The sequence below is a fragment of the Siniperca chuatsi genome, linkage group LG4 (genome assembly GCF_020085105.1).
Source record: "Siniperca chuatsi isolate FFG_IHB_CAS linkage group LG4, ASM2008510v1, whole genome shotgun sequence".
NCBI classification, from domain to species: Eukaryota; Metazoa; Chordata; class Actinopteri; order Centrarchiformes; family Sinipercidae; genus Siniperca; species Siniperca chuatsi.
The window spans coordinates 1,838,845-1,910,000 of record NC_058045.1 but is presented as its reverse complement, the minus strand read 5'-3'; the positions used below and the strand labels follow the sequence as shown (position 1 = coordinate 1,910,000).

Genomic DNA, 71,156 nt, shown 5'->3' with positions numbered 1-71,156 from the left:
CCTGTACTTTTTCTTGGCCTCCCTGAGGCACATAGCAGGGTTTGAGGTCAACCAGGTTGTGGTCTGACCTACCTAAGGGGCTAGGGAGGAAGAGCGTCCTTAACGTTAGCATACAGCAGGTCCAGTGTCCTCTCCTCTCTAGTAGGACAACTCACATACTGGGTGAAATTAGTCAGTGTTGTTGAAACACTGACATGGTTGAAGTCACCCGAGATTAATATGCAGTGCACTCGGGTGTTGAGTCTGGAGTTGTGCTATGGTGGTGTGAATGGCGTTGCACGCCGATGCCGGGTTAGCGGAGGGGGGGATGTAAATAGCCGCAACAACGGCGTGTGAGAATTCACGTGAATTCAATGTCCGGGCTCCATACTCTGCTCGATAGTAACGTGTCAGCCCGAACAGTCTGAAACCGTTGATGGAAACGTTATGGTCCGGGATATCCTGGTGTAGCCATGTCTCTGAGAAGCACATCAAACTACACTCACGGAACTCCGTCTGACTCCGGGCTAACGCCGTTAGCTCGGCCATTTTATTCGACAGCGATCTCACGTTGCCCATGATGAGAGAAGGCAGACACGGCTTAAATATCTTGTTCTTAAGTCTCTTTTGTCTGGACCTCTCTCTCTTCCCTCGCCGCTTCGTTCCACCTCTGCATCCTCGGTGTGTCCTCCTCCAGATCTCAGTGGGGACATCGATTGTCCTGGGCGCCATGCCGCTCGACTTCAGCACGATCAGCTGTTCCCTGGTATAAACAATGCGGCCAAATGGCTGTTCTGCAGCGGTGCCCTGACCGAGTAGCAGAAGAAGAAGAAGCGAAAAAACCCCCCAAAACACTCTCGACTCTTCATTTATCTATCTATCTACAGTATCTATCTATCTATCTATCTATCTATCTACAGTATCTATCTATCTATCTATCTACAGTATCTATCTATCTATCTATCTACAGTATCTATCTATCTATATATATCTGGCACATTGAAATAACAGGTGTAGCCTCTAAATTTGGCACACAAGTTGATTCAAATGCTGAAGGTCCTGGTTCAAAACTATTAAGTTGATCAGCTTAAATTATTAATATGATGAGAATGAAAGTTTAACTGGGAAAATATGTGACTCCTGAAACTGATGTGAAGCGATCTGCTGATTGTTTTAGACTCGTCACTTTGGTTGGGTAGTTGGAACCACAGAAACACTCAGTCTACTCGCAATGGTACAATGGTGTGACAGAGTGGCATTTGTTCCCTCACAAATGATCTTTGACAAGTGCTAATTTTCGCTCCCAAATTTGAGTTAAATGCTCGCACTGTAGAAACTAAAGGTCAAACTAAACAATAAAGCTGTCGAATGCTTACGTGTTGTTTTCTTATTTTTTTAAGGTGCAGCCATAGCAGGTGTGTACAAGGCAGCAGGGAAGAGGATGATCTCTTTGGAGGCTCTTGTTTTCGGTGTTGGACAGTCGTTTTGTATCCTCATCATCTCCTTCCTCAGGGTACTTGCCACCCTTTAGCAGTGCTGAGGCCCACCTTGCTGGACCTGATGCTGCCGGGTGAGTCTGACACCAGTCGCACCTTCTTTTGACGGGACCGGAGTTTATCATGGTACAAGACTAGATCCTGGCAAATCCTGGGACACATGTAAACCAGTCAGGCCCCGGACATGATGTCGTTTCCTACTTTTGGACCAGGACCAGAGCGGATTTTATTCAGCTATCAAAGAACGAGCAGTGTGTAAACTGGAGGTATGTGTTATGCAGCACTAAGCCTTCTGACTTACTGTTGAGCCATCTGTATGATGTCCACTGTAGGACCGCACAATGCTGCATTCACATCAGAGTACGGTTGTCAAAAGTATCAATACTTCGATACTTTTTCAGTACCATGTGTTTAAATCGATACAATCTCCGTTAATTAAACATTCGATAGTATTTGATAGTACCGAAGCTATAAAAAAACAACAAAAAAAAACAGATCTACAATCAGATTTTCAACCCAAGGCTGCACAGATGAAACAACGGGGAAGAAAATCAACTGGTCCTCAATATGTGTTCAGTGACCTTTTGCAGGTTGTTAATTTTTAAAAAAGAAAAAAATTGTAATTTTTTGTGTGCCAAGGACTTTTTTTTTTGCCATGGAGGTATAGAGTTTCGTTTTTTTCTTCTAGTATTGTATCGAAGTTTAAAATTCTGGTATCGTGACAACCTTATCACAGAGCAACCACACACTACATACAGTGTAAGCTGTTCATTTAAAAATACCCTGGCAGTGCGTCATCAATTTATTCCAAAGTTAAGAGAAAACCTTAAATAATCTTTATTAAATAACTTAAGTTTTCCTGTATGATGTGAAGGCAGCGGGATGCTGTTCTTCCCTGTTGCCAGAGGTTACAGGTTAGCAGCAGGATTACACTAACCTTTCTCAGGGGCTGTGTGTGTCTCTTTCACTATGAGTCTGACAGCAGTTTGACTCCATGCAATGACTGCAGGGAGACAGAATAACAGGCAGGCTGATGCGCTGTTGAGACAGGAAGATGATGGATTTATGCAAGATTCTGGCTTTTTCCCTTGAGGCCTTAATAACTATTTTCTAACTTCCAAAGTGGTGTTTATCTTCAGGGCTGTCTTTCTTTAATACTCTGTCTCTTGCTGCTCTTTTGTTCTTACTCATATTTTTTGGTCAACTTAATTCAAGTCTGACTACTTGTGTGTTATTGTTGATTCCAATTTAGTTAGATGCACCTACAATATGTTCCCTTCTAGCTTTCTCAGCTAATTTATTTTAGGCAAGCATACTAGTGAAGAGGGTTTTATAGATTAAAATGTAGTTTAATCCTGATCACAGACCTGCAAATGCAGCCTAGAGAATGTCTTCACAGTTTCTATGCTCATCTTTATGGTTTGTTTGTTCATTCTGAGTGAATAGATCAGAGGTTTGTACACAGAGCACCAGGATGGTCAGATTACTAAACAAACCCAAAAATGAGAAGAGCTTTTGATCTTTTTTCTCTCTTTGAATGATAGTATGTTTTACAGGTGTGTCATTTCATGACAGTGAACTGATTTGTATGTATTCAAAATTATTTCCAGGTCTTTCTAGCTTTTCAGTCTTTATGACCAAATATGAATTGCTGATTTATTTTTCTGCACTAAATGTACATACAATGTTTCAACAGACGTACACTCTCTTGTAGTTTTTATGGGCTCATCAAATTCCTACAGTCTTCAGTGACTGCTTTTAGCTGTTGTTGGTAGCTGACAGGTGCTTTTGAAATAGTATCATATGTGCAACTTGCATAAACAGACATAAGTAAACTTTACAACTTTTATTTGTAAAAAAAAAAAAAAAAAAAAAGATTTGCCGTTTGCTGTTTCTGTATTAGCAACTACTTAGCAATGATTTAAAACTAGCTGCTGACACCACTACCAAAACTGTATTTATTGTTGGAGTCACTTTTCACAGTGAATTGACATTGGTTTTTATTTTATATTTAATTTTTAATTGTCTTCATGAAAAGCTGTTATCACAAATCAACATCTTGACACAAGCATCAAGAAATTATTTTGTCCAGCCAAAATATTTGGGTTCTATTCACTACCATTTAATTTAAAGAAAATGTCTTCTCTTGACTCTAAACAGGGCTAGATTAACTCGCTAGAGCCCCCCCATTCCCCAAATTAGTTTTAGTCAGCATAATATCAAAATGAAATATTAAACTTTAAAATTAGGTCAAATTCAGGAGCCACCTTAAGGCCCATATACTTTGAGTTTAGATTGTGCTTTAATGGTTCACATTACCAAACAAATATGTAGGGATTGAAGGTCTGGGTCCCTGGGGCAGTTGCCAGCTTCACCCAGTTAAGATTCTAGTCTTGACTATGAATGTAACAGAAACGAGACACATGGCAAAAATCCAGGTAGAATCTGTGGAGCAGAGTTGGAGTAATGTCTGTCAGATCCAAAACTTTTCTTCTTTCAAGGTTTATTTTTAATTCTGGTGCAGATTGTTTTGCATGTGACATTCCAATTGGAAATATTGATTTCCTATATTTCCCTGCTTATGCCATAATGATCCCATCCTGTAATAGAGCTCAAACATGGGAGCTAGTGGGCCAGTTTTATGTTAACTATAGTTAGATACACCATACACACAGCCCTTATAACTCATGCAGTAGTAAAGAGAGAGCAAACAGCAGATTTTCTCATAATCCCCTCAAAGAATTTCTTGAACCCTCCGAACCAAAGACGGCTTGAATTCTTCATGTCCTGTACTTCACTTCAGTTCTGTTACATCTGAAAGAATAGTCTCGAAGTGCATGTAAATATGCAACAAATCAAATTGATTCTAGAATGTAGAATTGTTTGGCTTAAGTTTAGTTCTGGGAAGTCAAATCTATAAAACTAGGAAAGGCCATAGTTACCTGAAGTCTTCAGAGACCAACAGGAGAGAATATTTTTGCTTTTGTCTTCTTGCAGACAAATTTTAATGGTCTTAAGCTTTTGGGAAGTGCATTCATTTGAAGGGAGATAAATGAAAGTATCAATGTTTGTTTTTTTCTACAAAGACTTGGTGATGCAGTGGAAAATCAAAGCACCTCATTGAAATGTCTGGCTGATGCAGAAACAAATGAGCCTTGTTTGAAATTAAGTCTTGTCGACCCCTTGGCCTTGCTTTTTCATTTTGGAGAATTTTCTTTTATATACTTGTGTAATTTAGCTCTTTGAGTGTGTATGTGCTCTCTGGTTCTGTTACAGCAGTACATATCAGGGGGGTTCAAACCTAGACATGGATGACTTTAGTCTGGATATTTTCTTCAGCTGGTACTTAACATTTTAAATATGTCCTATTTGAAACTAATTGGTATCCTCATCAGCTGGGTAGCCTATGTGGTAATTGGGAGCTATAGGCACTTACTTGATATCTCATTTGAAAAACCACCAACAAGAAGTTCTACTAGTATGATTTCAGGGCTTCTTGTATTGAGAGTAAACGTCAGAAGTAAAAGCAAATGCTTTAATGTGAACTGTTGGAGACAGCAGTAAATTTCCATGCATACAGTTGTATTGCATTATACCAAGAGGTACTTCTAATATTTTGTCCATGCATTTTATATCAATGAGGGTAACCTACCCTCCTTGCAGGACTGTTGTTAGACTGACTTAGTTTTACGTAGGTGGACCTAATAAACTGTCAAAATTTAGATATGTTGGCGAGATCATCATTTTTATCTTAATTTCAACTATTTCATAACTGGCATAGCAAATCTCATAATTTTGATTCACCATGAGAACTTTTATTTTTGTCACTCCCCTACATTTTTACATTTCTATTTTGTTTTTATTTTTCTGGTAGAAATGGGCCATACATGCCAGCTGTCCAGTACAAATAATTAGTTTTGAAAAGAGAACTTCATGTCAACAAACTTCTTGACTTGATATTCTTAAACCTTTTTTGTAAGAGAAGGTGATGTGATGTGCACAGTAAACTGGAACAAGCCATCTGATTTCATTGTAGACATGCTGGCTGTATTAATGTTATGTTTTCTCTGATAGATAACCACACTGTAAGAAACGCCAGGTGAAGTAAATGTCAGAATAAAATAACAAATGTGAAGATAATGCTGGGTATCTACTGTAATAGAACCATTTATTTCCACATGGTTTGGTCCACATTCCTGGACTTTTTTTGTTCAGTTTTTACCAGATTAAAAAGGTTTTAAAAGTTGATTTTATTAGAGTAAATTAAGTGCCAATGGTAAATATTTTCACGGAATAAAAATGTTTTAACTATAATGTTGTGGTGTGGTGTTCATGTCCTTTATTCACCTCTAGTGGTGACCAGTGGGAGCTGCAACGACAGTAACAGCATTTAAACCATCCTATCCTATCCTTCATCCTATTGTTTAGAAACCACTGATAATGCATTTTATGAGGTCCAGTAGCATTACATGTATAACTACTGTATATATGGCACAATATAGTTGATATGCAAAAATGACACTATAGAGACCTGCTTGTAAGAAAGCTATGTTTTCATTTTAAAGATTCTATTTGCATTTTGCACAAAAATATAATTTTAAATCATGTTTTATATATTACTCTTAAGGAGGAGTACATCATGACATTACAGTCAGTTTATTTTCATTCCAACTGTTAAAAAGTATAAGGAGTAAAGAAGCATGAACTGACTGTTGTAAGAAGCATTTCAAAACTGACTTTGGAGCTAAGTAATGAGGCAAGTTGTACTGAAGAAACTGCATCTATCATATGTGAAGAAACTCCTCTGGGGAAACATCCCTTTACAAACAATTTAATTGGCAGAAGATGTGGTTATGTTGTGATAAATATTGTATTATTTGATAAAGTATGAGATATCTTTTACATCAGATGTATCCAGTAAACATGTTGGGAGAGATTTATACTGGGTATTGATACTGAATATTCTTGTGATTTTTGTGGATTAAAAAAAAGAGGCTACATAACATTTGTTCTTTTCTTGGATATAAACAAAAAAGATGGACTTTGAACATTTTATTGGGGAAAATACTGAGCAGGACAGATATTCCTGGTTTCGAAGGCAAAGAGATTTTGGGGGGCTTTACTTTCTTAGTACATTTTATTACTTGGGAAATTCCAGATGTATAAAGAAATGGACCGACCCCAAATTAAACTTTGATGTGTTAAAAATAAGAAGACTATAAGCCTTTATTGATACCCAGAGGGGAAATTCAGGTGTTGCAGCAGCACAATGACAGAAATAAAAGCAAGTACAATATGAAATAAGGTCTTAAAAGTGGGTGAAAAGGGATTACTTAAAATACACTTCTAAGGAATCCCATATATACTATACTATATTGTAAAATTTGAGTTTTGTTTTTCAAGCACAATGATTAAGAAATAAAAATGTATAACTATAAAAAAAAGGTGTTTTCATAATTCAATATCGGCTTTACAAAATGTAAAAATATTACAAAATGCTCTTTTTTTAGAACTTTATTTTTTTTCTCAGTGATATGTTATCCATTACAGAAAATCTAGTTAGGCGGACTTTAGTGGTCCACGAGGCTTTTTTGTAGAGCACATAGAGCTGGACTTGTGAGAGAAATTTCAAGTCACTTGGTCATACGGTGTAAGGGGCAGGGCCTGTTCAAAATCTCATTTTTGTGCCTTAATTACAGTGCCACTATGTGGCCGATTGGGCTCATATTTCTGTGGAAGCACATGAACATCATTTCCAATTTCTGCGCCAAGTTTCGTGTTTCTAGTTCATTCCAGCTATAGGTAGAGGTAATGAGGATAGGTAAGTTTGGGTTATCACTACATTAACAAGCCTGACTAAATAGTTGGGGTTATCATTGCATCTATCAGCCCATGTGGTGAGTTGAGGTTATCACTGTGTTAATAAGCTCATTATAGGACTCTTATCAAATGTGTTCTTTTGTAACCTTAGATAGTAGGTTATCTGCTCCATCTCATATCCCAGATCCTTTGGATCCACAAATTGTACGTGGGTGACTCAGGCTTTAGCCAAATATTGCTGCAGTTAGTAAGATCTGCAATAAATAATTTGCAGCTCTTCCCTCTATGCCTTCAGACCTTCAGACCTCAACACCAACAACACCAAAGATATGTGGCAGGTGATCAAAAACATCACAGGCTCTCCACTGCCTTCCACTCAGTCTTCACACACCTTGAGAACAGCAACACATACATCAGAATGTTGTTTTCAGCTCAGCATTCAACACAATTTCCCGAACCCAACTTGGGATCTGATTCCACAGGAGAGGAGCTTGATAACTGAAGGCTCTGGCTTCTACTTTTGGAGACTCTAGGAGCCAAAAGTATCCCTGCATTCTGGGAGCGCAGTGTTCTAGTCGGATAATAAGGTATTATGAGATCTTTAAGATACAATGGTGCCTGATCATTAAGAGCTTTGTAGGTGAGGAGAAGGATTTTAAATTATATTCTGGATTTTACAGGGAGCCAGTGCAGAGAAGCAAGTATTGGAGAAATATGATCTCTTTTACTAGTTCTTGTTCTTGTCAGTACACATGCTGCAGCATTCTGGATCAACTGGAGTGTCTTAAGGGACTTATTCGGGCAGCCGGATAAAAAGGAATTGCAGTAGACCAGCCTAGAAGTAACAAATGCATGCACTAATTTTTCAGCATCATTTTGAGACAGGATGTGCCTGATTTTTGCAATGTTACGTAGGTGAAAAAAAGGCAGTCCTTGAAGTTTGTTTCATGTGGGAGTTAAAGGATAAATGATCAAAGATAACTCTGAGGTTCCTTACGGTGCAGCTGGAGGCCAGGGCAATGCCATCTAGAGTAACTATATCTTTAGATAATGTGTCTCAGAGGTGTTTGGGACCAAGTACAATAACTTCAGTTTTGTCTGAGTTTAACATCAGAAAGTTGCAGGTCATCCATGTTTTTATGTCCTTAAGGCATGCTTGAAGTTTAGCTAACTGGTTAGTGTCATCTGGCTTGATCGATAGATATAATTAGTTAATTAATAAAGTTTATGGAGTGCTTCCTAATAATATTGCCTAGAGGAAGCATATATAAGGTGAATAGAATCGGTCCAAGCACAAAACCTTGTGGAACTCCGTGACTAACTTTGGCGTGCACGGAGGACTCACCGTTAACATGTACAAACTGAGATTGATCAGATAGATAGGATTTAAACCAGCTTTGTGCAGCTCCTTTATGCCAATTACATGTTCCAGTCTGTAATAGGATGTGATGGGCAATGGTGTCGAACGCAGCACTAAGACCTAGTACAAGAGACAGAGACAAGTCCATTGTCTGATGCAATTAAAAGGTCATTTGTAATTTCCACCAGTGCTGTCTCTGTGCTATGATGCACTCTAAACCCTGACTGAAAATCCTCAAATAAACTATTGTTTTTTAGAAAGTCACAAAACTGATTAGCGACTGCTTTCTCAAGGATCTTAGAAAGAAAGGGAAGGTTAGATATAGGTCTATAGTTGGCTAAAACCCCAGGATCAAGAGTGGGCTTTTTAAGAAGCGGTTTAATTACAGCTACTTTAAAGGATTGTGGTACATAGCCTGTTAATAAAGACAGATTGGTCATATCCAGTAAAGAGGTGCTAACTAAGGGTAAAACGTCTTTAAGCACCCTAGTTGGAATGGGGTCAAAGAGACAGGTTGACAGGAGCAAAGTAGCCAAAACACACATCAAGCTCTGCAGCTGTTTCCAAGGTTCCTGTGTTTGAAGATAAATTGGTACCGGTTGAAGGCAGGACTTGATGATTTTTTTCTCTAACAGTTAAAATTTTATCATTAAAGAAGCTCATGAAGTCGTTGCTACTGAGGGCTATAGGAATACATGGCTCAATAGAGCTGTGACTCTCTGTCAGCCTGGCTACAGTGCTGAAAAGAAACCTGGGGTTGTTTTTATTTTCCTCAATTAAATGATGAGTAGTAAGCTGCTCTGGCATTATGGAGGGCCTTCCTATATGTTTTAAGACTATCTTGCCAGATTAAACGAGATTCTTCCAGATTGTTGTAATGCCATTTCCTTTCAAGTTTTCGTGATGTTTAAATCATTCCAATTTATCAAATGTAGATTTAGTCTTTCATCTGTATTAAATCTAAGAATTTGTATAAGATACTTGGAGAATTCCGGTTTATTACTTATTTTTTTACCATTTATAAATATTATATATTCATTTTGGAGTAGGAGTTGCCTTTGTTATAAAAGATCATTAAGTTATGTTTATTAATACTTAGAGTGAATGTATTCATATCAAACTGTTAAGAAATATAAAATAAAATAAAATTGTATTTTCTACAAAGTCAGCTGCAGGAGACAGGAGTTTCGTATTATACGATTCTCAAATGGGTATTCAAAATGTGTGTGTGTATGTCAAAGAAAAAGAAGTTGACATCTCTCCTGAGTAGCGCTGTTCCCTTTATATTGAGTCTTGCTTCAAGACAGAAATAGAAGACCATAGAGTATGCTCAAAAAATGTTTCTAGTGCCTCAACATCAACTAGATCTTTTAAGATGACAACCCGCACATGAGTCTCTCCGAGAGACCGCTGACAATGAATTGGATAGTGCTGTTAAACGTATTTTGGAGCAGAAAACTGAAGATGTTAATGAAAAGACTAGAAAATATTCCATTGCATTGCAGAGATTTCTCACAATAATAAAGCAGGGAGAACGGGATAAGAATACGCTAACTTTGTCTATTCCAATCGGTGAAGATGTTCATGGTTCATGGCTAACATGGAGTCTCAAGAAAGAAAAGACTGTGATTGAGGAAATTTTAAAAAACGTTCCAAAAAACAGCAAGAATAAGGCCCAACATATTTTGGACAAAATTTCAGCCTCAAAGAACATTACTTCATGGACTAAATAAGGATAATTTATATTTAATGGAAATATAATAAAAGGGTCAAATGTGTATGATTTGATAAGAAATGTGACTGCTGCTCACAATGTGTCTTACGGTCAACAGCCTACAGGATGGAGTGAATACTTAGAATCATTGTTTAACATATTAACATATGTTTTTCGATAACAGGATGCAACCGAGGGACATATTTTTCTCACAAATTTAAAAACCATAAAATCATTTTTGGACAAATTACTATATTTCATCATTAAATCGTCATAAGATAACCCTTTATCCATATGGTAAAAAATAAAAATACAATGTTGACTACACACAGCATCTTTACCTGTTTTACAGAATGTTGCGTAGACTCACTGTTTGTATTATGGAAGACAGAAAATCATTCTGGAAAATGTGAGTATGTAGAGGGGTTCCAAAAACTGCCAAAGAATGATCCCATACCCTGCTTATTGATGTACATAGCGACCCGATGCTGACCACTCAAGTAAGAGGGATCCGTATTTATCACTAGCATGGCAGGCCTCTTTTTAATAATTTAGGAAGTTGATCACTGGCAAATAATCCTAGAAAGACGCTTTGTTTTACCAACTTCAACATCAAGAATTTCCAACAATTCTATTGTATTCATATTAGTTATTTAAAATTACAAAAAGTCAATGAGAACTTGACGTCTTGACAATATCTCAATTATACAATTAAATGTAGTATAAATAACTGCATTTATTTTTTGCTGAAGAGGATTTCTATAACTGACATTACCGTTTTTATGAGAGACGTGATCACCACAGCTTTCGTGAGGGGACAAGTTAAAGCAAAACAAACTATATCTTCTACAAAATTCATCACAGGTAATGGATACAGCGTTGTTTTATATTTATATAATTGGTAATATTCCCTAATGTCAGTACTCCTAGCAAAATTAGGTTGAAAAGGCTTTGAGGGGTATTGCTGTCCATCATATAAACGTAAAAACTCTATATCATAATGATTAAATGTAAATGGATTATGTGAATAACTACCTGTAAACGCTTCAGGATCTACAAATCCAATGACAAAAATGTAGGTATCTGTCGCAAGAATATATTGTCTTGATTACAAACCCGAGTGCCCGTAGGAATGCTGAATTTATTGAGACATACTCTGTCGATAGGGTGTTTCACATTACTGTGCATTAGATCCTTGGCATGAGCTAGTTTAACAGCAGGAGATACTGTGACCTTCTTTACAAACAGGCTTGCAGATAGAATATTGACTCGAAAGTCATCTACAGTGTTACGCATTAAACAAAATGCGTTTTTAGCTTTTATAAATTTGATCTTAATATCAACACCATTTATCAATAACATGTCCTGAAAAAACAAATCAGAATGTAAAGGTGCAATTACCTCTACCACGCGGCCTCCTTCTGTATACCCCATTCTCTTAACAAGACCTCCGTTATTGTTACGGACAGAACAACCGGAGACAACGGTGGAGAGACTGAGTGAGTTTATTAATACACAAAGGTAATATGAATGATGAGAGGGGTTAATGATACCGTCCCTTATTTCGCTGATGGCAGAAGAGTTCTGGAGTTGAACAGAGGAACACGGGAACTGGAACTGGAGCGACACACACACACACACACAGGAGACTGGAGACACACTGGAGCCGGAGCTGGAGCGACACACTCGGGGAACTGGAGATTTCTGGAGTCGGGTTCGGGGTTCAGAGTAGTGGTAGTTTTGACGAAGCGTTGTGGGTGAGTCCGTAGAGTATGGGAGGCAGGAGTAGAAGCTCTGTCCTTCATACTAACGAGACCGGACACTGACTGAGGTGAGGAGTTGGAATTTATGGAGGAGTAGAGTGGCTGATTACATTCAGGTGTGTGATGGGTGACAGGTGCTGGGGATTAGTACTCAGGTGAGGGAGTGCAGAGTGAAGGGGAGTGGCTGGAGAGAACATGACAGACTGTGACAGTTATCTCCTCCAGCTGTCTCATCCTCCATATGTCCTGCAGTATCCATGCAGAATAGTCCAGATCCAAACTGCGTCTGCAGAGTATCCTTCCCATAATTTAAAAGACATTCTGTAATACATCGATAAGGATAGGTGTTTGACGACTGTGTTATGAGCCTATGCCCCAGCGAAATGTCCACTTGTGAAAATATTTTACAACCCAGGTAGTTGATAAATCCCACTTCATCTCCTTGTGCCAGATTTCCTCCGTTAGCTTTGGTGATCTTGACATGTGTATATAGAAAAGGATTGTTCAGATCCAGCTAGTCCTCAGTGCTTGCCGGGACAAAAAAATTCTATTGGCACAGAGGGGGCATTTCGATGTAGGCAAATCTCTCGATACTTGTTTGTGTCAAAGGCCCCATAAACAGATCTAATTCCGATTTAACACATTCTTTCAACAAATTATGCACCAAAGCCATTCCTGCTAGAATATATCTCTTGTCTTACGAAGTTTTGCCGACTTGCTTCTCCTTGCTTATGTATTTTTTCTTGTCCTAGGATCACTCTTCTTATTTAATATTCAGCAACGCCCCTTTGGTTGTTGCTGTTGTTGTAAAACGTGGACGTTTTATTGGTCGATGTGATATTGCCGTTATTCCTGACCCCTCTTACTGTTTGTTGCTATGACTCATGACGTTGGTGATAACATCAGAAACAATGTTTTTAGCTGCTGTCTTTAAATGCGGTGCTGCAACAGTAAATGCTTTTTTGAGCAAGGGAAATACAAGTCTAAACAAGCCACGAAAATACCCCTAAGACCAGCCCCGTATTGAGAAGTTTGATGTACTCCATATCGTTCATAGATAAGCGGGTATTTATTTCCGTTATTATCTGTGGCATGGATGTATAGAATCTGGTAGTCACTGTTATACAGGCCCGCTTGTTTGACACAACAAATTCTGCATCTTTTGGTGAAAAGTTTGTCCAGGTTTTTGGATATTTCTATTAATCCCACTTCATAAGGTACTTTAAACTGAAAAGGGTTGGATAGCTTTGTTCTGAAATTTGCTATTGTGTTGTTGGGGTAAAATGATGTATAAGAATTGCTAGGTAACGTGATAAAAAAACCCTCCCCATCAATGTGAGCCAGTAGTCTCAGTATGCATTACTCTTGAAAAACCCTATGGTAACTGAATGACCTGTTTTTCTGAAATCCAAGAGTTAAATTAATCTGGCCATCCCACCCATTTGACTATACCATATTCTGACACTGTCTTCTCTTTCTTGATAAGATTTTAATTTTCTATTTTATTTTGTTTTTATCCACAATAACTTTTTGCAGCTCTGGTTCATAAAAGGTTCCCTGTAATATCTCATCATCATAATCTTTTAACCAATATACCAGTATAATTTTGCTCATAACCTTTTTTAAAAGGTCCTCTTAATTTTGAAATTTTCACCATATCACAGACTTTATATTTAAAATGAATTACTCCTTTGTCTTCTGTTTTATATAGATTGTTAAAAACAACATGCTCGTTGTCTTTCGTTTCCTCAGGTGGTTTCATTTTAATACTACAATGATAACTCTGTATCAGCTGACTTGCAAAATGTCTACATAACATTTAGAATTATTGGCTGTTAAATAATGCCACATTTTAGATTTCAGAGTCCTATTGAAACATTCGACAGGCCTTAGTCTCATTTGATGTAGTGAAATGAATATATTATATTATCTGTTTAATACTGCTGTGCAGTATACTCTTTTCAGTTTCAATGCCTATTTATTGATATTTATTCATACTTCTGTTACTGCTGTGCAATATCCTCCGTCTCATAATCATCTTAATAAGCTTAACACTTAACTTGACAGTACATGCACTATTACTTATTACTTATATTATTACATTGTATTATTATACCCTACATACTTATCATCAACCGGTAAATCCACTTTGTACTTTACACTTATTTTAATGTTATACTTATATCCACTTTGTACTTAACTTATCTTGCCTGTATTATAGTGTATTATATTTGATTTGCTTAGAACTTCTGTTCCTGTGTGCACTGACGTGACAGTGAGCAGCTGTAACAAAAGAGTTTCCCTCGGGGATCAGTAAAGTATTTCTGATTCTGATTATTTTTGATGAGTGTTTCAAACTCTTTGTTTAAGAATTCCTTTCCTTTGTCTGTTTGTATTTTATGGGGTATTCTACCTTCATCTAAAACGTCTTTAAAGGCTGCTGAGACATCTACCACTTTTATTTTTCAAGCATCGACCCCATGCATATTTTGAAAACATACATGTTAATAAATAACGTACCCCATAGTTTTCTGAAGAATAAGCTAACATGTCCACTAGATCTAGCTGAAATTGCCAATCTATTGTATTCACTAACACTTTATTTCTCTTAAAATGTAAAGGAGCCATTTTGTGAAGAGTATAAGCGTATTATTTTAAGAGCCAATTTTCTATATCAGAGTCTGCACAGCAAATACCTGTACTGTCAAATAGAGCGTTTTTAAGTTTTGTTTACCCCCATATCCCCCGGCATTTTCTGGTGTATAGTATATCTTTTTCATAACCTCGTCCATGGCTGTTGTCATAATATGAACACTCACTGTCTGCGTTTAGGTATTTTATTTCCAAGACATGTTTTACATCATCAACAGTCTTGTCTTACCAGACAATAATGTTTACAGGTATACACTTTTCAAAAAATCACTACAGGCATTTGTATTTTCACTGAGCAAAGATTCTACTAAATATTGCATTACATTATCACCATCCACATGCTGCTTTCTGTTTAACATCAATGCACACAGATCAGTACTAAAAGTACAAAAATAAAACACATGGCCCATGTGGAATTCATTATCATTCAAAGGAAAACAATTAACAACATTGACTAGAGTAGATTTCACATCTGCGTATTTATCTGCAATCATTTGTACCACAGCATGCCACTCCTCTGTCACTTGTCCAACACATTCAGTCTGCTTTTCAAATCTAGGACAACGTAGAAATCTATCAGTGTCACATACTGCATTATTAACAGCATCACAAAGCAAAGTTCTCATCTTATACATGACATATTTGTTTTTGACATTGTTTTGCAGACTAGATACGTTCCTCATTATTCTGTGTTGTTTTTTCTACTCCAAATGTTCAGAGAATCTTTAATTACAGTATTCACTCTATTATCCACCGTAGTTATCTGTTTTAGTGCTGCAATGAGAAACAGGTTCATCAACCATTTCTGCAAAGCATCTGCAGCAATGTCTCGAATGTCGTACATAGAAGGCGACACAATCCCAAGACAGTCCAGCACATGTTTGTGCATTTGCATAATTTTCATAAAAAATCTCTTGCATAATTTCTCCCAGATGCCCTTTGATATAATGCAAGGGAAGTATGTCAGTGCATGAGTGAGATTGTATGTACAGTTCATCCGTATAAATACAATGTACACATTTTTTTTTGCTCTATTCTGAAGAATTTTGTGTAAATAATTGGCTCTTGTTACCTCTATAATATCACAAACAGTTGGATTAGATGGGTTACATGATCAAAGTAGTCCAGAGTGTCCAAACAATCGGCATTAAACTGTGTCTCTCTGCAGGTATCGTCTCCTCGTCTTTCTTCAAGAAATGTCAAATTTCTTTTCTCCAACTCTTTACCAATGTCATCCACCCAGGACTCATCGTTGCCGTCATCCGGGGATTCTGGAAAATAATTAGGCGTGTCGTAAATTGGAAGCACATCACACCAGGCATAAGGCCTCACACCTGTACAAAACATATGCTAAAATTTAGAACAATCGAAATATTCAACATTTACATTTCTTCTTTGGTGCGTATCCTTCTGCACACATATTTAGAACGGTGCTATAAATGGGAGAGATTGGAGATATTTGAAGTGATCGTGTCATCCTGGTCGGGGCAAAGGGGGGTCTGCCTTCTCCAGTTTATTCTCCTTATCGTCCTTTGGAGTCTGTTCAGAGTGTATCAGACCTTCATAGTGCTTACAGGTCTTATACCATCTGAATAATGTATCGATACGTGAGAAAACATCAAGAGTTCTCCCCTAATCACTCCACTGGACTACAAAACCAGTGGTAAACCAGGTCTCCCATTCTTTAGATATAATGGGGTAGAGTTTATCCACGTCAGGGGTGTCCCTTATGAATAACAGTTATCCATGCATAGTCTGAAAAAGATGTAGGATTCAGGGTCGTTTCTACACGATAGGTCTCTCCAGACACAGATACAGTACATCCCATTGCACTGTGTACACCCCCTTCGAGTTACTTAGCTCTTCACAAATTTTGTTTCTGAAATGATCCCAGTCTCTGGCAAAAAAACAAATGTGTGGTATAGTTCCATGAAGAAACATTTCATCGGATTCTCTTGTGTAAAGATAGATTGCTCCTTGTTCAAACAAGCATCCCAATACCCTAAAATCTTCCACATCTCATTTATACCGTGGAGTCCAAGCCTTTTGATCCAGAAAATCAGTCAGGTTTTTAGGGGAAGACTTATTCTTTCTAGGAGCCATAAGCAAATAAGCATCAGCAAGATTTATACAGCGTTTTGGAGTCACAACCCCTGAATGAATTACCTGTATTCTCCATGGCCACGATGTTGACAGAATCTGTGCAAAACCAGAAAAGATTCCCTGCAAATCAGTCACTTACTCGAGATGCAACCGTCTTCAGCACTGCAAAATCTCAAACTGTAGCAGCATATGTTGAATGCAAAATATCTGTCAAAATGTAGCAGCAGACATCAAAAAGCTCTGCAAAATTTCTGTCAAATATAGCACTCACCGTCCCGCAGTCACAGTTTAGTATATGACCAACCAAACAACGGCGCATATAGTCGTACAGAGGTAAAGCCACTCCCAAAGAACACATTTGAATTTAACAACTACTGTGCCCATATAAGGGTTTTTCTGCTGGTGGTGGGGGCAGGGGGGGCCCTGGGAGCCAAATGGCTCCAGCACGCCCGTGCACATGGAAAGGGATTTTATATACTACCATGCAATATTAAAAATTTCCCACAGCATATCATATCAGAATGTTCAGTATGTCTCTGATGAAATTGCTATTACATATTAGGAGAGAAAAGAGAGGGATATAACGTTACCTAATTTGTGCTGTTTACATAGGCTTTATCTCAGTCCTTTCGTCTTTTTAATAAATTGTCTAGGATATAGAAGTAACTTATTGTCTCTTGCTTCGTTCTGGGGACGGGATATGATCACTGTCCATCTTCCGCTGCCGAAGTGATATTTCTGTTCACATTTTCCATGGCCTTGGCTGGGTCCAGGAATTCTCGATCCTCGCCCTTGTATGTGATGCAGAGTTTAGCAGGGAAGAGAAGGCCATGGCTGACAGCGTGTCGGCCGCAGAGCACTTTTTTCACATCACTGAATGCTGCCCGAGCCATGGCGCAAGACTGTGATGTGATCGGTCCACTTGGGAGTCTCTATCCATTTGCAACACCTCTTTCCAGTGTTGCCAACTCTTTTCCAATGAAAGTAGCTAGCACTAGCTCCAAAAGTTGCTAAACATCGCCAGATGACATCATACGTTCATTTGCATGACGATGACGTCATCAAGCATTCATTTGCATAAAGCTTAGTGCAGTGAGGGAGAGATCACTTTAATTTAAGACGTAAAATGTAGATAGAGAAATCTTTGGCCAAATAACATGCCAAATAATTACAAACTCACTACAGTGTGTATTTGAAGTAAAAAAAATAAAATAAAGACACTAAATGCCTGCACACAGCGCAAGAGGAGAGGAAGAGAGACACTGTTGGTAGAAGAGCTGAGCAGCATGCGTGGGAATGAATTACAATATAATATTTTTGAATATATTTCTCGCCTTTTCCCTGATGGTCTGACTAAGTCACTAAATTTGACGCTTTTTATAAATAAAGTCGCTAAATCTAGTGACAAAGTCGCCAAGTTGGCAACACTGCCTCTTTCGGTAGTTTAGATACCTCTGTAGTGGAGCTTTTCTGCCACTCCTGCAATTCAGACGTTGCCTCTTCTCATCCTCTCTTCCATATCCTTGCATTTCTCTTTCAATTCTTCTACCTGATTTTTTAATTTAGTCACTGTGTTTTGAATCGCAACCATCTTGTCCGACCATGTGGATAAACCACCTTCCCCCTCTTTGATGTTGACTTTCATTTGGTCTATTTCAGAGCGTATTGCTGTTGTGTTGTTGGCTATTTCCACTCGCATTGCCTGTAGCTCGTTTTTCAGATGGCTGAAATCTTCAGTAAGCATGTTCTTCATTTCTTCTCTTATTATCGAGCTGGTGTCTGCTCGCTGGGAGGAAAAGGATTTCGCATTTTAGCGTTTCAACCTCCTTCACTGTGTGTTGTTGCCAAGTAGTGGGTGAGGGCTGACCGGGATTATCTGAGGCACTGTTCTCCGTGGATACACTAGGCCTGTTGTTGGAAGGCCCATCGTATTTGAATTTCTGGAGTTTCACCGCCATCAAAATCATTTTTTCACTCTCTAATCTTTCCTTGAGGATTTAGTATATCGAGTTAAAGTTTCTTTTGATAATAATGTGTATGGAAAGCGCTGTATATATTCTAAATGAATCACGGTTCCACCGGAGCTCTGGGGAAAACGTCTTATGCCATGTCTTGCTCACTAGCGCTCCCTAAAATGCTCTTTTAAATTTAAAATGTAATCAGTTTCAGAGTGCTCCCTCATCAGATACTTTCTTCTGATTAATGTGATTAGATCCACTTGTACATATCAAGGTACCTGCAGACCACTGGAACATCTTCTACTGTCTAAATTAAACTGTTAAACAGTGATGTCATGTTTAATTTTTTTCAACATATTTGTGCTGCACACAGTAACAAACCAGGAGACTCAACATTTGGATTCACTATTAAATGAGGAGCCATTAATGAAAACAAAAAATTTGCTTTAATGATGTTTTACGGTTTTGATAAAGTTTTGCCTCCTCCTCCTCCTCCAACATGGCCGCGGGTGGTTTCCTGCTGTTGATTAAAAGCAGATTCATCACTGTACAATACTTAACCAAGTCTCATGGTATCCCAGTGGTTCAGTAATCTTCGTACTTCAGTTGAAAATGAAGTTCTAGCTCGATGACTCTCTGCCTCCTGTCAACAGAAAGACTGAACCTGCTCTGCTGAATAGCTGACAGAGTTCGGGTGTGTCCAGGTGCAGAGAGAGCTCTGGTTAGTATCTTGCCAGCTCTCACCCTGGGTCTGTTGGTGTGCCCCCCAGTGGGCACAAAGTGCTACTGGTGATTTAGCTCTTGGTTTGCGTCACACACACCTCCAGTGTGCATATAGCACAGTATATGGGAGACAGATTAAAGGACCAGTGACTCAGAGTCTGGTCCCCCTACACTTTTGGCTACAGCTGAGGACACTGAGGTCATGTCCTCAGTATTGTTCCAGTAATTTGGGGGTTGTAGCGGCCTGGGGGGGAATTCAATTCTACAATTTAAGAAAGTGTAACACATGGTATGTACTTTATAAGCTAATTACAGCATATTTTTAGACTCAATATATTTAAATGTGACTACTTTTAAGCCAACTAAATAAATAAATGATTCAGTATTTTCTCACCAGTATTATATTTCAGTCAGTGTGAAGAAAAAGAAATAAATAATCTAAGAAAAATCTAAATAATTAAAACCTTTGGTTGTTTGGTCAAAATTTTAAACTTGTGAATTTTAGCTGCCTGTTGTTTTTCATAAAGGTTCTGTTGTCTTGGAACAAAGCGCTCCAGATGCTTTATTTTTAGACAATGACATGTGAAACTGAAGGTCCAGTAGAGAACTTTATTGTTCACTCCAGTTGATTTTATTTAAACTGCTTATCAGGAAACAAACAGACAGAATGTACATCACATACAACTACTCTACTCTGCAGCTGTGTTAAGTATGACCAATTAAAATTGAACCAGAAAGTAGCTTTCCAAGTTTTGAACATTACTATTTAGTTTCCAAAACATTTGCTCTATTAGCACAGATTTTATAGCTTGAAATAAAAGTTCATGAAACCCCACATCCTGTAGTCCATACAACTTGGAAATTAGAGTTGTTTATATGGAGTGAGTTAAGTTAATAATAACAAAACTATGGAACAGTCTAAAATAGAAATGTCATTTCTTATGTTGTATTTGAAAACTGTATATGTACAGTGTTGTGAGCACCTTTCATTTACTGCCTGCTGTTAGAGGGAGTCAACCAAGGTTTTTCTGTTATCTGCAGCAGCACAAAGGTAGCCTGCCGGCTGCTGGTTAATCAGTAAATAAGACTGTATCTGTGTGTGTGTGTGTGTGTGTGTGTGTGTGTGTGTGTGTGTGTGTCACAGGCCACGACAAAGGTTACAGTAAATCTGTTCATTGCTCTTTGTTTAATTTCATATTAGAAAGATCTACTACAATAGGCTTGCATTGATGATCTAACATTTTCTTTATATAAGAGTTGTGCCTTGAAAAAACAAAATGTTGGTGTAAATGTTATTCTTTGTTTTTAATTCTTTACATTTGACTAGGATATTTTCTGAAAGGCATGCCAATGGCTTTTGGATTTAAAAAAAAAAAAATTCTGGGGCTAATAATATAGCTTTCTTTAAACTAACAGTACCTTCTACCAGTGGCGCCGGAACACGTTTGCAGAATAGAGGGATTTTGCAGCCACTACAACAAACAACATTCAAACGGTGAGTAACCAATACATGATAGCAATAAATTAATATTTTATACTAAAGGATATACAGTTAGTACTAAATTCATGTAACCTATCTGTATTTACGGGTGTTTTATATGTGTCTTTCCTGGTTTTATGCAACAGTTCTGTTAATGAGGAGTTACAAACTGCAGACCCGCAGCTGGAGCCACCCGTTGCATCCGCAGGACAGGATGAAGAGGTGGCCCGAGCAACCAGGTGACATCCAACAAGCGAGTGTTTGTGTGAACGACAGGGCCAGCACAGCTGTAGCAAACTGTAATTTACAGCTTGGTGACACACTTGGTTTATTTGGTGAAACAGCATGCCCTCATACATCCATTGATATTATCACTACAATACCCACGTGTCTGAGGCAGAGGGATACTTCAACAGACCGAATATTGGTGCTGCCAAGTTTCTCATAGCCATCAGAACTGCCAAATTTGAGCGAACTTTATGGGGACTATTTAGTTATTAGTAATTTAGTACAAGCAGCGGGAGGTGATGTTGAAAATAATGAAGTCGGGAGACTAGATGGTTTGTGTAACTTGGTGAACAGACGATTTGATGAATTGGAAAGTTCTATGAGTAGAAAAACTGATGAATTACAGCAATGTAACAATATCTTAGAATTTGATTTGACTAAAATACATCAGGATTACTAGACAAAATGTCAGAACATCTTCAGGCATGTCCAGACATCTTCCGGGGGTGGGAGTGGTTTGTTTGCACTCGCACACGCCACGTGCCCACTTTCACATGCATGCACAAACAAACCATACTATTACTATTCTTGTGAGAAGTTTGGGAAGATGAAGATGAGATGAGTGTCTGGTTTTGGATTTGTTTATTTTTTTATCCTGAAAAAGGCAGTGGGCCAAACGATGGGCCAATGTCTAGAACTTCAAATGAAAATATTGCATAAAAGTTAGGAATGTGTGACTTTCCCTCCTTTCTTAGTTTGAAAATAAGACATGAAATGATCTGGAAGGTTTCCCTGTCTAAAATTCCATCTGGTTTATAAAAGTACATATTTGAAAAACATGTATAAATTGGAAGTGGAGTGGATTTTAGTGGGTTATGATTCTAATAAAATATTCTCTAAGGAGTTGTTGCAGTATAAAAAGTAAATATAGATTAAAAGATTGAATGATAATAAAGAGTATTAAGACAGTGCTTCACAATATAGCTTACTTTCCTAATTATACTGATGACATCTGTGAGAATTAAAAATTTTAATGAAGGTTGATTGCCTATTATACTAATACCATGTTGAAACTTTTTTACACACATACACACACACACACACACACACACACACACGCAGGGCATGAGGTTTAACAATTCAAGTGTTGTCCTGCAGACTTGCTGACTGCAGGGAAAAGTTGATTAGCTGTTTCAAACAGGCTTACACTTATACAAAGAAACAGGGAGATCAGAAAGAGCATCATGTACTGAGGACAGTATGTATTGTAATGACCATGAGAGGAAAAGTATCAGTTTTGTGGAACGAAGCAGAGACTTTAGCAACTTACAAACAGAGGAAGTGTAGGATTCCTCCACCAGGGCGCTGTCTCCACACGAAGGGTGGACTCGTGTGCCAAGAGGCTGGACCAGCCTGTGCACCACCGAAGGAAGAGCTACGTCTAAACCACAGCTCCTCCCCACCTCTGGAGAAACCTATCAGATAGTTGTACATTCTCATTTAAAACTCTGTGTAATGTTAAGAAAACCTTTCTTTTTTAGGATGATAGCTACAGATTAACTGTGGTTTTCTGAATAGAAAAGATTCTTCTACAAGATGCTTCTGATCCTCCAATGCTTTAATAAATGCCAAATTAAGGAATAGCTTCTCTCCAGACTTTTCTTTTGCAAATAAACGAACGCGCTGACACATCCCAGCATGACATCAGCTATAGTTACATGGCTTATATTAAAGACACTGGTACTTGCCTACCGTGCTGCAAAAGGCTCAGGCCCATCCTACATCCTGGACATGGTCAAACCAAACACCCCAGCTTGTCCACTACGCTCGGCTACTGCCAATCAGCTTGCTGCTTCCTCACAACGAGGGGGGCCCAGCTACCGCTCAGCAAAATCATGACTGGCCTGGCTCCACAATGGTAGAAGAGCTCCCCATTGACATCGGGACAGCGTGAAACTCTACACATCTTCCATTGCAGACTGAAAACTCATCTATTCAGACTGCACCTAAAAACAATACTCTTTATCTCTTCTAAAGGTAGCACTTGAAGCAGTTCAGCATATTTGATGAAGTTTATGTACTTGCATGATTCTTGCAGTTTTTGGGTTGTATCCACATGGTTGAAATGCACTTATTGTAAGTCGCTTTGGATAAAAGCATCAGCTAAATATATGTAATGTAATGTAAAATTCAGCACTGATGTGGTCCTTAGTTGACTGCCAAGCTGATCCCTGTGATAACATCATGAGCATCCAGTCAAAGAAACTGCAGTCAGCCAGGTCTACTCACTGCTGACATGGCTCAACTGTGGGCACCAAGGTTATATGGCCTTGGTATTTTTTGAATGTCCATTTCCATTTATCACATAAAGATGCAGTTCATTTTCTGGCTTGCGTTTAACATAGATTTGATCTGGTCTTATGCTCCTGTTGAAACCCAGCCTTTGTAGTAGATCCTGGTGTCAGGCTCCTGACAGTTCACAGCCAGCGCCGCCGCTCCCACCACGCGCATCACGCACTGTGCGTAGGGCACCAAGTGCTGAGGGGGCACCAAAAATAGCCTAATGAAATTTTTTTTTTTAATTATTTCATTAGCCTATAGAAATATTTGGCACATGTTAGCCATGTATATGTAACAAAAAAGGGGGAACAAGAAAGATATTTAATAATTGCTCTAATCTAGTCCCCCCCCCCGTGCCGGATGGTCCGTTCCGGTTGTTCGCGCGGGCGAATAATAAAGGAATTATGCTTAGGGCACCAAAATGGCTAGCAGCGGCACTGTTCACAGCCACCTCAAGCGTGTTTATTCTGTCACTTTTCATCAAGACATCCTTGAGGATTTATCCAAACCAGAGGTGGAACAAGTATTCAGATCCTTTACATAAGAAAAAGTATCAGTAACACAATGTATAGTGCCATCTTCACTGTTACAAGTATGCATTCAACATTGTGTTGAAGTAAAAATACAGAAGTACTTAATATACAAATACATAAGCAAAAATACGTATTATGTAGCAGAATGGCCCCTGTCAGTGTTACATTATTATATATTATTAGATTGTCATTATGTATATATAAAATACAGTGGCCATTCTGAGTACTTTTACTTTTGACACTTTATGCTGATAATACTAATGTGCTTCTACTTAAAGAAAATCTTGAATGCAGGACTTGTACTTGTAGCAGCGCATTTATACAGTGAGGAATTGTTACTTTTATCACTTATTATATTAGGCCATATGTTATGCCAGGAAACACTAAAAATGAGACAGGACAAAAGAAGAAGTTACAAAGACGATGGAGAGAAAAACCAAGCGAGAATATGCAGCTGAAGTGGTGATAAGACAGATAAGAGATCAGTGGATTTAACTTTAAGTCTGTGTTGAGTCTGGTCAGTATTAACTGCCTGGATTAGCAGCATGACCTGCAGATGAACCACTGAAAGCCAAGTGCACATTAGAATAATGTGACTGGATGGCTGTGTTTACCTGGGGATGCATTTTATCTTACCCCTAGGAGTCCTCCTAAATGGCACTAAAAGGTCCTAACTAAGAGTGTCCTCTGAAGAGCTATTCACAAAGCTGCTGAGAGACATTTTTAGTAAATAACTCTTCTTCTTTTAAGCAAAGAGGAGGGGCTGGGCTGACCCGCTGCTTTGGATGACATCACGTTTCATCAGTGAACTTCCACAATAATTGGTGTATAACAAGTGACTGTTCTGTGTGAGTGAATGGGAAATAAAATATTCATCAATACACAGGAGTGTGAGGGACAAATTAGATCAAATTTAGATTATTAACTGTGTCACAGATTTCATACATGAAAGATAAAATATTAACTTGTTAAGCAGATTGTATCTGGCATCAAACACCATCAGTATGTGATATTTTTTCCAGCTGACAGACAAATCATCAGACTTTGATTGGGTAATTCTACATATTGGTATACTGGTTAATCCAGCCATGAAATCACCTTTATTAATGTATTGTAGTTGGTGATGGTGTATTGTGCACTTAATGAACTGTCAAGCAAACTGGAGTCTGAAGAGCATTTTTGGTTGGATGAATAACTGTGAGATCATCAGCACTGTGAACTGTAATTAACCGGTGTCCCAGTAGCATTGAGTTGTGCAAACTGTCATCTCTGGTGTTATTGGATTGTTTCGATTTCTTGGTGAGCTGATTAAATCCTTATTAAATGGTCACCAGCAATATCAATCAATATGGAAGTTCATTATCAGTCTATTTTTTTTAAAACACTGATGTGATGAGACACATTACCTGCAGCACATTACTGACTGTGAGCTCTAACTTCTCTCAGACTTAGACTGGAGCTACTTTTAGCCTTAGGATGTTTTGTGAATACGGCCGCTGTTCTTTTAGTGTAAGCTCCTTATTAAATCCACCTACTGAATGCGAGTGCTTCTGTTTACCAGTTTCTACCTTTAGGTCAGCATCTAACGATTATTGTCATTATTGATTAATCTCTTGATTATTATTTCTTTATTAGCTACTAAATCATTTAGTCTATAAAATGTTATAAGATATCAGAAAATGTCCATTCCAGTTTCCAAGAGTCCAAGGTGATGACTTCAAATGTACTGTTTTGTCTGACCAACAGTCCAAAACCCAAAGATATCCAGTCCAGTGGCAGAAAAAAACAGCAAATCCTCACAGGGGAGAGGCTGAAAACTAAATATTTGGTATTTTTTGACTGATTAATAACTCAAATTGTTCCTTCACTTGGATTCCCTAGAGTGCTGTTTTCACATTGATCTGCTGAAGGGGGAAAGTTTCTCTGGATTTACCTAAAATCTCAGTTTATCACGTAGATGTACAAACTGTGGTGTGATGTGGAAACTTAAAACCTCCAGAGCACATACACTCTGGAGGTACATAGACTTCAGTGAAGTAGAAGACATTTTGTGTCCAACAGTTAAACTTTTGAACTATATTGTACGTTCATACGTTGTGGATTTTTCAATGAGGGAGAAGGAGTACATCATTTTAAGAATTTTAAGAGGTAACTGGACATTTGTGGAAAAACCATAACAGACACAAAGTATTATTTTTACATGTCTTAAAACACAACTGGAGGGGAACTTAAAATGATAAATTGATAATCAAAATGACTGTTGATTAACCTTTTGTGAAACAGCTAATCAATTCATAGACTTGTTTCAACTCTAGCTGCATTTGTCTCATACAATTTAGAAAAAAATCTTACCACATGTGATCATGATTTTTCTTGTCAATATATATGGGAAGAACCTAAAGGATTCTCACTATATATGTTAACATACATGTTCATTCTATCTGTACAGAGATTAGCAAAAATGTCAAACATTCTCCGGTGACAGCTTCTCCAGTGTGAGGAATTGCTGCTTTTCTCTGTTTTGTATCACTGTAAACTCAATAGCTTTGGACTGTTGGTCGGACATAACAAGACATCTGAAGACGCCATCTTGGACTTGATGATTTGTCTGTATTTTCTGACATTCTGTAAGGTAAATAATTAATCTATTAATTAACAAATCAACAAAAGAATCAATCATGAAAATAATCTTTAGTTGCAGCCATATATTGCGTATCAGTGCCATTTCAATTGTTACCCAAATCAGAGTAAAATCTGCACTCAAAAGCCACACACACTGAGCCCAGTTTTCTATATACTGAACGTGGATTTATTGGTAAGAGGTTGATAGATGCACAGATGTACATTATCACAGGCCAGAAGGGCAGAAACAACTTGGAAGCAGAAAACTGGCATCTCGTCTCATCAGCTGAAGAAAGACGGAGCAGAGTGAGAGACCTGGAACAAGAGTGGGCTGGTCTGCAGCTTCATCTGGGCTGGAATGATACTCTGCTCTCCCTCTTCTTCTTCCTCCTCTTCTACTCCTTCTTCTTGTAGTCCTCCAGGTGAGCCAATATCCAGCCGGAGGGACCCAGGATGGCCACAAACAGGGCTGTCATAGCTATTGCCTGCTCCTGAGGGACACACACACAGACACACAGAGATGGTTGACTTCATATTACTTAGCAGCATATGAGCGTTTAAATGAATTTGATGTAGATAAATGGGTAAGGATGGTGAATACAGTGTACACACATTGGTCTCACCTGTCCACAATAGCATTTTCAGATTGTAAACCTAACTAAAACATCAAAACAAAAGGAAAGGGAATGGTTAAAGCTCTTCTCTTTCCTATTTCGGCTGGTAAATGACATTACCAGCATTGTTTACTGAACTGATTGTTTAGTAAACAATACTTATACTTACTGTCCCTATTTGGCCATGTAAAGTAGAAGGTTGCTGTTATCTTTGGAAGTAAACGCAACAAAAATACTCTTAGATGTGTAGTCTGTAATGATTTAGTCCAAAAACAACACTCAGCTGTTTTAAACCCTACCCATCTATTTTCAGGACTGAAGTTCCTTGAAGCAGCAACTCAAACATTATGGTATTACTGTTGTTTCAGTAGAGTCCAGATCCCATTTTCAAGCATTTCTCTATCTTCTTACAGTTCACACTTCAAGGGCACACACACAGTGCACTTTGGTGAGAAACTCTGAATGTAAACAGAAACTTTGTTCGTGTATAGGGAAACTTAACAGGGTACCGTTAATACAGATGCTGTATGTGTATTGGCATTGGCTTATATGTTATTAGATATTATATGCTAAAAATGTATTGCCATCTAAGAGATAATATAGTTTATATGTGAAATGTTTGTTTATGTGAAATAAATAAATATTGGATGATTGCTATCGTTATTTAGTTATTATTGTCAAATATCGATGTTAGCCTTAAATATCCAATATCAGTCTGGCTCAATATAAATTAATAACTATATATACTGTATACTGTACGGTAACATTAATATTATTTACTCTTTTCTGTGATACTAGAGTTTTAGCACCAAATAAAAAAGTCTCTCAGTTTGAGGAATATTTGTGTTTCAATAAAACCATAAAATAAAAAAAATCAACAAAATAAGACACTTATCACACAAGCAGTTACACAAGCAGTACATACACACACACACACACACACACACACACACACACACACACACAATAACTTCCTTTAAATACAGTCTTTAGAAAAAAAGCGTATTTTTGTAATTCCTGATGTACATCAGGGCTATCTAATAAAAGAATAGGCAAAAGAGGCTAAAGTACACTGGTGAATCCACTGTTCAGGCTTAAACTGAGCAAGCAGCAGCTCACAGCTAAAATCATCTAGGTAAAACAGGTGAGCAAATTCATGCTGGTTTCAGGCAGAACACCAGTAAAACATGCACAGAGTAAAAATACATTTAAAATGTGTAAAAATGCATTTATGTTGAGTCACAGCTCTTCATTTATTATTACCCATTCCCTCTCTAAGTGGGGCAATGAATGGCCTGGTGAGCTAAATGTAACCGAACACTATGTGGAACTGCGTAGGTCTAAATAATAACGTGCTGAATCAGTCACTGTGACTGATAATGTGTCACAGAGCGCAAACATATGTTGTGCCTAAATACAATCATTTCTTATAATCTTTTATTTTAAATCGACCGTGTCCGATGTCAAGGTCGGTCACCTGGCCCCTGTTCAACAGGGCCGCGAGTTTACACAGCGGACACACACTTTCAAACTTACACGGTTACACTTACACTACAATATTAAACTTCTGCAATGCCGTCTAGAATACTGCGGGAAAAACACTGGGTTCTACATATTATCTGTGTCATGTGAACGTTGCGGGGTAGAGTCTATAGCTTGCTATTTATGTCTGAGCTGGCAGATATGTCTACGTGTTGGAATTAGGCGGAATAATGGCGAGATACTGACGCATTTATCGAAAGTGTTAAAAAATCATTTACCGCAGGCCTATAAGTATGGTTCACGGAAAATAGGATATTCAACATTCCCTGTGAGTAATAAACACTTTAAGTATGAAAGAAGCAAGATAATGTTAAGTTTGACGCAGTTAAGGGAAAGTCAGCTCAGGCAGGATTATGCTGTATCATATCAGGCCAAGGTGCGCGGCGACGCGGAACAACTGCTGTTAACACTTAATAAAGCTAGCTGACGGTCATCGATTTAGAGTCTGTTGCGGGGCTTCTCTGTTGCCCCTTCCGGATGAGAGTACTTGCTGCGGTCATGTTAGGTCAGTAGAGTGAACATGAACTCACCCCTGCAGTGATATTGTGTTTGGCAGGTTTGGACGCCACATTAGCCACAGGGACCAGCTGAGTCCGCAGCGCGCTCCTGAACAGCCGGGAAACGGTGGGCAGAGGCATAGCGACGGTTCAGTGCTGCTAGCCTGAAGGACTGGAGGACAGGGGCAACACAACAAGCAGGTCTACCGTTACTGATACTGCTGGCCTTACTTTCACTATTTCCATGTGCCAGGCGCGTGTGTGTGTGTGTGTGTGTGTGTGAGAGAGAGAGAGAGAGAGGGAGAGGCCGTACGTTGACAGCCCTCAGCCAGCGTCGGGATTTAATTGGCCATCTCACCTCCGGGTATCTGACACCGTGACAGATGACGCGTCCTCTTGTCGCCCTTCGTGCAGTTCGGTTTTCAGGCGCGGAAAAGACGGTTCTCCACAGTGCAGCTGCTGAGGAGACTCTCCCGTGCCGCATGGAGCTGGACAAGGAGATGCAGTGTTTGGCGTTAAATTACAAACATGTTTCATTAAGATAAATTAAATCATGTAAATCCATCCACCATTTTTGAAAATAATTCTGCTAATTTACACACCAATTCTTGTGCGCCCTTGAACATATTCGAGGCCGACATGTATTAAATACTTTATTGGAGTCTTCCCATTTTGTGCAACTATATACTGCATGGAAAAGTACTGCATTACCAGTTACTCTGCAGATGACAATGTCTATATACAAAACATGATAAATATACTGTACATGGTCAGTAGTAGTGAGTAGGGGAAGTAGTGGTAGTAACCCAACCTGTACACAAGGAGAGGAAATGGTAGTGGTAGTAGTTGCAGTACTTTATCTCTCTTTGCATTACTTACTATGTTTATTGTTATGCACCAAAGCTAATTCCTTGTATGTGTAAACCTACTTGGCAATCAACCTGATTCTGATTTTGAATACTGGTACTAGTGGTTGCAGTTGCATTTGTTTTAATAGTTGTTTAATAGTAAGGTAAGGCAACATGACATGAAACAGAAAAAATGGCTGAAGAAAAAGAAGGAAGAAGTAAAGTAAGGACAACATAGCATAACAACTGAAAGGACAAAATTCAGATCTAAAACAACTTAAATTTGAATTCAAAGCAATGGCAAACTTGTTTTAGCTCTATTTAATAGTAATAAGAATGTATTTAGCAGTAGTAATAGAGATAGAAGCAGTAGTGCCACTAGTGGTTGCAGTTGCAGTTGCAGTAGTAGTAGAAACAGTGATACTAGCGTTGCCAGTTTCACTAGTTGTTGTGGCACTGTTGGCAGGACTACCTCTGAGGTACTTACACCCTGTAGTGGCTCAGCAGTGGGCTGCGGTCTGATCACCTGCCTCTGTGTGACAGTGGCACTTTTTCCTTGTGTTGGCTGTGTACATTCTGAATTTAAAATGTTAAATGATATAATTTTTTTCTGATGATTTAATGTTCCCTGGCTTTTTGGCACACTAGGCAGAATATAACTCTATGCCTGTAACATAAAGCAAGCTGGATATTCAGGTCAGTGTTTACAAAGCCAGGTTTACATTACTGGATGAAGTTCTAACCAAAATGTTACATGAATTAAATACTGGAATTTTCAATGAGAAAAACTACAAGTATTTACAAGTCATTAAGGAAGAGGCTACTAGCTTTGACTTTAGCTGCTGCCCCTGGCACATAATACTATAGTTGCTTGTGAACACACTGTTGTGTGTGAGGACTAAAGAGTCTTCATCAAGCTAAAGTAATGAAATAATACATGATGACAAAGTAACTTTTAAAGCCTTGTATAGTATGTAACAACAAGTAAATGGACTGTACCTATATAGCACCTTTCTAGTCTTTCTGACTACTCAAAGCGCTTCACCTACATATCACATTCACCCACCGATGGCAGAACTGCTCGTTAAAGTAACTAATCATTCACCCACCGAAGGGAGTGGACTCTGATTCTCTGCCTGATCCCTGCCGTTTAAGTTTGCCTTTTTCTGATTGATCTCTGGTTCGGACCATTGGCTGTTTTCTGAAATAAACTTTGTAAACTTTGACTTCTACCCTGATTGTTTCTGTGTCAGGCTTGTGGGTTCTCATCTGTTCTGAGTCAGCGAGCGTTAAAGTTTCACTATATCTTTCAGTCACTGGTGGTTTACAGCCCACCCCAGGATGGTGTCACTTTTCCTTCCACCTTACTCTCCATTCCTCAACCCCACAGAGGAAATCTTTTCCTCATGGAGGTGAAAAGTTTATGACCACATGATCAGATGTCCTTCTTGGACACAATGAATGCCGGCTGTCTGGACATATCTGCAGCAGATCACCAGGGATGGATCAGATATGCAAAAAGATTCTTTCCCAGGTGTATTGCAAAGAGGACATAGGTAGGGTTGACTAGCACTGTTATATTTCTATATCTGTAGCTCTCCTATACAAGTGCGTATAGTGAATACTTACCCTCTTGGAATTGCCAATGTCATTCTTTTTCTTCTTCTTCCTAGGAAATCTGCATTCCCATGCGTGAAAATAAACAAAATTTTGCACATAGGTCCAGTCCTATGCCAAACATCCTCAACAGGAATTGTGGGCCAATAGTCCTGATGATGGTGCTACAGCAACCATCTAAAGTTTAAAACTTTGAAAATTCATAACATATCAGCCATATGTGCTACCACTCTGGCAGAATAGTTCACATGCTTCGAGCTGCCAGGAATTATGAAGTCCATCACTCAGTTTTTCTCAAAAACTGTAAAACTAATTAAACCTACCTCCCTTTTTCATGCAGTCGATACCAAACTTGCCACACTGCATCTTCAGACTCTTCTCCACAAACAATCCAGCCAGATTTTTTGAAATTTTAAAAATTGAGCTAACAGTGCATCAAAATGTTTTACCGTAATGAGATGAAGTGTGGTAAATTTCAGAATTGTATCTCAAAAACTGCATTTTTGACAGTGTTTTGAATCCTATCCTCATGTAAACTATTGCAGTCATTGGAAATTGAGCATCTTTAAAGATCAGTTTGTCATTTATAGAGCAATCTATCTTTGTAAAAATAAATTAGACATCTCTATATTGTCTAGACGAAGTCCACAGATTCTCAGAACTTTGTCTTTATAGCTGAATTTTGAAAGCCTTTATCACAACCCTGGTGGCTGCATAAGTCTTAGTGTGAAGCCACCTCCCATTTTCCTGCTTCTGCTGGTAGCTCAACGTGATCACAACGTACCACTGGTGACAAAGGCTGTGACTTCAAGACCTGCTGATACACAATGAACACCTTATATCAGTAGTCATCAACCCTGCTACTGCCGTGCACGTTTTAGGTTTGTTTTGCTGTTTGTTTAGTAAGGTGGAACAGTCATTCTGGATTCAAGGATTCTGGTACTAATACAATTCATAATATAATAACTTATTATTATCATTGGTATTATTATGGAAATCACAGCAAATGTAGGCTCTTCAATCTTATCTTGTTTTAGTTGAACTGCAGAGGGCAGAAATTCGCCCATGATGAGTCTATGCAGCCAGAAATCAAGCTGAAGAAGAAGGACGCTTACAGGATATGTTGAGTTCAGCCTGGATACCTGTCTGTGCTTGTTGTGTTCAGTAAATCATTCACAACATATCGCTGGTAAGTCTCCAAAATCACAGCAACCTAATTGTAGTTAGCATTTCAGCGATTATCCAGATAACACACACAAAAGAAAATGGCATGTTAGCGTTAGCTAGGCTACAATTTGGATGTTAACTGCCTTCTCTGTTAAGGGGGAGATATCTTTTTTTATTTGGCGTGAACTCATTTCACATCCACCCCGTTTTACTGGCATGTGAACTAGCTGTAGCATTAACACGTTTCCCTCACCGTTATCTTAGCAGTTTGAGTATTAACTATGTACACGTTGTTCCTGTTACCGTTTTAGCAGTAGTCGAATATGGGCTAGGTTAAACTTTGGGATTACCCATATGAACTAACGTTAGCGGTGGCGACTTCCATAATCTTTTACTTGGCCCAATGTTAACGCCAGTGTGCTACAATCCCGTGTTCTCTGGTCATTTTCTGTTCCCTGGTTTATAGACCCACCAAAATAACTGAGCTTAATTAATGCCCTAAAGTCTTGTTCTGTGAAGTGCCGTAGGCAACGTTAAACAGCCAGATTTTTGAATGGAGTTTGGTCCTAAGACTTGCTCATTTTAACTTCAGTGTTTGTCTAGCACTACTTCTCTCCATCTGTTATGCCCTTTGAGTACTTTCTGTTTACATTTAGGGCAGGTCGCTATGCAAAGCGTTGTGCTGAAGCGGAATGAATCCAGTCCTAGTTCATGCCTTGTCTAAATGCGAGACCCCAGTGACTTAAATGAAATTGGCTTTCATTAATGGTTAACTAATTAGTTGTGCAATCAATAGAAGACTTTGAGACTAGTGTCTGCCAGTGGCAAATCAGGCCTGACTGTTTTCAGTGGTCGCTGTTCTCCAAACACACTGGAGCGCTTAAACATTTCCTGTAGCTGCTCCTTCACGTTAAAAGCATTTCATTGCCGAAACACCGGGTGGCATTTATTGTGAAGCAGCCACAGGAAATACAATCAATTTGTCACCGACATTAGCACCAATTGCTATTGTTTGGGGAAAGAAAATACTCCTGTACAATACACAACCGTGTATTTTAGGCACCCTTTTTATAGTTGTATCAGTTTTAATGATCACATGGAGGAATATTAGGAGAAGAAACAGACATAGTGAGGCTGTTTTATAGTTTTATGGAAAACTAATTGAACTATGCCTGCAGCAGGAGATCAGCCAAATGAAAAGCCAATAGCTGTTAATGTCTAGCATGCCCGAACTCTAACTAAAATAGATTAATTCATGAAACAGTTAAAACTATTGTCAAAAAAGTCCTTCTGGTAATTATACTGCCAGGAGTGACTTCGGTTTTATTCCACATCAGCAAAACAGTTTGATCTCTCCTCTGACTGGCAGAGAGTGAGCTGAACCACAGTGGATGTGGGGGGGGGGTACAACCAGATGGGTGCACTGCTAAAAAGGGTCCCCAATGGATCTGCAATAGTAGAGAAATGGTATCGCTCAAGAGAAAACTGAGCGACCCGAAATATCACACTATGTGGGGTGGCCAGACTTTGGCCGAGGGTGGCCATGGCCACCTCAGGCCACATGCTGGCTCCGCCATTAATTTAACAGTGAGCGGTATTAACGGTCCAGTGTGTAGGATTTAGTGGCATCTAGTGTTGAAATTGCAGTTTGCAACCATTTGAATACCGGCTGCATCATCCTCCCGTTCCAAGCGTGTAGGAGAACCTACGGTGGCCACGAAACTCGTAATAAACGTGAAAGGCCCTATCTAGAGCCAGTGATTGGTTGTCCGTTCTGGGCTACTGTAGAAACATGGCGGTGCAACATGGCGACCTCCGTGGAAAGGGACCCGCTACCTCGGTAGACAAAAATAGCTTATTCTAAGGTAACGAAAACACAACGATTCTTATTTTCAGGTGATTATACACTAATGAAAACATACTTATTAATATTATATTCCATTTCTGCCAGTAGCTCCTCCTAAATTTTACATACTGGACCTTTTAAGACAACCCAATCCCATCTTGGCTAAAATATTAGCCAAGATGCGTAATATTGGCTAATGACCGCAGTTTTAACCATACAAGACCTTTACCAGAACCCACTCCCTCAGAACGAACTGTCAAGCTCAACATCCCTATTGATTCAAGTGTAACATAACACTGTTTAACACTGTTTAACACTGCAGCGGCGTACCTGCAGCTCTTACATCGATTTAAGATCAAGACTTATCTGCACTGGCTGGTTCAAATCATGTCGTGTGAGGAAGTTGAATTACTTGAAAGAAGTTTAAGGAATGAATGCAGCAGCCCCATTGTAGCAAGCAATGTAACCTTTGGCTAATGTTATGATAATGATCATGTTCTGATCGTTGAATCCAGTTTATCATACTGTAGTTATACATTCATTGCTGACTTCAACCTTACACAGAGAAGCCCTGACTTTACCTTCAGATGCAGATGCATCTCTCAGTCGCTCAGTTCTGTTGTGGTCGGGCTGGCTCGCTGTGAGTCAACATGTTTGTGCATGTTTGCCGCAGTGCCTTACCTAAATTTTTCAGGGGCCAAATGATTATCAATTATGGATTTTCTCTGTGTATTGCCTGCTTCACTGCTTTGGATAGCTTAGGGGCATATAGCTTATAAATATGTAAGTCGTTTATTTGATCTTCTGCCTCCCTTTGTAGATTTTTAAAGAACTTTTTTACTTCAAAATATACAATGTCCCTGTAATGAGTTTGTGTTATTTGGCTAAAGATTTCGCTCTCTCTCCCTTGCTGCAACTGACACAACCCCTAGGCTTTATGCAAATCAGTGTGATGAGATGCCATGCAAATGCCCTTAAAATGACAATAATATTGTTTTTCGCAATTATTGCTGGGAAAATATATCGTCGTTATTGTGACAGGCCTAATGATGGCTCCATTCATTCATTCATCCAGCAATGCCTGTGTTTGACAAAGAAAAAATGTCTGCTGTGAAAAAGGTCTATTCAGCCAGTTTCAGCCCACATTTTTCACCTGGTGATTTGCACACAGATGTGTACAAATATTATAGCAGCAGTTTTAATGGGGCAAAGACCCGCTCAACTTGATGTCAGTGGAGAAATAATAAGGCATAATAACAGAAAATAGTTTTAAAGCTGCACACGACAGGCAGATTAGTCTACAGGCTGTAAACTTTGCTAGCAGTAGTAAGATCAGTGCAGAGACTCAAAAGAGTTTTTGTAATATACCTGGTCACTACATTTGAAGGCTGATGTTACGTCCCAGGACTAGGGGAACTTGGACACAACGCATAGTGCGGCTCCCCACTCTTCCCACTCCCAAGCAAGGCCAGAGAACAAAGAGAATTTACACATTTTTTTATTCACTCACAGAGTTGAGCAGTCCCCAAAACAACAAACAAAACGACTCTTGGCAAATCCTAAAACCTCCCTAACCAAAACAAAATGTAAAGAAAAGACAAAGCGCTAGACTTCTATCTCTGAAAACAAGGCATTCAAGCAAAAAGGGCTTCTCGCTCCTACTTGTACTGCTAATTGCGTGGACAATATATACAAGTTTCCTGCACCGAGCGGGCGCAGTGTGTGTTAGCTTTTTTTGTTAATCATTTTTAGTTGGCTCTCCCTAAAATGATGATTTTATTATGTTTTGTATTAGTTATTTCTGGATATTCAGAAAGGCACCTTTTTTTGTCCATCTTTAATTGCAGTGCAAGCAGTAGCAGCTTGGATTCATAGTTCAACAAATTGGATTTTTTGAACATTTGAATATCACTTAAAAAGAAATTCATCAAGGTGTGACCTCAGAAGGCTTTTACATTAAGATTAATATTAATGTACATTTAATGATACAAAATGTACAAATAAAAATGTAAGTCTGTATTGAAAAACAAATAGTAGAAATAAGATTTAACTTACGTCATGCATCACTTAATGCTTAATTTTGTTCCACCTACAGAATCTGTAAGTGAGACGTGAAAGCATTATTGTTGAACTGCATTTTCATTTTCATTTCCAGTTTACATTTCAGTATAAGAAGCTCCATGCTTCCACTTGAGCCTGGAGTAAAATAACATTCATAGCCAATTTCTTCCTATTCATGCAAAATCATACACTTGTGGAAAAGATTCCAGGCTTTTTTCATAAAATGAGCATTAAGACTGCCTCTACTGCACTAACTGAGACTTGCGTTGTTCTGACACTAGATGGTAGTCATTCCTCACATTTGGCTTGTGGTGGACTTTCTGTCCCCTGTAAATTAGCTTTGAACCAAACTGCTCTCTGCTTGAAGCTGTGTTTACATTTTCTATTAAAAGGCTGAATGCAGTTTGTTTGCACTGATTTCAGCTTTAGACTGGATAATAGAGGATTTTTACAAAAGCCTTGTAGCTTCCAGTACAATTAGTTTTTACCTAAAGGAACATTGATATTGTTTCTGATTTTTTCAGGGTGGGGGGGACTTTTTTTTAACTTGTAGGGCTTGCCTGCCTTGACAAACTCTATAAAATATATTGGAAAATATAAAAAATACAAAGGCAACTATTGTTTTGCTGTTTTTTTTTTTAAAATATTGCTTATAAAGTATCTACCCCCAAACATTTTCATTTTTAACCTATTGTAATTGGGCATCTTTGACACTGATAAATGGGGAAAAAAAACCCATTTAATGTCAATATGAAAACAAATTTCTACAAATTGATCTGGACGTTAGTTGTTTCTATGACAGACAATGCTTGACTCTGTTAACTCATAGTCCGTTTTCCAGTAAATTCATCAATTTCCGTGCCTCATGTTGCCATTGTCCAAGCTATACGGAAGTGTGCGTGGTTTCATCTGAACTGGGTTGGAAAGAGAATAGATGGACAGGCGTCCAAACGAGCTCCTTTGATTGGCCTAAAGGGTTCTGATCTCTTAACAGTGCGCGCCCCTGGCTCTGCAGGTTCACAAATCAGTTTTGCTCTACATTTCAGTGAGAGATGTGGTGCAAAAGTGAGAGCGCACAGAACTTGTCATTTGTGAAAAAACTGCATTTGAGACTCATAGCAGCGGATTCAAGCAGTTGGTTGGATTCAATTATGCTAGAAAAATAACCAAAATTTAAAGTATTTTCGAGAAAATGTTCTACAGGTGTGCAACTCTCATTGCTTGAATTCACATACGGATTTGCGGATGTGCAAATTTTGTCCATGACTTCACATTTTTGATACGGGTGTGTGAATGTGTTTTGCACCATTTTCACTGCAGTAACTGTAGCAAAAATGTGAGTGATTCGTAGCATAGGATTTGTTCACCTGCAATGAAGAACTTGAGAAGGTGTAACTGTTGTGTTGTTTGTGGGAGAGAAAAAATTCTACAAGTTTGCAACGCCTAAAGTATTTACAAATTTACAGATACACATGTGACTGATATATCTTATTCTTTTGTACCATAGAGCTCCACTGTTTCCTGAAAACTATTAAAACACATCAGTGAGCCACACTGCTGCACTGGGTGACATGTTCCTTCATCACCATGAACACACACACTGTAGTTTATTCTGACTCAGCCCCACACACACCGTCCTGCTGCCCCAAACACTCACTACAGCACCACATGTGGAGTAATCTGGAAATTACTGAACCTTTTTTAAATATGAAACTATATTTATGAGGCTTTTTAAAATATGTATTCATACAATTGGAATCAATGGGCATCTGTTTTTTTGATAATTAAAAAAAAAAACACCAGACTTATCCTTTTTCAAGGGTGCAAACTTATCACCTTTTCGCGAAAATCGCTGTTTTGAATCCGAAACAGATCATTTGTGTGATTTGTGCAGATCCGGTTGAGTTTTTGCAAGGTCAGAGTCACGGGGAATGAAATTAGGGTGGCTGCGGGTCCTTAAAAAGTATTAAATAGTTTTAAATTCTGTTTGGGATGGTCTTAAATATTTATTTATTGAATGCTGTAAGTATGGTCTAAAACAGCATTCACTAAATAAATATTTAAGACCATCCCAAACAGAATTTAATCTTTGGCGAAATCGACATGAGTTGAATTCGAGTGCCTCTTTTATACGGTTTCAGTCTTTTAGGTTTTTGCTATTTGTGTTCGCAAAGTTTGTCCCCTGGTGACCACCATAGCGTCTGTCTGGATGGCATGGAGGAGCTAGCTAGTTAGCTAACCTGCAAACACTCTAGTTTCTGCGGTACTTTCTCCATAATTTTAAGCCGTTAATCTCCAGTATTTCAAAGCAAGTCTCATTCATGTCCTTGCACCCATCAACTTGAACTGGTGATTCGCATCACCTGGTCCCTTGCACATTCCCTATTCAGGATATAAATACGAGTAACTGTCCAACTCCACCAATATTTGGGCGAAAGACTAGGTGTGAAAGTGGGGCACTCGTCAGTCCAATCTACACGAGGAAGTTGACTAGATTCATTATGACAACAGACTTGTCTGTCTGTAGGCTAAATGAGACAGGATGGCATTTACCTATATATTTAAAAGCCATGTATAAACTATAAAACAGAGAACCACAATAATAATATAGGAGTCTAAATGACTTTCAGCATTCAAATGAGGCTATATCGAGGTCGAACGCCAATTTCTGACTCTGGCTATAAGACAATTGTAGTGATACCTTTAAGGACAAATATATTTTTTCACACTAATAAACTTATTTGGACAAATGTTCAATTATTGTCATTTTGCCTTACTTACGTTAGCTAGCATACTTGTTATTCCTAATTCCACTTGTATAACGATACTGACGTTAGGGCTACGGGACTACTCGTTTAACTTTACCTATGTTGTAATCGTTGGCAAAATGGTAACGTAAGTTGTAAAATAAAAGTGACAACTTCACGTTAATGTTAGCCCCTGTAGCTAGGCCGGTCCCAATAACTACTTTTGTTGTACGATATATTGTCCCAGTAATAATTGCAATATATTTATATTATTGTCATTTTAAGGGCATTTGCATGGCATCTCATCACACTGATTTGCATAAAGCCTAGGGGTTGTGTCAGTTGCAGCAAGGGAGAGAGAGCGAAATCTTTAGCCAAATAACACAAACTCATTACAGGGACATTGTATATTTTGAAGTAAAAACGGTTTTAAAAAAGCTACAAAGGGAGGCAGAAGATCAAACAAACTATTTACATATTTCTAAGCTATTGGAACACTCTGATCCAGAGAGAGAGAGAGATGCTCAAACCTGCCTGCCGCACAGTAATATATGAATGTATTTTTCGCCTGAATAGGTCGCTAAATTTGTCGCTAGCTTTTTAGAAATAAAGTCGCTAAGAGGGTCTGAAAAGTCACTAATTCTAATGAAAAAGTCGCCAAGTTGGCACACAGACAGCAGACGACGAGAGGACAGAAGCAGCGAGACCAGAAATGACAGCAAAATGCGTCAGCATAGTTTTTTTTTCTGTTCATTCAGCTCAGGCGCTGGGAAACAACGTTTAAGCGCTGTGCCCCAAGTCTTATAATGGTAGAGAAAACCCTGCTGTTTATTCTGGCATCGTGTTAAAATATTGGTGACATTCTTATGTAAACAAACACGCATGTAAACACAACAGGAAATATCTCTAAATATGTCTTTTTTTATTGACCAAACAGCAATTGCAATAGCTTTTTGTCTTTGCAAGTCCATTTTTATACACACTAAAATGTACTAAAAACTATAGCTGTCCTGCAGGTAGGAAGTCTCAAACATAATGGTATCTCTTCCATATCTCAAATGTCTGCTGTTGACACGTGCTTGTGTTGGTGTTGATGTCTTGTGTAGGTCCAGAAAGTGGATGCTGCCTTCACTTCCTCCTGGTTTCCATCCTCCCATGTCAACTGAGCCTCAACTCCTTGTGTGTGCAAGTTGATAGTGTGTGCACCTGACTGTACCTATTGAGTGTGTGTAAATTCACTCAAGGCCTACGTGAATGTGTTGCTTTAAGGAAGTGTATGTGAGTGTGTGTGTCTGTCATTCCCTCCCAGCCCATCATGTCCCTGTATCCCTCAACGCTCCAGCTGAGTCCGTCGGCGTGTCTTCACCTCCTCTGCCTGCTGCTGCTCCTCACTGACTCCTCCTCCACAGGACCTAAAATGGACCCAGTTCTAGTCGATCCCCTAACCCAGCTCAACACAACACAAGCGAACTGCTCCACTGCGTGTGAGTATGAGCCAGGATTCATTCGTACAGCAGCTGTGGCTACATGATACAGCTGAAAAAAGTCAGAAATGCCTTTACAAATATATACATGTAAATACTCCTGCTATGCAAAGACGCAGCTGTTTTTCATTCAAAATCAAAAGCTGTTTTAAAAATGTAGAAATATTTTAGTATTTAAGCTGCATTTATACTTTATGCAAAGGGTTAGGAGTCCCACCATAGATACCTATGGTGTAGGTTTTGATTTATAGTTTATATAACATTGGATTTCACCAGTTGATATCACCACTGCAACACTAAATGGGTGTATCATGTGATGCAAACTGTTTTCGGTTGCTGTTACTTCAAATGTTGCTGTTAAACTATGCTACAGAATGTTGGTTTGTCCAAATCGAGCTAACTTTGTTTGCCCCAGCAACAATTAAAAGCGGCGCCTGGCGAAGCCTAGTTCATAACCATATTTGTTTTCTATGGGACACGAGCGGTTTGCTTCTCAAGGGAGTGCAGCCCACTGCGTACGATGTGGGTCAAAACACCCATCTATGTAAAGTCCTACACACCAGTGGCGTCTTGATACATGTTACAGTTTTATCACATTTGCAAACCCACTTGAGTTTGCAGCTATGTTCACATAGCTAAAACTAATGCACTCTAATGCAACAGTCCTGCAATAAATGTTGAAACTGTTTTAGAGGTGTTCAACTGAACGAGCATTTTGGAGGATGTAGTTTGTGGTGCTGTTGAACTGCATTGCTTTAGACAGTGAGGTGTTTCTGTTATTTAGCCTACCCTTATTGACATAAATGGGGTGGACAAAATAATAGAAATATTAATAATAATAATAAAAATAATAATTAATAATAATAATAATAGCATCTTTCAAATTAGTCATGGTGAAAATGGATGCTGTCTGTGTTGCTTGGCACTGTTAATTAGCTCTCCTGATTATAAATTCAAACATTCAGATGGACCTTATCAGGCATTAACTACTCTCCTCTCCGGTTTGGCAGCTGAAACAGTCTTACATTACTTTGAACTTTTTTTTTATGTGCATAACTAAAACTACTCGCTCTATACTAAAGAAATATATATTAATTCCTGCACTTATTTATATCCTTGTGGTGTCTCTACAGCTTCTTATTCTGTTCTAGTTATGTGATTATATTGTACATTTCATCTTGTTGAATATCACTTTTTGCTGCTGCTGTAACCGTATTTTCCTGCAAATATTACCGTTTAATCTCATTTCATATGAAGTACTCCACTCATGGTTCTGATGATGTTGCTAACAACTCTGCCTCTTTCACATAAACACGCTCGTAGCTGGATTGGAAAACCCACTCATTCATCTTTTACCAGACTTGAATATCCTTAATGGATTGTACACGCGACATCTATTGCATGTCTGTCCGTCCTGGGAGAGGAATCCTTCCTCTGTTGCTCTTCCTGAGGTTTCTTTCATTTTTCCCTGTTAAAAGGGTTTTTGGGGAGAGTTTCTCCTTATCCCAATCGAGGGTCTAAGGACAGAGGATGTTTATGCTGTACAGATTGTAAAGCCCCTTGAGGCAAATTGTGATTTGTGATATTGGGCTATATAAATATAATTGACTTGACTTAATGGATGATAAAGTGCTGGAATTCTACTTTATGACAATTTTTAAATATATTTATTCATCTGTAACCTGATGGGGACAAAATGCAGGTGGCAGCAACTGAAGATGAAAATATGGATCAAACAGATAAGACTTATAGACCTATGATTGTAACCTCAAAGTCCGACCCAGTAATAATGATTTTGGTGATTTGCAGTTGAAAAGATGTAATCTACAGGTTAAAACTGAGTGTACATTTTTAGATGTCTGTTTTATATTAAACAATTTTGCTCAACAGCATTTAATGACTATATTTCAACGTGTAGTAAATTTTAAGCATAACTGAAATGCTGCTTATATTCAAAACTCACTTTTAAACTAATATTTAGTTCAGTTTTAAAATCTTCAGCTGCACCACAATCACCCGTACTCAGGAATATTCACATACTCTTCAATATGATATGATAACTGTAATGTTCCATCAGTGCGACCAATCACACCATGAGAAATTGTTATTCATTTTTCAGTGTCTTATGTGTCTAAAGCTTCATACAGATTTTTGTTTAAATGGTGATTAATACAGTAAAGTGCGGTAAACGATTCAGTGCAGGGGAACTGATTCACAACCTGACAATATAGACAATACATAGATTTTACTCTGCGTTGAGGATGAATCCACTGTGTGTAATAATCGAATGTAAGGACAGATATCGCTGTCTCTTTCCTTACCTTGATCACTGATTGATCATAAAAGCGATAATGTTAAAGATGGTCCTTGGGTAACAAACCAATATCCGACCAGGATTTTGATGTTGTTCTTCCGACGTAAACTTCTGCTAATTAATGCGTTCTGATATGCACTTTGATATTGACTGTATGAATGAGGAAATGAACGGACAGACAGAAGAAAAGCTGCCAGTGAGCAGGTTATGCTCACAGTGTACGGTACCACAGTAACTGACCCACAGTTAAAGTAATCTGTTTCTGGAGTTTTGGAGTTTGAGTTTCCCTCAACTTGGGGTTAACAAGCTCCGAGTTATCACTAAACCCGCTTTCTGGAACAGACCCCAGGTTACTGTAAATATGTGTTTACATGCAGCAGATCAGTAAACTCTTTTCTCCTCTACCCCGACCTTATTTGGGAACATAGCTTACTTTAAACTGTCTTAGGCCCTGTTTACACCTGGCACAACATGTGTCGGGTGATCCAATCACAAGTGGACAGCTCCAAGTACGTTACTTCACACCTGGCATTAGAATGTGTCTCGAGTGACCACTTGTGATCGGATGTCACTTCCCTGCTCTATATGCAAATAAACACGTACATCATTTCCATTTGCAAAGACCAAATGTGTTAACCTGAATTAGATGAATTTACTGTTTATTAGACCACAAATGAGACAAGAATTAGGTTGGAAAAACAATAGACACTACCAGAGCGGAGTGTTTCTGGGGGCCTCACTGATTACTGTAGAAAAACACAACTTTATAACTTAATTCACTGATTTCTGTGAAACTGGATCATATTTTATGGAGAAAATATTTCTGGTTTTCCCTCTGATGTCCTCTGGCTGCTCTGCCTCAACTGTCGGTGATTTATGGATTTTCCTGATTGACCTCTATACCGTTCATGACCACAGAAAGGTATCACTCTGACAATACAGTACAAAACCGTGTACCTCTATTCTTTACTTGATGCAAAAGTAACCGCTAACTGCAGCTGCGGTCAGCTAGTTAGCTCAGTTAGCCGTGCAGCTAGTGGTCCTATTAGCTTTATTAAACCTCCTTTTCTGGGCGGTCCAGAGCTCCTGTGCTAGCAGTGTAAACACCAACAGTCCCCCGGTGCTCTGAGTTCCCAATCCGGGCAGAGTCAGCTAGTGTTAGTAGGACCGCTAGCTGCATGGCTAACTGAGCTAACTAGCTAACAGCAGCTACAGTTAGCAGCAGTTAAGGGTTACTTTAGCAACAAGTAAAGCTATTTGTCCATCAGTAAACTATGTAAATCACCGAGCGTTGAGGCAGAGCAGCTGGAGGACATAAGACAGTGTCTTGTGTGTACTCCATCCACAAGAATCCATTTTGTTGTTGTTGTTGCTTCATCTTGTTATTTCGGATCTCGATGCATCATCAATGCGTCTTGGGTGCATTCACACCTGTATTTAGAGTTGTCCACTTGTGATCAGATCACCCAAGATGCATGTTAATGCCAGGTGTAAACAGGGTCTTAGTGATAGAAGACGCTGCTTTGGGTGGGTTGTGTATGTTTGTGTTGTATAGTATACTGTCAAATTCTCAGATGACACGGCTATCGTTGGCCTACTTGCACAAAGACAGCAGCTCATCAGGTAATCATTCAGAGAGAGAGAGAGAGGTTTGTGCACTGCTGTGATGCCAGCCACCTTGCGTTGAATGTGAGTAAGACATAGGAGATGGTGTTCAATCCTAACTCTGGGGGTGACAACATGCCAGTGATTATTCATAATGCTCAGGTCACTTCATACAAGGATTTGGAAGTTCATATTGATAACACACTCAGCTGGAGAGTATATGTTGACACGTGTTCCATAATACAACAAGGGTATATATATATAAAAACTTTGTCCTTCACCCTCCGCGGGTGGTCTCATACTTCGAGCTCGGATCCTCTACCAGAGGCCTGGGAGCTTGAGGGTTCTGCGCAGTATCTTTGCTGTTCCTAGTACTGCACTCTTCTGGACAGAGATGTCTGGTGTTCTTCCAGGGATCTGCTGTAGCCACTCCTCCAGTCTGGGGGTCACTGCTCCAATGACCACGGGCACCACTGTCGCCTTCACCTTCCAGGCCTTCTCCAGCTCTTCTCTGAGCCCTTGGTATTTCTCTAGTTTCTCATGTTCCTTTTTCCTGATGTTGCCATCACTTGGTATTGCCACGTCAACCACAACTGCTTTCTTCTGCTGCTTGTCCACCACCACGATGTCTGGTTGGTTCGCCATTACCATTCTGTCAGTCTGAATCTGGAAGTCCCACAGGATCTTGGCTCGGTCATTCTCTACCACCTTTGGAGGTGTTTCCCACTTTGACCTTGGGGTTTCCAGTCCATACTCAGTGCAGATGTTCCTGTACACTATGCCAGCCACTTGGTTATGGCACTCCATGTATGCTTTCCCTGCCAGCATCTTACACCCTGCAGTTATATGCTGGATTGTCTCAGGGGCCTATTTGCACAGCCTACACCTTGGGTCTTGTCTGGTGTGGTAGATCTGGGCCTCTATTGCTCTGGTGCTCAGGGCCTGCTCCTGTGCAGCCATGATGAGTGCCTCTGTGCTGTCCTTCAATCCGGCCCGCTCTAGCCATTGGTAGGATTTCTTGATATCAGCCACTTCAGTTATGTTCCGGTGGTACATCCCATGTAGGGGTTTGTCCTCCCATGATGGACCTTATCTTTGATGTACTTGTGGATCTTGCTTGTTTCATCCTGGATAGTGGCTCTCACACTCACTAGTCCACGGCCGCCTTCCTTCCTGCAGGGTATCTGATCACTGGCAGGGCGTAGCTGTTTATTGCCTGGGCCTTGTTCTTGCCATTGAGCTGACTTCTTAGGACTTGCCTTACTCGTTGGAGGTATTTGGCAGTTGCTGTTTTCCTTGTTACCTCTTTGAGGTTGCCATTTGCCTGTGGTATTCCAAGGTACTTGTAACCATCCTCAATGTCTGCTATTGTTCCTTCTGGGAGTGAGACCCCTTCTGTGTGGACTACCTTCCCTCTCTTTGTCACCATTCGACTGCACTTCTCAAGCCCGAATGACATCCCAATGTCAGAGCTGTAGATCCTGGTGGTGTGGATCAGTGAGTCGATGTCTCGCTCGCTCTTAGCGTATAGCTTGATGTCATCCATGTAGAGGAGGTGACTGATGGTGGCCCCGTTCCTGAGTCGGTATCCATAGCCCGTCTTGCTGATTATTTGGCTGAGGGGGTTCAGACCTATGCAGAACAGCAGTGGGGACAGAGCATCTCCTTGGTATATGCCACATTTGATCGATACTTGTGCAAATGGCTTGCCATTGGCCTCAAGGTTGGTTTTCCACAACCTCATCGAGTTTGCAATGAAGTCTCTTAGAGTCCTGTTGATGTTGTACATCTCCAAGCATTCAGTGATCCATGTGTGTGGCATTGGGTCGTCTGCTTTCTTGTAATCAATCCAGGCAGTGCACAGGTTGGTGTGTCGGGTTCTGCAGTCTTGGGTGACTGTTCTGTCAACCAGGAGTTGGTGTTTGGCTCCTCTGGTTCCTTTGCCGATGCCCTTCTGTGTTTTGCTCATGTATTGATCCATGTGCCGCAATGATGCCTGACACGAGCTTCCATGTTGTGGAGAGACAGGTTATTGGCCGATAGTTGGATGAGACTGTACCCTTTACAGGATCCTTCAGGATCAGGATTGTGCGCCCTTTGGTAAGCCATTCAGGGTGTGTCCCATCTCTTAGCAGCTGGTTCATTTGTGCTGCTAGGCATTCATGGAGTGCAGTGAGCTTCTTTAGCCAGTAGGTGTGGATCCTGTCAGGGCCCGGTGCTGTCCAGGTCTTCATACCTGAGACTCTTTCCTGGATGTCTGCCGTTGTGATGGTGACTGGATTCTGTTCAGGGAGGTTGCTGTGGTCCTCTCTTAGAGCCACCAGCCACTGTGCATCGCTGTTGTGTGATGCCTCCCTCTCCCATATACTTTTCCAGTACTGTTCAGTTTCCAGCCTTAGTGGGTCTGCTCTGCTGTTATTACCCTGCCATTGAGCGTACACTTTCGCAGGTTGAGTTGCGAACAGCCGGTTTATTCTTCTGGCTTCATTATCTCTCGTGTACCTCTTTAGGCGGCTGGCCAAGGCATGGAGCCTTTGTTTGGCAGTTTCGAGTGCTTCAGGTATGGGCATCTGGTTGTACTTCTTGGGTACTTGCTTTCTCATTGCACCTCTCTCAGCCTCTGTCAGTTGGCTCACTTCTCTCCGGGCCTCCTTGATTTTTTTTCCTCCAGCCTTCGTTTCCATGGTGGGTACTGTTTCTCATGGCTCCCATGGTTGCTCTTGTAGCCAAGCATCTCGAGGATCACTGCTGCTGAGGCGTATATCAGCTCATTGGTTTCAGTGATGGTTGTGGTAGGGATCGCTCTCAATGCTGCATTCACATCTTCTAGGAGACTTTCTGATGGTACTTCACTTAGCCGTTGTAATTGGCGTCGGGGTTGCCTTGTATTCATCCTCGCCATGATCTTATCTTTCAGGTCAGTCGTTGCCTCGTTAAGCATGATTTCACTTGGGGCTTCGTACCCAATCTATGGTTGGGGAGCCACTCCTTGCTCCCCTCTGACCTGTTGTCCTGGCTCCCCCATGCCGTAGCATTTGTGTTGTATCTCGTCAATCTCAAGTTGTGATAGCAGTTGCCGCTTGTGGATGTTGGAACATTGAGCTACTAGTTGCTTTGCTGTAAGCCTTGATTGTGGGTTTCGAAGTAACCATTCATCCCACATCCTTTGCATGTAACTCCTCTGACTAGGGTTACTTGAGTAGTAGCATTCCAACAGAGCCTTAATATGTATGTATGTATGTATGTATGTATGTATGTACGTACGTAACGAACAAACAGAAACTGGCGTTACTATTCTACCTGACAGGTCTAGAGATTATCATCCGCTAGGGGATCACTGCTTGATATGGGAAGTTACAGTTCTTTCTGTGCAATACATAAATGTGTGTGTGAAGTAAGAGTGATGTGTCCTATGCTGCATGTTTTATGTTTACTGCTATTGGTTTTATGTTTCTATTTTTTTTTTTTGTTATTTTTTTGTGTAAGCTGCAGGTCTTATGTTTTATCTTTTTATGATTGGTGGTTTTATGATGTGTGCTACTGGTTTTATGTTGTGTGTTCTTATTGTGTTGTTGCTCCGTGCTGTTTATTTTTAGAGTGTCAACTGAACACGTCTAAATACTTTATAAAGCTGCTATCATCAGTATTTCTTTTGTCAATTTTCTTGTCTGTTACATAGGCTTTGGTTATGTTATTCAAATCAATTTTTTTTAATTATTTAGTAATTGTGTTTAATGTAGTTTCCTTATTTTTGAGCTTAGTCATTCATTGAATTTTTTGTTCCCTAGGTGCTAATGGTGGTGTCAGTGAAAATGCAGCTTTTAAGGATTCCTCAGAGACCAGTTCCACCAAAATGGCAATGTTACCACCACAGAAGAATTCAAACTCAATCTCAGTCAGCCACAAATTAAATGATGCTGACGCATCCTTAATCCTACCCAACCAATCTGCAGGAGGAAAGCATTCATCCACAGCTTCACCATCCAATCAACAGCCAGTATCACCAGACCATCAGCTTCCATCACCAGAGACAGTCACTCAGCTTGCAGCCAATCTTCCTTCTACCACCACAGGCTCGCACACACAGGTTGCTCATACTGGATCCATTACCAGCACTGGTACTATTACATTCACAACTGCAGAGCCTGTTAGGAATGTACATACAATCCCTGTACTGGTGACTTCTACAACCACAACAACACCTACAAAAACACCGTCTACAACAACACCATCTACAACAACAACTGCAACAACACAGACGTCTACAACAACAACCACAATAACACCTACAAAAACACCATCTACAACAACAACTGCAACAACACAGACGTCTACAACAACAACTGCAACAACACAGACGTCTACAACAACAACCACAACAACACAGACGTCTACAACAACCAAAACAATACCAATATCTACAACAACTGTAAAAACAACCACGCTTACAAGAGGTAACCCAACCGTTACTATCACTACTACCACAGATATAATGATGTCACCTCCGCCATCATCATCAGCTGCCACGCCACAGCCAAATGTCCGAAGTACTGGGATGCCACTAATTCAGACCACCTCTTTATCAACAGGGCCTGCAACCATAACTGTTACCAGTACCATTAGTCCCACCAATAACAATGAGCCGGTTGCCTCTGGAACGAGGGTTGCCATGGTAGAAGTAGCGGGGGCTGCTCTGACCAGGCAGCTGGTGGATACAGCGTCTTTACTGGCCGTCCTGCTCTTCGGCCTTCTCTTCTTCTTGGTCACGGTGGCTGTGTTCGTCACACAGGCCTACGAGAGCTACAGGAGGAAGGACTACACCCAGGTAGACTACCTGATCAACGGCATGTACACAGACTCTGGGGTGTGAGGGGGGGGGAATAGGCTAAGCACAACTCGTGGAGATTGTTTTTGCGCTTCGTGTCAGAGACTGTAGAATGGAAGATCGACTGGATTGTATCACGGTGGTGCTGTGAATTCACAGGTTGATCCAGTGACACTTCAGGGAGAAGTAGGAATGGACTAAACTGACCAACAGCTCACTGAACTGACTCTAAAGCACTGATCCTTTTCCATCATCACTGTTCCAATTTAATGCTTTGATCTTACCTGCTTCTCTTTCTTTGATGGTTTGAATGTGAAGAGTTTGGCTTGTCCCATTTTTGCCAAATATTGAGCAACATAAATAGAGGTTACCTGTGATGTAACTCCAGTTCTATGAGTACATGCATAGCCATCTAACGGGCTTTGTTATTGGCTCACGATAGAATCTCCTCCACATTGCTGGTCATTCCAGCTGTAGTTAGTTCCAGGATGGCTGGACCAATCAGGATGCTTCCAAGGTGATAGAAATCTCAACAGATGCCCTCGGCAATTGAGGTTTAATTTCCTTTTTTTGTTGTTGTTGTCTTTTGTTTTAGTTGTTTTTTTTAATAATCTCTGGCTGAAAAATTAAAAAATCTGTCAAATTGTTTGAGTTATTGTCCCTTTTCAGATGAATGTAGTCAGACAGAAGTCTAGTGCTCAGTGAGGACTAGGGCTGTCGAGTCAAGTTCAAACTAACGCGTAACTTAATTTGTACGCAGCCCATATAGCGTAATGCATTTTTTACTTGCTGTGTCGTTCGCTCTGTATCATGGTATTCGTCATGGTATTGGATATCGCATACCCCACCTTAAACATAAGAAACTGAATTTAGAGTGGAGGGGTACTTTAATATTTTGTTTTGCACATTTGAATAATTTTGTCTGATGTAATGCACAACAGTGTAGTACAGTTAATTGTAGTCATCAGTTTGATCATTTTACATATAATTTTGCGTATGCCATATGGGAAAATATCCTTTTTAATACTGTGATATTAATTTCAACTAAATCGCCCAGCCCTACACGTCATCTTTTTTTAGCTGCTTTGCCATTTCCACCTCTGTCAAATATTTTCACTACCAGCACAAGTAAGGCAGCAGTCACAATGATTGATTGTTCAACTAATGCTAGCTTAAAGATATGTTGTCATTTTGTTGTAGTGTTCAAAAACAAACCCTAACCACAGATGCATTATTGATATTTTGAAAGTCATCATAGTTCAGGGCTCACAGTCACAGGTGTCCATTTTTTTTTTTTTTAAAAGTGATACAACATTGTAAGGATAATTCTAGGTTATCATAACTTGAGTCTTACTTTTGTAGTTTTGGACATCATTTCTATCAGAAATGGTGACATTGCACTTATCAAGTTAAAAACAGGACTGGAAACACTGCTTCAACATTAAAGGTGCAATGTGTAAGAATTGCAAGATTTTGGCCACCTGTTGAATTCATACTCCAAACAAACAGGGGGCAGCATATCACCAGAGTAACCGCTAACTGTAACTGCCATTAGCTAGTTAGCTCAGTTAGCCGTCCTATTAGAGGTCCTATTAGCTGACTCTACCCAGACTGGGAGCTCAGAGCACCGGGGAGTGTTGGTGTTTACACCTCTAGCACAGGAGGTTTGGACCACCAGAAGGAGGAGGTGTTCAGGCAGGACCCAGCGGGGAATGCTGGCGGGGTGCTGCGCCAGAATGGGCACCAGATCCGGAGCTGGGCAAGCGAGCAACGAAACCGGGCTCAGCAGCCTCCCAGTGAACACGACCGGACTAAGACTGAACACAACCACCGAGACTGCTGGAGGCCAGTTTGACGACAAGGAATACAGTACTGAGGTGCTTTACAGCGGCTCCGAACAGGACTCTGAATGTGTGCTGAGAAGCAAGGGAACTTTAAATTCAAAGATTTGTGAATGGAGTTTGGTGTGATGTTCTTTGCTTACAGGCGAGAACGGAGCGTGTCAGGGCTAACACTACATCCTCTCCAGATACTCTCTAACCGCTAATCCAGTGAACGCGGCCAGATCAGGACCGAAACCAGTACCAACGTCATTTACAGCGGCTCCAGCCAGGACTCTGACTCCGGGGACGGCGAAGACACGGCAGGTTCAGGCAGGGACAGGAGAGGCGTCAAGCGGGAGAAGGGCGAGAGGGAGCCAGAATATTTTAACATCCAACTTGGTGAATTAAGGGTTTATTTTGACCAAACCAAAAAGTGGTATTACGAGACAGGACAGGCCGGGGCTAGCTGGTTAGCACATTAACTTCAGTAGATATCTCTGCAACACAATACATAGACATCTTTGACATAATGTCAAAACTGTTATTTCGTCACATTCTGTTGATAATTTTAATTAATTTTTGAACGTTTTAAATTAATATTCTTACACATGGCACCTTTTTTAAAGAGCAACTTACCAACCCCTAAAAATCTTGATTTTTGCTGACCTCCAGTGGTTTAGCTTCTCACCTTGCTGCAATGATGTAGAGGTGTACTCCAGGGTGTGTCAGAAAACTATGACATCACTGTTGCCTGTGGTGACAGGAAACCGCAGCAAACACAAGAAGTCAGATGACACAAGTTGGCATAAACAAACCTTTTTGTGTTTTCTGTGCAATGAGGGATTTCTGGCACAACTTCACCTACTTCAAAGTTGCATCGAGAAGGGAAATAAGTCTCCAGCAACATTTGTAGTATAAAGAACAGCTTTATTGTGAGACCAACCCCTTTTGGCTTGTGGCCTTCATCAGGATCAGAGTTTGACCTCCAAATAAAGTGGTTTCGATTAAACTGGATAAACTGTTGGCTTTTTAACAACCTGTTTGTCTGAATGCAATTACTTTGGTGAGTAAAGTGTAATTATAACAGATGGCCAAAATTACAAAATAAGATGCAAGTTGTAATACATATATATATATATATATATAAGCCTTCAAATGTAGCTTTCCGATGAAATACCAGTATAATCAGTAGCAATGGAGTACAATGAAAAAAGATCTGACTTGAGTGACTTTCCAGCATAGAGAGCTGGATTTGAACCAGCCTCTTCCTTACTTCTAATCAAAAGTAAATAACCATGTGGAAAAATGTCACATGATTCCACAGAAGTATGAGTTTTCTCAGAAAAACATTAGAATTTTACACAGGTCCTTCTGCCAGCTGATTTCAGTGGAAGATGTATTTCCATCGTTCTGCACTAAGTTTCCCCAGATGTGGCCGGGTGTGTTAAAGCCTGTTGCTGGTGTGTCAGGGCCCAAGTATATACAGTGTGGTGCCTGATTTAGTCAGTAGACCAGAGAGAGAGACTACTGTGTTATCTTATACTAGAGGACTGCATGGGGATTGGGATCTTGCACGACCCAACGCAAATTTTTGCGGGAATGGGTGGTTTAAACTTTGCTGCGGGCAGTCAAAAAATTGTGGGATCTCTCACAGGCTGAAAATTGTAGAAATATGTGTGAGTCATTGATCACACCATCTTGAAATAACCGCTGGTTTATTAAGAATAAACATCACATGAACAGATCGGATATTAAGCAAGTCCTCTTAGATGACTGTGAGCTAGATTGAACCCGAGTTCCAAACCTGAATCATTTAGCCACAAAAATCTAATCAAAGTGTTATGTTTAAATGCAGAGGAGGAGAACGTAATTTCGCTGTTATTACCAACAAGTAAGCATTGGAGGACTGCACTAGAACACAAATCTCACAAGAGCAGGCGGTTTAAACTTTGCTGTGGGCTGGAGCGGGCGGTCTTGAACACACACATTGCGGGAGCAATTGGCTCCCTTCCCACTGCCAGTAGACAAGATACTTCATGTTTTTTTTCAGATGTGTCACGTTCGACGTCAAAACGCGCTGGAAAACAGGGTTAGAAAACAGTAGAAAGCAGCAAGGAGGCCAGTGACAATGTTACGGTGGTTACTTTTTTACTTTTACTTGAATCTTTCTATTAAACTCAACGCCGACTATTTTGGAACGATGTTCGAGCAAATACAAAGAACAAAATCACTGTTGCACATAGTTCCCAAAAACAATAAATAATGTTCCTGACTATTTACACGCCAATGTCCGGGAACTTCGGGTGACAATTAGCGTGTCTACCCGGGTGTCATATTTCCATCATTGCCTGCCGGAGCTGGAGCCGATACAGTGGGTACGGAAAGTATTCAGACCCCTTTAAATTTTTCACTCTTTGTTTCATTGCAGCCATTTGCTAAAATCAAAAAAAGTTAATTTTATTTCTCATTAACGTACACTCAGCATCCCATCTTGACAGGAAAAAAACAGAAATGTAGACGTTTTTGCAAATTTATTAAAAAAGAAAAACTGAAATATCACATGGTCATAAGTATTCAGACCCTTTGCTGTGACGCTCATATTTAACTCATGTGCTGTCCATTTCTTCTGATCCTCCTTGAGATGGTTCTGCTCCTTCATTGGAGTCCAGCTGTGTTTAATTAAACTGATTGGACTTGATTAGGAAAGGCACACACCTGTCTATATAAGACCTTACAGCTCACAGTGCATGTCAGAGCAAATGAGAATCATGAGGTCGAAGGAACTGCCCAAGGAGCGCAGAGACAGAATTGTGGCAAGGCACGGATCTGGCCAAGGTTACAAAAGAATTTCTGCAGCACTCACGGTTCCTAAGAGCACAGTGGCCTCCATAATCCTTAAATGGAAGAAGTTTGGGGTGACCAGAACTCTTCCTAGACCTGGCCGTCCAGCCAAACTGAGCAATCGTGCGAGAAGAGCCTTGGTGAGAGAGGTAAAGAAGAAGCCAAAGATCACTGTGGCTGAGCTCCAGAGATGCAGTAGGGAGATGGGAGAAAGTTCCAGAAGGTCAACTATCACTGCAGGCCTCCACCAGTCGGGGCTTTATGGCAGAGTGGCCCGACGGAAGCCTCTCCTCAGTGCGAGACATATGAAAGCCCGCATAGAGTTTGCCAAAAATCACATGAAGGACTCCTGAGAAATAAGATCCTCTGGTCTGATGAGACCAAGATTGAACTTTTTGGTGTTAATTCTAAGCGGTATGTGTAGAGAAAACCAGGCACTGCTCATCACCTGCCCAATACAGTCCCAACAGTGAAACATGGCGGTGGCAGCATCATGCTGTGGGGGTGTTTTTCAGCTGCAGGGACACGACGACTGGTTGCAATTGAAGGAAAGATGAATGCGGTCAAGTACAGAGATATCCTGGAAGAAAACCTTTTCCAGAGTGCTCAGGACCTCACATTGGGCCAAAGGTTCACCTTCCAACAAGACAATGACCCTGAGCACACAGCTGACAAAGGAATGGCTTCGGAACAACTCTGTGACCATTCTTGACTGGCCCAGCCAGAGCCCTGACCTCAACCCAACTGAGCATCTCTGGAAAGACCTGAAAATGGCTGTTCATCATCCAACCTGACAGAACTGGAAAGGATCTGCAAGGAAGAATGGCAGAGGATCCCCAAATCCAGGTGTGGAAAAACTTGTTGCATCATTCCCAAGAAGACTTATGGCTGTACTAACTCAAAAGGGTGCTTCTACTCAATACTGAGCAAAGGGTCTGAATACTTATGACCATGTGATATTTCAGTTTTTCTTTGCATTAATTTCTACATTTCTGTTTTTTTCTGTCAAGATGGGGTGCTGAGTGTACATTAATGAGAAATAATATGAACTTTTTGATTTTAGCAAATGGCTGCAATGAAACAGAGTGAAAAATTTAAAGGAGGTCTGAATACTTTCCGTACCCACTGTAAATACCCGTGACTATTGCAGAGTCATTCGACCCGGGAATGAATGCCAATTGTACCCTTTCCCACTGAAGACAAAACCCAGATGTTGGTGGGTGTTAGTGGGTTTTTTGTCCAGTGTGAAAGGGGCTTTGTTCAAGTCATCAAACTGATGATTTTTTTCGTCATCTGTCAGTCTGTTAACATTGGCTCTGCTTTTCTGCTATGTGCACGTTATGGGCAGCAGAGGCTTTGTTCACTGTTCTGTTTGGATTGCAACTGCTTTGCTTGGTTATGACATTAAAGAAGGACAGACAGACATATTAAAACAAACTATCTCATTAAATTCAGAAATTTTTAATTTTTAATTTTTTTTATTATTTCACATGGCATGCTCTAAAAATGGTAAATAGACTGTACTTATATAGCGCCTTTCTGACTACTCAAAGCGCTTTAACTACATATCACATTCACCCACTGATGGGAGGTGCCAACTGCTCATCATTTGAAAGAAATTAATCATGCACACACACCCCGAGGGCACAGCCGGGAGCAATTTGGGGTTCAGTGTCTTGCCCAAGGACACTTTGACATGGAGGCTGGGGGAAACTGGGATCGAACCGCCGACCTTCTGATTAGTGGACGACCCGCTCTACCACTAAGCCACAGTCACCCAAAAAGAGAAAAGTAGACAGCGGAAACAGAGCTTTTAATCAAGAATGGACAGACTCATGTTCAATCTTCCCACAGGCAGTTCAAAACCAGTAGCTTATGTCTCATATGTTCTGAGATTGTGGCGATTATTAAAAGTGGCATGTGAAGCGTCACTTCGAGACAAAGCACAGAGTATCTTTTGAGCAGATTAACAAGGGATGGATTTTGGTTATTTTGCTAACAAAGGGGATGGCATTCCCCCTCAAATCGCCTACTGAGAGTAAGAGTACAGAACCAAACTAAGAATAAGAATATAAATAAGTACTACTGTTTTACTTATATAAGTAAGTAAAACACTGAGCAGCTGGCCCTAGATATCTGCACTGGATCTCTGCGTGAGTGAATGAGTGGACATTTGTACAGTCCGTTAATAAATATAAGTATAAATAGATATATACATAGCCTGTCTATTAGGTATAATGTATTTTTACGAGAATAAGTAAACAGATGAATGAATGAAAATATGAGTCCATGTGCAAAGTGTGCCAGAGTACATGCAGGATTCAGTAGTTGAAGGTCCAAATTAAGTAACAAACAGTGCAGGTTTTAAAGTTCTCATATGGGGGTCAAGCCTTGGTTGTGGAGCCTGATGGCAACTGGCACTAAGGGCTGGCCAAGGCGCTTCGTGGTGTGCCGAGGATACCGTTATACCGTTACAACAAGGGTAGACTAAAACAATAGGTCTGAGTGACAACAAAAGGTAAATAGAACTCAGGAAATCCCAGACAGGCTATTTAACAATACAATCTGATTCAATCTGCCGGTGACTCATTTGATTAATCCCTTCAACACCTATGACAATGTAATATCTCCGTCTGCATTGGGGGTTATTTGGTAATTTTAATTCACATGTAAGTTCAAGAAAGCTTCTTAAAGGCTATCTTCCATGGATGAGTAGTTCAAAGACTTTACACACAGTGATCTGTATGAAAATGGTAATAGCCATCTGTGTCAAGACCGCAATGATAAGGTAGTCAACAGATCAGTCTTAAAAAATTTTGTGTGTGTAAAATTAGTACAGTGTTCAAAACCAGGTTTCCCCCAATATGAAGGTAGGAGGACCTAGCTGTTGGTCCAGAAATAGCTCTAATGCTAACTACTGAAACCACAGGGGCTGTTGCTGTATCACTTAGCATCTGACTAGCTTAGCTGCAGTTTAGAATGGGTTCAGCTAAACCGGAACTTGCAGGTTTAAGTTAAACCTCAGATACAGTGACCTCTAGTGGCATTTAGTTGATTTCTACAGAAGAAGAAATGTATTTTTATTGGGGCGCCCTGGTGGCTTAGAAGTTTAAATCGCTGACCTTGAACCGCACCATCCCCCGGTTCAAGTACAGTTGGGGACATTTGTTGCTAGTTGCTCCCCATTTCTCTATTTCCTCATCTCCCGTGATCTCTCTCCTGTCAACGCTCTAATAAAGGCATAAAAAAAAGCCAAAAAAGACACCAGGTTTCAACTAACAAGCTAAGCTTCGGAGGTCACAATAGGTTAAGAGACCACATACCACATTTGTTGCAGTCAACACAGGTTTAAAAGTCATCTTAAACCTTAAACCACAGCTAAGCTAATGATAGCCCAACAGCCGCACAATGTATTTTACATGTGTTAAGACACAAAGACACAGATGTGGTTATAGCCTAGCTTAGCACTAAGACTGGAAGCAACTGCTAGTCTTTTACATTTGATGGAGCTCGGCTAGCACTTTCCCCTGCTTCTAGTCTTAGGCTAAGCACATCCTGGGCCTTTCTCTTACTGGAGATACAGTATCTGTACAATATCAGATGAAGAAACAAGACTATTTCCCAAATGCCAGATTGTTTCTTTAAGATTTAATTTCAAAGTCTTACGATTTCACTTTAATTACATTCCAATTACTTTCCTTGATGCCGATGACATTTCAGCAGTTTTTCAGTGTTTAATGTTTTTGCACACATGTCCTGCAGTGAATCATGGGATCAGGGCCATGCTAGATTGTATATTTCAATATATTTTATATTTTTGTTAACGGTGGATGTATTTCTGAATGCTCAGCTAATTTTAATATATTGTATTCTGTATTAATCCACTGTTTATCCCTGTTCATGACTAACTTGTGGGTTATATTTAGTCCATATTCCTAAACAGATTCTTCATGTTCTTAATATGTACCTCACTGTACATTTTCTCATGTTTTTGTTGAGATGTTTAATATTTCACTGATGAACATGAATCTTAAGCCATTCATCCACTAATTTTTAATACATTTTGGAGACACCTACGCCAACATTGCATTAATTCTCTCTGAGTTTTCTCAGAATTATGACTTCCTTATAATATTTTGTGACTTAGTTTCCTCATAATTATGCTATCCTATATTATAATTATAGGATTTCTCATAATGAGATAAAGCTCCCAATAGTTTTTTCATGATTGTGAGTGAAATATAAGCCCATGAGAAAGATAAGCTCTCATAATTATGAGTCCCAATTCAGAACTATGGGAGTTATAAATGTGAATGTAATGCGAATGCATAGATAACTATGGTCTAAAAGTTTGAAATACATTTCACAAACTGATCATCTGTTACAGTTATGAACAATAATGATTATGATTCTACTACCCTACTAGCCGCCAATAGTTTTTTTCTCCGGTCCTGGTGCAAAATTGTTCTTAATGGTTTTACAATATTTTTGCAATGTGTTAAGAACAAAACTTAACAGAAATCCATGACACAGACTGAATTGCTGTTGCCGTTTCTCTTTTTTTGACCAGTTTGTATTAGTTTGGTTGATTGACAAGCACCAAATAATCACTGAAGCACAACATTGTATGATAAAGCCAAGGGAAACACAAAGCCATTATCAATATGACTGACTGATTGAAAGGACGACATGACCTGTGCTCCACAACATGACAGGAAGATTTCTGGGTGGATCTGAAAGCAGGCACAGCAGGTGCTATTTTCAATATCTTTAAAGTTGATGTCATGCCATAAGTGATTTGTTGTTTCCTACAGAGTCTCTTTTTTTTCTAGTGTTTTATCTCAGTCACAATTTTCTCATAAAAAATGTTTATGCCATTACTTAAAGAAAACAAGATTTTTATCCCATTATCTCAGGAACAAGGTCTTGATCGTGATATCGTGAGAAAATAACCTTTTGTTTTCACATGAAAATTTTTAGCTTTATTCCATTACCTCGAGAAAACGAGATCTTAATCCATTTACATCAAGAAAAGTAGATCTTTGATGATTTGTTAACAACCTTTTATTTTCTCATGAGAAGTTTACATTTATTCCTTGAAAACGAGAGCTTTAAAGAATAAGATAAAAATAATATCATGTATCCGTTATCATAAGAGAAAGAGAAGATTTATCACGTTCTGAAAACTAAAATGTTGTTTTGTTATTGTTTTTTGAATAACAAAATAATTAACTTGTTATTATGAAAAACTGACAGGATTTTAAAAATAATTGCAACCATAGCTGCTCCCAGCTTCCATACATGGGTGTAATTATTTTTGTTTTGTTTTCTCATGATCACAGACTAATTTTTTAATAATCTCAGCATGACAAATTTAGTTTTTTTGCCATCACAAAATAATTATTTCATGTCAGCGTAACCCAAATCCTCTTCATATCATTAGATAAATACATTCCCGATTCAGACATTAGGTAACCGCTGCCTTATGTCTGGTATTTAAAGATGATTACCATAGTGGACTCTCATGCATTGTTCAGTAATGATCACGAGAAAACCTTTTGGGTTATCCTGAGATCGCAAAATATTATTTAGTGATCATTACAAACAAAATCTAAGGCTTCTCTAGCCCTCTGCAAGATTGACTTGATGTCATCATCTGACAATTTTATAATGTAGTATACTGTATCAAATTGTCTTGGATGATGTCATTATGTCCATTATGTCAGTGGAGCATTTTCAAGATTTGATGATTTGCTAACTGTAATTCAGTCTTTTTGATGTCAGTAATTCTAAACTGAGCTGTTCAAGGTCCTGGAAACAACAGTGGTGGATTATGTTAAGGATGGATTAGTGTTTGCAGTGACAGATGTGCAGAATGTCAAGAAATTACACCTGCCCCGTGGGCCAACCCAACGCTGTATGAATGCACTTTGAAAAGATATTTTTACTTGCAGAGAATAAATAATAAAAAAGAACCAAATTGATCTTGTTGGTGTTTGAGTCAATCAGTGTTGTCTAATCTTATGTTTAATTCATATCTGCATGCTCTGGTGCAGTTACAGTGTATTACCATCATGTGTACTTGTAAAAGGTGAAATGTTTTTATTGGGGTGGTTTTCTAAGCTGTTCATGTTAATCAGACAGGAAAATGCACACTAATAAGATTCACATGCATGTTAAACAGTGGTTCCTGCAGAAAGTTTGGCAGGAGATAGGAATGTTTTGGTTGTGGAATATTATTTTAGAAACTTACCTCAGTTTCAATAGTTCCAATACCTGTTGTAGATTGAAAATGCTCCTAGTTTGATTCTTAAAGGGCCATAACTTTTTATATTTTTCGTTTTTTTGTAAGCTTTAGCCCACTCACTACATTTTTCACAGTAGCCTATGTTGTAATATTTTAGCCTTTGGATTTCATTTATTTCAGTATAACTTTGTTGAGTTAGTCCATCACAGTGAACATCATGTCTGCATTTATTGTATTGCAAACTGATTAAAGTTTGCACTCTATTAAAGGCTCCCCTTTTGTTTGTCATGTGCATGTGTGCGAGGATGCACATGCACGCACGCAGGTGACACGATACACAGTCCTACCAATGGTAGTTGAGCATATAGGACTTGATAGTACAATCCCTTAGAATAATCGGCACTTTCTTGACATCTTGAGTGGGCGGTAGGGGAAATCACGTCATTGGGGTCATCAGGTGGGCACCTTCCTTCCTTGGTGTTTTGTTGATAGGCCTACAACACCTCCAAAGGACTCAACAGCAACACCTGGAGTCCCAGGTGTGCCCGCCTCCGTTTTTATTCCTCTTGGTCATTTTGCAGCCCATTTGGGATCCGTTTTAGCCACAGCCAGTATATTAAACTATTGGATTGTTATTACGGATGCATTCATATGTAAGCAGCACTTGAATCTCATAGCTCGGCCAGCTGGAGCTAATTTTACCTACTTTGTATCCTGGGTAGTTCCATCTGTAACATTGCATCATGTTTCATAAGCTGATTCCATGTTTTGTTAATACAAATCTTAATCTGCAGAGTAGCTGTCAAATACATTTTGTGCTGTAAAAAGTACAATATTTGTCTCTAAAATGTAGTGGAGTAGAAGCAGAAAATGGAAATACTCAGGCAAAGTACAAGTACCTCAAAATTGTACTTAAAGTTGGGATGGATAAAGGTAGACTGAATTCTAAGAAATCCTGGTGGCATCTCCTATGATGAAGCAAAGATCCCCCCATGAGAGCAACCTGGAGAGACAGAGAAATGCCAGCAAGGATGGAATTTGGGTGGAGGAAGGTTGTGAAAAAAGTTCCTTTCAGTGTATAGAGAGCTTTTAACGAGGAGATAATATGACGTGATCAATATATTATATTATACTAGACTTCTTATATGTACTAGACATTACACAACAATTTAAGAATGGAAAAAACATTCCCTCCCTGTCATCAGGGTTATCATAGCTTAGACTTGGAGACTACACATTTATAATAGAAAGCCTGTGTTACAAACTTGACGTCTGACATCTAATGAAAGATGATATCAAGTTGCATTATGAGTAATGAGAACATTAAGTATAGGATCCAAGATTTTTGAAGGATTCTTGACTCACCTTAGGAACTTCAGGATTAGGATGGCTCAGCCTATGCTTCTTTGATTTTAGATATTCTTTTTTACATGTCTTTCACTTGTTTCCCAATTTTATTGTAGAACAATACTAAAAAGCTGGAGTACTCCTTTAAAATGGAGGTGCAAGCCCTTGTCAGTTTTCTCTCCTTATGGTCTAAACGTATCTATGGATGGATGAATGTAAGGTTACAAAACAACCACTGGGAATACAAACACAGCTCAAGGATCTTCACATCAGCTGAACTGTACTGCAGTCCAAACACTTTCGACCACTAAAATTACATATGAATCCCTAAGTAATACAGTTTCCATGTGTATCGCGGCATGTTACAGCGATGCAAGGTTTGCTACACTTCACGTCTGCACTGATGTGTTTTCCAGAGCATCAGCGAGTGCTTTTCGTCTTAGTCATCCTGCATAACTCTGCCAACACACCCACAACAAAGACAACACACACAGCAGCACATCAGTCAGGGTGCATGGGAGTCCAAACACAGCAAGCCACACGCAGACTAAACACTACACACAGTAAACACGTTTCTCAGCCATCCTGTGCTGTTTAGAGCGACACAAATATTCAACCTTTCAGCCTGTGTATTCTGCAGGGCTAATTTAGAGTACAGTATTTTATTTTTAAATCTTTTTACTTCCAATATGGGAATGTACTCACATTTCAAGACAACACTGCCATAGACAGAATATACCCAACTCACAGATAATCAAACAAAATTTCACTGGTACACTGAGGAGAGAGAGGATGAGAAAGGGAGGTTCAGGGAAACTATGCTTAATGTTTTGTTACAAAGTTTTGTTAAAAGTAGGAGAGGAAGGGCTTTGAGACTTTAAAAACCCTAGTTTAGCCCCTTGTGGATTATTAACATTTTTCTAGTTTAATATTGTGCCATAACATTTTCCACCCATTTACTGTTACGGTGGTTTGGCAGATTTCTACTTGTGCAATATTCTGTGTACTACTCCAGTGCAATATTAGTTTTCCCATGTTAGTTTTTCTTATTTATTGTTATTGATATTATATACCTGTATTACTTTCGACAGTACATGCACCTCTGCTTATTACTTATTACTTATTTTATTACATTGTATTATTATACTGTACTATCATCATCAACCGGTAAACCCACTTGGTACTTCACACTTAGTTTATCTTATACTTATACCCACCTGATACTTAATTTATTTTCTGACCTGTTTTTATAGTGTTTTATAGTGTATCATATTGTTTGCTAGTACTTTCTTCTGTGCGCACTGACGTAAAGGCGAGCTACTGTAACAAAGAGTTTCCCTATGGGGATCGATAAAGTATTTCTGATTCTGATTCTGATATTGTAAGATTAAAGACCAGAATGGTACGAAAGTTGCAGCCCAGTATCCCTTGAAAATTACAACCATATTTGATGATTCCACAGTTCATGATTTGCATCCAATGCATGAAGTAGTGTGGCCTTTATGCAATGAGGTAGAAAGTAAGGGTGTGGAGGTTGGGCTGGTGGGAGACCAGAGGTTGGGTCCCATTGCAGACCTGCAATTATCCCTAACTCTGACTCTTTAGGTGTCTTACCATAACCATATCATTGCTGACATGTAAATATAGTAGAAAGTGAGTGAAAAATGTTAGATCTGTTATCACGCATTGAACTTAATCAATAGCTTTTGCAGAATTGAATATAAACATTGGCGATAGGGTTGAAAGTTGGACAGCTCCAAAACATGTGCCGTCATCTTGATGATAGCAGTTGGTATCTGATCCTGGGAACATTTTAGCTAGTTTAGTCTATGTATAACCTTAAAATATAATAATCCTAATAATCTAATGCATATGGATGTTGAATGGATTCTTGAAACTGTGTTCAGTTGATTATTGAAACTGCTGACTGCCACACTTTGTCATAAATTTCAGTAGCAAAGTCTTTAGCACATTGCTCCCTAAGGTTAATCAAAGAAGAAGAGACCGTGTCTTGAATTGAACTGTGCACTCTAGATATAAGGCCTCACTGCTCACTGTTCCCAGTCTAAAAACTCCAACCACATGTTGGTGGTAATGTGAAGGAAGCTAAAAGGCTTTTAGTTCAACAAGAAAATTACATTTCCTGCAAAAAATGTGTGTGAATGCTGACAGCTGAAATGATTTTGAAAGCATTGCTGGAAATGCAGAAATATGAAATTAATTGCCTGAAAGCTCAAATGCATTGACTGTACTGCTGAAAAGCCTGAAAGCTGAAATGTAAAATTGGCAGAATTAGAAGCTGAACTGAATTACCTAAAGAAGTTGAGAACTGAAATACATTGCAAGAAAAGCTGGAAGCTAAACCATAATACTGTAAAAGCCGGAAGTTGACATGAATTGCCTGAAAAGACTGAAAGAAGAAATGCTTTGTATTGATATCAGTGGGCAGGTTTGAATTGTGAATTAAACCTGAAATCAGCATCGTTCAGCTAATCAAAGTCAGCTGTGTGTAACTGAATGTGCTCAGTCATTAAGACAGAATCAGAATCAGCTTTATTGCCAAGTAGGTTTACACATACAAGGAATTTGCTTTGGTATTTTGGTGTATATAATAAACATAGTAAGTAGAAAATATAAAGAAAGCAAGTACTGCATGTTAAGAATCATAAATATATAATTGACAATAAGATATGAGATAATGGTATAGTAATATGTACAATATAACGTTAAAAGTATGAAGTATACTGCACTGTAAGGACTTCTCCGCTTCTCTGATGAGCGAATGATATGCTGCAGTCTGCCTTTGTCCTCGGCAGTGGCAGCAGCGTACCAGATGGTGATGGAGGATGTTAAGATTTGACTCAATGATGGTGGTGTAGATGATCAATCTCCCACCTGTAGGTGGACTCATCCCCACCAGAGATGCACCCAATGAGGGTGGTGTCATCTGCAAACTTCAGGAGCTTGACTGGTGACTGGAGATGCAGCTTTTGGTGTACAGGGAGAAGAGCAGAGGGGAAAGAACACAGCCTTGGGGGGAACCGGTGCTGATGGTCCAGGAGTCAGAGACATGTTTCCCCAGCCTCACGTGTTGCTTCCTGTCGGACAGGAAGTCTGTGATCACCTGCTGGTGGAGTCAGGCACACAGCTGGGAGAGCTTGTCCTGCAGCAGAGCCGGGATGATAGTGTTGAAGACAGAACTGAAATCCACAAACATGATCCTGGCATAGGTTCCTGAGGGGTCCAGGTGCTGGAGGATGAGGGCCATGTTTACTGCATCATCATAGAAACTTCATTCAAACATCAAAATATTTAATTAGGACATTATTGCTATTACTTTTCTCATTCATAACTGTCATACTTTCCAAAATATTCCAGGTTTTCCAGGAAATTTTCCCTATTTCCCTATGAATGGACGGAATGTTCAAAATTTACACATGTACCCACTTTTTTAACTCCTATTACTCCTTTAACTACTCATTCATATGTTCAGCTAGAAACTTAATTCAAACATCAAAATGTTACACATCTTCTGTACATTGTGGGTATTAACTTTTCAAATCCCATTAAAAATATTCAACTTTGAGTGTGTGTAAAAGTGTGTGACATATCTAGAGTGCAGAGGAGAGAGAAATTATTAAAAATTTCTCTTTATCTTGCTCCTATTCCCACAATTTTCATTCCACATTCATAATTTATAGATCAAAACGTAAGAAAATGGGTTTTGGTCACAGACATGTACTGCCATATTAAATGGCATGTTAAATGAGAGTCGAAATTTCTGGAGGAAAGCAGACAGTGCCAGTTTTTAAAATCGCTGTAATGGTCACATTTTTAACTTTATTTACAAATTACATATGTAGACGTTCGGAAAAGCCTAAGTATGCTGTTGGTGTGGTCATGTCAATGATACGACCTCGGCTCGGGAATGCTTTGCCTGCCCCCTCCCCGACAAGGTATCGCCATTGTACACCCATGTCACTACTACTGTGTTTTTCTTGGACCCTGCCTGGATTTTGGACTTTGTACTTCGCTTGCTCCCTGTCAGATTTGGTTCCCTTGTTAGACTGCTTTTGACCATTGCCTACCTGTAAGTCTTCCTTACCAATAAAATTCATTTAACTGCACCTGCTCAGCCTCAGTGTCTGCGTTTGGGTCATATCCCTGGTTTCTCCTGCTACCCTGCTTGACATGTCTCACAACAAAATTCTTGTCAGTTATTCATCTTGAACTGCTCCTTCAAAATGTACAGAGTTTTAGCTCCTTTGGGGCGACTGTGGCTTATTGGCAGAGCAGGTCGGCCACCAATCAGAAGGTCGGCCACATGTCGTCAAGTGTCCTTGGGCAAGACACTGAGCCCCAAATGTGAGTGTGTGAATGAGTTACTATCTTTGAACTGATGGTACCTGCCATCAGTGTATGAATGGGGTGAATGTGATAAGTAGTTGAAGGACTTTGAGTAGTTGGGAAAGACTAGCTATATAAGTACAGTCCATTTACCTTTGGGTAAAAGGAGGGGGGCAAGGGTTCCTTGCCAGGTCTGGTGTACAATGGCAATACCTTCCCATTAAAATGAAAATAACTTTGGTCATTTTGGGTGGGTTGCCAGGGGTCTAGAGACACTAAAATCGGATATGTTCATCTCTCAACTATGTGCTTTCAGTGACAAAAGTTTCAAGCAGATTGGAATTCAAAAATGTGAAAAAATAAACTCCAAAAAAACAAACAGTAGGCCTCAACTGTCCACTTCAAATACCTCACTGTAGGGCCTAGGGTATGCCAAGTGGACAGTATGGCAAATTGGTATGAAAATGCCTAAAAACATGCAAAAACTACCTACGTTGGGCTGCCTACCAGTCAGAATATGAGCCTAATCACAGAGTATGAAATCAAAAACCACTCCCGGGCTGTCCTTGCAACAGTGTCCCGCAAATAATCACAGTTTTTGATTGGGAAGCTTTCAAAGTACACTCCTATGATTGTTTCTCACTGAAGGTATTTGAAGTGGAGAGGTTGTCCATGCCAAAGAATTTAACAGGCCTTTTCGCCCTACGAGCGGTTTAGGTGCACAAGCTTGGTACCAGCTCGAAGGGCACTGAGTGACAATCAAGTGACCTGATTTTAGGGCCTCTAGACCCCTTGGTACAACCCCCAAAATGACCTCCAAAGTGGCCTGAGGTCGCCAGTGTTATAGTATTTGAAGTGGACATTTCAAATTCACTTGCATTCAAAAATTTGCTTGGCTGCTGCTTGGGCCCCTGAGCAGCTAGAGAGCTCAAATTTGGGGCACTTACTACTTGTTGGCTCTGAAAAGGGCACCTAAAATGAATGAAGCTCTGGGTACTCTAGAAAAAAAGTAACTGACCCTAAGCTATTGACCCTAATTTGCTCAGATTTTATACGGCCATGGATCGGGCACCAAACCACCTAGAGACCCCAAATTTTGAGCAGATGATATCCTTGGGCTCTAGTTTAAGAACCTAAAATTTGTTGAGAATTTGTTTTCTAGAGCTTCTGGGGTGCTGAAACTGTAATATGTTGATCTGCACTCATTTTAGAGCAATGCCAAGGTGGTTTGACATCTCTATCTATTCTGTACACCCTGTGGGAAGATGTCCACTTGAGATGATGTTGGTGGAACCATGTACAGTAAAGTTACAACCACTTCCTGTTTCATGGCGAAACATCAAAATTCGCTGCCCCTTAACAGCCACAACATTCAACAAAAACTCAAGCTTTTGATAGCTTTTCATCTGCAACCTGTTTTGTGTATGCTGACAAAGTTTGAAGTTGATCAGATAACGGTCTAGAACGAGTTTGTTAAAATATTCAGCATGTGAAATTTGGGGCAGCTGGGACAATGTGAAGTGAAGTTACAACAGCTTTCTGTGTCATGGCGAAGCATCGAAATTAGCCACAAGGCCAAGGGTTTAGTACATGTCACTAAGAGACTTTTTTGTTTGTCTTGGCATCTTACATGTGTCTCCCAAATTTCTTACATGTGGGTGAAAACCACAAGGAGTTGCCCTCAAAATGTCATTCATTCGTAAGAAGTTGGAATCATAAAGAAAAAGAATAATAAATTCCACCTCGAGGCAAGCTTCTGAGCAGCATTGAGATTAAATTCTCAGACTGCGAAAAGGCTCTTTTTGCCACCGTGTGAGCTGTGGAACACCTCCGCAGCTACATTTGAGGCCAGAAAGTGATCATTGATCACCAATCATCATTTTCCTGAAACAGCTGAGGGAAGGACAAGTGTCCAACAGCCACATGAGTGATGGCACTACAAGGCTATGACATTTAGGTCAAATAACGTTTTGACCACCTCATATGACATCTTGGGAGTGGAAGTAAAATTCCACATCCCATATCATCCTCCGTCTTCCGGTCAAGTCAAACGTGACAACTGCACCATCATACACATGCTCAAAAAGTGTGTGCACAGCAATGGCAAGGACTGGGATGTAAAACTTCCACTGGTCCTGATGCTCATCAGGTTCACCCCGCATCACACCCTTGGTGATGATGACTGGGAGGGAAATGACTCTTCTGCTTCACCTCTTGTATCACCCAGAGGACGTCAGCGTTGCGACTGTGTACACGGCTCACCAGTACGTGACGGACGGGCTCAGGAGGACCTGGAGGCAAGCGTTAAAGGATCAAAGTTAGTTAGTTAGGCCAACTGCTCATTTTTGTCCTGAGGCCCCCTAGTGAGTTTATCTGACCATGCAGATATGACTAATAACAGATTTGACTATGAACTTAACATTTGAATGCAGCTATTACTGGGATCAGGGTAGGACATCATCTGCCCTTGTAAACATATTTGACGTGCAGTATATTAACATTTGTGGTGCTCTACCTGCTGATTCAATTCAATTCAATTTTATTTAAAGCAGGTGTAGACCATACTCTTTATAATATTAGTATTTACAAAGACCCAACACTACTGTTTTCGTTTTCATTTTCCAATAACATTCATCAAGCTCCAGCTTCTTCACAGTTTTTCTTTACTTATGCCTCTGGTAACCAGAAACTAGCCACATGTTGGGGCCCCAAGGTTGTAACCAGTGTAGTAGAGAAGACTGCTACAATAGAATGACATCCTTCCTTCAAAGTGTAAACACTTAACAGGACTAGAAAGGTTTTCACATTGACAACAGGGCAAGTGAACCAAATACTTGGAGTCCTTTCACAGTTCTAACTTTAGTCTAAATGTGTTAAAATGTATATTAGCCCAACATAAATACTATCAGCTTTGAAAATGCCTCATTGAATGCAACCTATGGACACAATTCAGAGATAAATTTGTCACCTGTGAATGGAGCCCAGCCTGTTATTTTACAATATTCTAACCAGAATAATTTGAGTCCCTGCAGTGATGCTATTAAGTGTGTTTGGTATGGATTTTAATTTGGTTGGAAAGTGTTGTTTCCCAGAGTTTTAGGGGTGTTTTTATTGGGCAGTTTATATGAGTAATGTCTCACAATAGTCAAGTTGGTCGAGACACGAACAAAGAGCCATCTGCAGAGGGCTGATTACTTCCTGAAAGCAGTGTGCTCACTCTGCATGTCCTGTTTGCTGGGAATCAGGCTGGTCTGAAGATCTGAGGGAGTTAATTGGCTGAAGACGAACCCATATGGAGAGTTGTGTGTGTATGTATGTGTGCAGGGGGTTGTAGGGGTGCACATTCCTCCAAGGTGCTTTTATTTTACCAGAAATTAACTTTTCATAGGCATAATTACATCCATAATTTGTGTCACAGAAAAGTTGGCCAAATTGTCATACAGAGACGAGGAAGACAAATTAAAATCAGAGTTAGTATATCTAGCAATAAACCTGTCAGATGTGTCTGCACAAATGGAGTGTCATTTGACTAATTTTAAACCAGGTACATGTTTGATTATCCAAGCAACATTGAAAAAAATACACTAGCGTGCACTATGGGGTTATATCAAGGCCTTTAGAAACAACCAGGTCAAAAGTGTGACCCTGATTATGAGTAGGACCGGCAGTGTGCTGTATGAACTCAAAGGTTGATAACATGTCAGTAAACTGGTTAGCAAAATGATCTGCGGTATAATCTATGAATGTTAAAATCACCAGAGGTAAGGATTGAGTCATATTCAACAGTAATTTTCAATAAAAGCTCACCCAATCCAGATAAAAAGCATTTTTTAATCCTTGGAGGGTGGTAAACTGTGAGAACTAGACAGTGATATACAAATCTGATTACCAGAGCTAAATACTCAAAAGTAGAGTAAGAACCCAATGACATGTTTTTACATGATAAAATATCTGAAAAAATAGCTGCAACACCACCAACCTTCCTGTTAGACCTGGTACAGTGTGAAAATGAAAGATTAGATGGCGAAGCTTCAATCAGTTCTTTGCTACCAGTGCCATCAAGCCAAGTCTCAGTAAGGAGAATACAGTCACGTCTATGAGATCGTATGATATAATTAACAATGAAAGTTTTATTAGTTAGGGATCAGACATTGAGGAGTGCCATCTTTAAGGAGCTTGCAGAATAAGTAGAATTGTCAACCGTGCCAGAGTCAGACCTAGGATGGCTAGAGTTTTTCACAAACTGTGTTTGAGAGTCAGAGCACACAGTGGCAGGACCCACACTGTTAGAACTGGATGTAACAGTGGAAGGCACAAAGGTCTGGATCGAGTCTTGTTGTGGTGCATGTCAGAACAAGTTAAATGCTATAAACTGGATACAATTAGTAGTCAACTGCTTTGTTCCCTTTCTATTAGGTTGCACACCATCTGCTCTGTATAGGCTTGAATTAGTCCAAAAGTAATCAGAGTTTGAGATATCATATCCTTCAGCAGAACAGAAGTTTTTTAACCAACCACCAACGTTCAGAGCTTTTGGAAAGAGTTGGAATGAGGCCAGACATAATATAACATCTTCCCAGACTCTCAGTTGTGTAGCACAGGAACTCAAAGTC

At 39.6% G+C, this 71,156-nt stretch overlaps 2 protein-coding genes and 1 long non-coding RNA gene across 7 annotated transcripts in view; 2 read left to right on the top strand and 1 right to left on the bottom strand.

The window, feature by feature from the left end:
• tmem170a (transmembrane protein 170A) overlaps window positions 1-5,789 on the top strand; it is a 29,928-nt gene extending 24,139 nt beyond the window's left edge. For all 3 annotated transcript variants that reach the window (XM_044193195.1, XM_044193197.1, XM_044193196.1), the window contains one exon: window positions 1,380-5,789. In XM_044193195.1, the coding sequence (XP_044049130.1) occupies window positions 1,380-1,510 (131 nt within the window). In that variant the 3' untranslated portion in view covers window positions 1,511-5,789. The remainder of the gene's footprint in view (window positions 1-1,379) is intronic.
• A 23,690-nt stretch (window positions 5,790-29,479) lies between these two features.
• LOC122874808 lies at window positions 29,480-31,998 on the bottom strand. The gene is made up of 2 exons (XR_006377686.1): window positions 31,902-31,998; window positions 29,480-29,912 (listed from the first exon to the last, which is right to left on the bottom strand). It is a non-coding gene; the product is annotated as an uncharacterized LOC122874808 (long non-coding RNA).
• Window positions 31,999-32,647: 649 nt separating this feature from the next.
• wu:fa25f02 (cell wall protein DAN4) lies at window positions 32,648-50,586 on the top strand. 3 transcript variants are annotated; one of them, XM_044193183.1, is made up of 5 exons: window positions 32,648-32,770; window positions 32,927-33,078; window positions 40,817-40,889; window positions 41,020-41,194; window positions 48,902-50,586. In XM_044193183.1, exons 3-5 carry the CDS (start codon window positions 40,830-40,832, stop codon window positions 49,981-49,983), a joined length of 1,317 nt encoding a protein of 438 aa, XP_044049118.1. In that variant the 5' UTR covers window positions 32,648-32,770; window positions 32,927-33,078; window positions 40,817-40,829; the 3' UTR covers window positions 49,984-50,586. The 3 variants fall into 3 exon arrangements, with proteins under 3 accessions (XP_044049118.1, XP_044049117.1, XP_044049119.1); XM_044193182.1 differs by having other exon boundaries at window positions 32,656-32,828; XM_044193184.1 differs by lacking the exon at window positions 40,817-40,889 and having other exon boundaries at window positions 32,657-32,828.
• The last annotated feature ends 20,570 nt before the right edge of the window (window positions 50,587-71,156 follow it).

Coding starts and splice junctions, on each gene's coding strand:
- wu:fa25f02 (XM_044193183.1), top strand. CDS start 40,830: ATGCTGCCTTCACTTCCTCCTGGTTTCCATCCTCCCATGTCAACTGAG. Junction 40,890..41,019: donor CAACTGAGCCTCAACTCCTT/GTGTGTGCAAGT, acceptor ATTCCCTCCCAG/CCCATCATGTCCCTGTATCC. Junction 41,195..48,901: donor AGCGAACTGCTCCACTGCGT/GTGAGTATGAGC, acceptor TTTGTTCCCTAG/GTGCTAATGGTGGTGTCAGT.